Source organism: Phoenix dactylifera, unplaced genomic scaffold, assembly GCF_009389715.1.
Source record: "Phoenix dactylifera cultivar Barhee BC4 unplaced genomic scaffold, palm_55x_up_171113_PBpolish2nd_filt_p 000820F, whole genome shotgun sequence".
Classification (NCBI taxonomy): Eukaryota; Viridiplantae; Streptophyta; class Magnoliopsida; order Arecales; family Arecaceae; genus Phoenix; species Phoenix dactylifera.
The window spans coordinates 137,843-209,931 of record NW_024068187.1 but is presented as its reverse complement, the minus strand read 5'-3'; the positions used below and the strand labels follow the sequence as shown (position 1 = coordinate 209,931).

At 44.0% G+C, this 72,089-nt stretch overlaps 1 protein-coding gene, 1 long non-coding RNA gene and 1 pseudogene across 2 annotated transcripts; all 3 read right to left on the bottom strand.

The window, feature by feature from the left end:
- Positions 1–30,359: 30,359 nt before the first annotated feature.
- On the bottom strand, positions 30,360–32,196 carry LOC108510792 (disease resistance protein RPM1-like). The gene is given in 2 exon segments (XM_039120506.1): positions 30,360–31,388; positions 31,390–32,196. Coding segments are annotated over 2 exon segments (1,482 nt in total). The 5' UTR covers positions 32,042–32,196; the 3' UTR covers positions 30,360–30,558.
- A 7,482-nt stretch (positions 32,197–39,678) lies between these two features.
- On the bottom strand, positions 39,679–40,889 carry LOC120107296. The gene is made up of 2 exons (XR_005509162.1): positions 40,841–40,889; positions 39,679–39,869 (listed from the first exon to the last, which is right to left on the bottom strand). It is a non-coding gene; the product is annotated as an uncharacterized LOC120107296 (long non-coding RNA).
- Positions 40,890–40,912: 23 nt separating this feature from the next.
- LOC120107299 lies at positions 40,913–43,709 on the bottom strand (annotated as a pseudogene).
- Positions 43,710–72,089: the final 28,380 nt, after the last annotated feature.

The window sequence follows — 72,089 nt, the reverse complement described above, 5'->3', positions numbered from 1 at the left end:
CAGGAGGAGGAAGCTTTGAATGCTGGGAAGATGTTGGTGGAGCAGTAAATGCAGATCTTCCCTTTTTCTCGTTGAAGAGCACTTAGAGAGCTTGAAGACTTGAATGCTAGGAGTGGAATGTGTGTTCTCTACCTTGCTACAGTCTTCTGTGGCTATTTAAGCCAACCCCCACGGAAACTAGCCGTTACTCTGCTTTTTCTGGCCGTTCTGCACACTCTGCGCAGCCTGACAATGTGACCGTTGGTGGGTTGGAGTCGACTCGCGCGATCAGGAGTCGACTCGGCTGTAGCAGGAGTCGACTCGAGCTTTTCCGGAGTCGACTCGGCAACTGTTCCCAGTTTGAATTAAAGTTGCCGTCTTGACTGGGAGTCGACTCGTCTTGACCCGGAGTCGACTCGCCAACTTCTGGCGCTGACCTGACAATTTTGGAGTCGGCTCATCCTCTGTAGTCCGTGGATCCAAATTTGAATTTTGTCCACTCGAGTCGACTCGACTGTCCTGGGAGTCAACTCGAATCTCAGAGCCCGAACTCCCGATTCTCTGTCTTTTGGCTCATCCAGTCTTGGAGTCGACTCGAACTTCCTTGGAGTCGACTCGGCTCTCAGTTTTCGAAAGTTGGTCTTCTGTCTTTTGACGTGAAGCTTGTCTTGGAGTCGACTCGAGCTGTCTGGGAGTCGACTCGAATCTCAGAGGCAGTAACATGGTCTTCTGTCTGTCGATGGTCGCACAGTCTCGGAGTCGACTCGCGTACTGCGGGAGTCGACTCGAATCTCAGAGTCCATAAAACGCTCTCTGACTTTTTCTTTGTGTACCGCTGGGAGTCGACTCGCGTTCCATTGGAGTCGACTCGAATCTCAGAGTCCATAAAACGCTCTCTGACTTTTTCTGTGTGTACCGCTGGGAGTCGACTCGCATTCCACTGGAGTCGACTCGAATCTCAGACCTGAAAAACTGCTCTTCTGTCCTTCTGTCTGTTTTCAGTCGGAGTCGACTCGTACTGATCAGGAGTCGACTCGAGCTCGTGCCAGTGACCTTGATACGCTTGGAGTCGACTCGTGAAACTCGGGAGTCGACTCGTATCTCAGACATTGGTTCATGCAGACTTCTTAACTTATCCAAAATGCTATGAACCAAGTCTAGAGACACTTGGACAGGATTTTCACTGAAACACTCAATTGAATTCATTAGTAATCACAAGATATACTCAAATGCTTTGAGCTCATCAAAATCAAACGGAGTTTTAATCGATCACTCCACAATCTCCCCCTTTTTGATGATGACAAAACTTTGAGTATATGTAAAATGAGTTGCTCAGTAAATAATGAAATAAACTCCATAAATGAATTCAAATGTCTGATAATTTAATTTATCTAAGTTTGAAAGGAGTGAAACATTAAATTTCGGAGTTAAAGTTTCCCCTTTCATTTGGAATTATATAAGCCTTCATATTCTGCAATCAATTGTTTGGCTTATATGACATTAATGATTTAGCTTGATTAAAATTCAGATTCTCCCCCTCAACATATGCATTCAACTATGTTTTGATTCTCTGAATTTCCTTTTAATGCTTTGAAATTTTTGAACTAAAATTTTTGTTTTTAGAGGGAAAATCTGTCAATTTGTTCTTGAGTAGGATTCAGCTAATCTCCGAATATCCCTTGAATAGATTCTGGAGATTACTCCATTAGGAGCTCCAAAAGAGAGATAATGAGCCTCGAGGTACCGAATCCACTTAGAACAAATTTATGTGTGTTTTTAAGAGTTTATCGTTTTATTTATTTCCATTGATTTCTTTTACATATTTTTTAATATTTCTGCCCTTTTACATATTTTATACTTACACATTTCTCCCCCTTTTTGTCATCATACCAAAAAGGAGGTAATCACACACAATCAATGGCACAAATGGCACAGTCAATCATCAAATGGCACAGAAATGAAGATAAGATGTCTACTCATTGTATTGATATGAAGGTGAATACATTTGAGCATACAATAGGTAAAGCAAGAACAATACAAAAGAAGACAAAACACAACTCAAAATCATCTATGACCTCCTCGAGGATGTGGCTCCCCCTCTCGAGGATACATCTCCTCCTCTGGAGGATGTGGCTCCCCCTCTCGAGGATACATCTCCTCCTCTGGAGGATGTAGCTCCTCCTCTCGAGGATGTGACTCCTCCTCTCAATCGGCTCTGCTCCATGAGGAGGGCGACTGCCTCTGTAACATGGCCCAGCTGCGTGATAATAGACGTGGTGGCTCTGCTATGTGTAGTGGAGAGCTCAGTCACCGACGTCTGAAGCCCAGTCACCGAGGTCTGAAGTGCGTCCAGCTTGTCGATGAGCACATTCGACAAGCGCTCGGCCCCCTCGGTGGTGGTGTGCATGTCACGGCGGATGTCATCCCGCATCCTCCTCGTGGTGCTCGTGACCTCGCTCATGCTGTGGAACTGGGCCTGCACCAGGGTCCTAATGTTGTAGATCTCCTGCCGCACCTCAGCCGTCATGTCTGTCATGGCTGTCAAGGATGGGACCAATGCTGAGGATGGAGTGGGTGCAGGAGTGGGAGCTGGCACGGAACCTCGGAGCTCCCGGAGCAGCTCGTCCCTCAAATCTCGGACGATCTCCTGCCGCAGCTCCCGGAGCTGCTCTGGATCAATACGGACCTCCATAGATGGTGGAGCTGAGGAGGAAGGTCCGGCAGAGGTGGTAGGAGCAGGAGGAGTGGATGGAAGGTCTGGATGGTCTGGGAACTCTGGGTAGTCAGAATCTGGCTCAGGACTGGGTGATGGTCTGGTGGTCTGAGCGGTGAGAGTGGACTTCCTAACCCAGATCCCTTCTCTCTTCCGAAATCCCATCCTGTGCATGGTCCCCGTACCCAAGCGATCAGTCCATCGCAAGGCACGAGAGGGTTCCTTCTCAGGAATGGAAATTTCGTACTGCCTAAAGAGAAGAGTGAATAACATTCCGTATGGGAGGGAGAGCCTAGGTCTATCCAGGGGCTCACACATATACCTATAAATGAGCTTGGGAAGTTGACCGGGGTGTCCTTGAGAATGTAAGACATAAGTCAATGATGCTAAGGTCCCCTCTCATTCACAAAATCGAAATCTCCGTGTTCTTAGGGCACAGATGGACCTGGACATAAATGCTGCAAAACGGAATTAACTCACTTCAATCAGGAAGGAAGCTAGCAGATACCTCATCTAGGGGAGACTGAGGTGGATGCCGCTATGCCGCTTGTAGACTTCGTAGTCGACTCCGACAAATGTGCGAGTCGCACTCCCCCTCAGTTGCCCAATTTGCGGAGGTCCGACTCCCCCACATTGCGAAGAGTCGACTCCCCTTAGGAAGCCGGCCTCTGAAACTTACTCTGAGGTCGTCTCTACGCTTGGCCACGCACTTAAAAATTTCATAGCTATAACCGTGCCAATGGGGAAAAATCAACCTAGTTGGGATCTGATTTGATGATGCATTGAATAGAAACTCTATTTTAACTCATCAAAAATCAATTAATCTAGTGGAAACTCCCACTAGGGATGGATCAATCACTCCTAATCCCCTTTAAGCACACTAAACCTCTCTTTCACTTAGGGTTTTGTGAAAATATCTGCTAATTGATTATCAGTAAGCATCACAAAGTGAGTGACACTCACCATTCAATACAGTGACTCTTATGAAGTGATGTTCTTATCTCAATGTGTTTAGTTCTTGAGTGTTGAATTGGATTTTTAGTTAGATTTATGGCACTTGGTGTTATACACAATTAATGGGATTGCATCTTGTTTAATGCCATAATCTTCTAATTGTTGTTTAATCCATAAGATTTGTGCACAACAACTCCCGGCTGCAACTATTCAGCTTCTGCAGTGGATAATGCAACCCGAGTTTTGTTTTCTTGCTAAATCCATGAATTAGGTTTTCTCCTAGAAATTGACAGACCCGCTGGTCACTTTTTCTATCAAGTTTACAATCCAGCGAAGTCTGAATCTGTGTACCCTATTAAGTTTAGACTAGATTTTTTAGAGTACCACAGTCCTATGTTCTTAGTTCCTATTAAGTATTTAAAATTCTTTTAACTGCAGCTAGGTGTGATTCTTTAGGATAGCCTGATATCTAGCACACATGCACACACTAAACATAATATCAGGTCTACTTGCAGTAAAGATACAGTAAAGAACCTATCATACCTCTATAGAGTTTTGATCGACGGATTTACCTGATTCATCTTGGTCTAACTTACATGATGAGCTCATGGGGGTGCTGATGATTCTGTTTCCCCTCCATATCAAACTTCTTGAGCATCTCCTTGATATATTTTGCTTGATTGATGAAGATGCCTTCTCAGATTGTTTGATTTGAAGCCCGAGGAAGTAGTTCAGCTCTCCCATCATGCTCATCTCAAACTCACTCTCGCATCAAATCAGCAAACTCTTCGCCAGAGGCGATTGTTAGTAGCACCAAAATGATATCATCAACATAAATCTGTACTAATAACATAATCCTTATTTTGCTTTTTCAGAATAATGTTGTGTCTACATTTCCCCTAGAGAATTCATGTTCTAATAGAAATTTACTAAGTCTCTCATACCATTGCTCTAGGTGCTTGTTTTAACCCATAAAGTGCTTTTGTTTAGTTTATCACATGATTAGGTATTGATCGGTTTCAAAACCAGGAGGTTTGTTCTACATACACTCCTCATTAATAACCCATTTAAAAATGCACTCTTTACATCCATTTTGAAATAGTTTGAAATCCTTAGAGCATGCATATGCTAATAATAGTCTAATAGCCTCAAGTCTAGCTACGGGAGCAAAGGTTTCATCAAAGTCTATACCTTCTCTTGATTATAACCCTTTGCTACTAGTCTAGCCTTATCCTTATAACAATTCCATTTTCATCTAGCTTATTTTTATATATCCATTTTGTACCTATAATTGGATATTCAGAAGGTCTCTCTACTAGTTCCCACACTTTGTTTCTAGTAAATTGGGTTTAGTTCTTCTTGCATTGCATTTATCCAATTTACATCATTTTCGGCTTCTTCTATATGTTTGGGCTCAAAGTGTGAAACAAAGGCTAGATGATTATTCAAATTCCTAAGGGATGCTCTAGTCCTAACCGGTTGTGATGGATCATCTAGAATTAGTTCCTTAGGATGCCCATGAGCATACCTCCAAGCTTTTGTTAACCCATGATCCGCTATAGGTTCTTGGTTTGATGATTCTCCTTCAATCAACTTTTGATCATCTTGTAATCCATCTCATCTATCTTTTCTTCAAGTATTTCAATATCATCATCAAAATTAACCTTCTTACTAGATGAGATGTCACTAGAGTCATCAAAAACTACATGTATAGATTCTTCTATAACTAGGGTTCTTTTATTAAAGACTCTATAGGCTTTACTAGTTGTAGAATAACCTAAGAATATTCCTTCATCAGATTTAGGATCAAATTTCCCTAGATTATCTTTCCCATTATTATGTACAAAACACCTACATCCAAAAACATGAAAATAGTTAACCTTTGGTTTTCTGTTTTTCCACAGTTCATATGGTGTTTTCTTTATGATGGGTCTTAATAGAACTCTATTTAATATATGGCAAGAAGTATTAATGGCTTCTTCCCCAAAAGTACTTAGGGAGGTTACTTTCACATAACATCGTTCTAGCCATTTCCTCTAGTGTTCTATTTTTCCTTTCCACAACTCCATTTTGTTGTGGTGTCCTAGGTGCTGAGAAATTATGGGTTATCCCCTTTTTACTACAAAATTCATCAAATAATTGATTTTCGAATTCGGTACCATGGTCACTTCTAATAGCTATAACTGAGGATTCTCTAGCATTTGTTACTTCCTTATGGAACTTCTTAAACATAGAAAATGCTTGATCCTTATGCGCTAGAAACATGACCCATGTGTACCTAGAGTAATCATCTACTATAACTAGACCATATTTATTTCCACCTAGGCTTGTTATTCTAGTTGGACCAAATAAGTCCATATGTAATAGTTCTAATGGCCTAGAGGTAGAGACACATTTTATAGATTTAAATGAGTTCCTAGATTGTTTGCCAAATTGACATGCTTCACAAATTTTGTTCTTTTCAAATTTTAATTTTGGCAAACCTATCACGGAATCTCTTTTAACAAGTTTAGTTATTGTGTCCATGCTTGCATGACCTAACTTACGGTGCCATAACCAACTAGCATCACTTTCTTTAGTTTCATTAACAACTAAACATTGGTTATGTTTTGCTAGATCTTCTAGGTCTACCACATATACATTTCCATGTCTAATCCCTTTAAAAACTAAGCTATGATCATTAGGATTTGTTATAATGCATAGTGATGGTTTAAACATAACATCATATCCTTTATCACATAATTGACTAATGCTTAACAAGTTATGCTTAAGACCATCAACATATCTAACATTATCTATAAAAGTAGAAGGGGTGATTTGAACTTTACCAATACCAATGATGTGACCTTGGTTGTTGTCTCCAAAAGTCACAGCACCTCCCTTCTTAGCTTTAAGGGTGAAAAATTGATCTTTATCACCCGTCATGTGCCTTGAGCAGCCACTATCCAAATACCAGCAATTTTTGTTGACCTTGGCTGCAAGACACTCCTACACAAGCAAATCATGTCATCTTAGGTACCCAAGTTTTCTTGGGTCCTTCATGGTTAGTCAAGTTGGTTCCTTTTGGAACCCATACCCTTTTAATTTTTCTTTTAGTTTTACTTTTCCTAAAATTACATACATTTGCTTTATGACCTATTGTACCACAACAAAAGCAGGTTATTTTCTTAGTTTTTGTTTCCCCAGCTTTAACAAAGAAGTTACTAAGAAGTTTTTGCTTATTCCTTGGTTTATACCCTAAACCCGCTTTATTAAATACCGCACGTTGACTATTTAGTATCATGTTTAATTTTTCAGAGCTATATGTGAATTTTTCAACTATGGGTTTATATTTGTTAAGTTCTTTGGTTATTGTTTGTTTTTCGGCTTTTAGATCATTAAGTTCTTTAGTGAGATCCTTATCTAAGGTTTGTTTACATTTTTTAAATTCTGAAAATTCCTTAGTTAGTTTTTCATTTTCTTTAGTTAAGGTGTTAGTCTTTTGAGTTAATAGTTGGTTACTTGTTTTAAGTTCTATATTTTCTTTGGTGATTAAATCCTTATCCTTAACTAATTTATCGTATTTATGTAAGTATGATTGATTAGCTAATTTTAGTTCTTTATTCTTAAGATTTATGGCCTTATATTCTACCATCAGTTCATTAAATGCATCATAAAGTTCATCAAAAGAAAAATCGGAATGCGTATCGGAAGTTACCTCGTCTTCGTTGGCCATGAAGCAGAAATTGGCCTTTTCTTCTTGTTCCTCGTCAGATGAGGAGGATGATGAGTCGGAGTCAGATAGTGTAGTGACAAGAGCTTTCTTCTTCTTGTACTTACTCCCCTTCTTCAGTAAGGGGCATTCAGCTCTTATGTGACCCGGCTTCTTGCACTCGTAACACCCAATCCCCTCGTTTTCTCTTTCCTTACCTTTGTCCTTCCGGTAGAAATTTGAGGGCCCTCTCCTTTGATGATAAGACTTCTTGTGGTTGATGAATTTCTTGAATTTGCGCACAAGAAGAGCCTCACCACCATCTTCCTCATCTTCTTCTTCTTCACTGCTGCTGCTGCAAGATAAGTCCTTGTTAGAAGAAGTAGATTTTAAAGCTATTACCTTTTTCTTATGGGAAGACTCTTCCTCGTTGTGTTGTTTCATGGTGAGCTCGTGAGTCATCAGGGATCCAAGGAGCTCTTCAAGTGGAAGCTTGTTCAAGTCTTTAGCTTCTTGGATCGCCGTCACTTTAGCTTCCCAAGACCTTGGTAGACACCGAAGGATTTTCCTGACAAGATCACTGTTAGTATAACTCTTGCCAAGGCTTTTTAGGCCATTGACAATGTCAGTAAACCTAGTGAACATACTAGTGATTGTCTCATTAGAATCCATTTTAAATAGTTCATACTTATGAACCAATATATTAATTTTGGATTCTTTAACTTGATTTGTGCCCTCATGGGTCACTTCAAGCCTATCCCAGATCTCTTTTGCAGAGTTGCAAGTAGAGACCCTATTGAATTCATTTCGGTCTAAGGCACAATAAAACACGTTCATAGCCTTAGAGTTTAGTTGTGCCTTCCTCATGTCATGTTCATCCCAATCCTTTTCTAGTTTGGGTACCTTGACACCATCTATATATATGGACGGGATGTATGGGCCATCTACTACAATGGTCCACATCTCATAGTCTTGGGATTGGATGAATATTCTCATCCTAGTCTTCCAATATGAGTAGTCAGATCCATTGAAGAAAGGGGGTCTTTGGGTGGACTGACCCTCAATGTGAGAAGATCCAAATGGGGTTGTCATTTTGATCTTTTAACTCTTGAGTGGAAGAGTTTTTGGCTCTGATACCACTTGTTGCCCAGATAGACAACCCAAGAGGGGGGGTGAATTGGGTTTTAAAATAATTTAGATAATTTAAAACGTTATGGATGATTAATTAAAAACTATTGCAAGTTATTTAATTAATTACTATGTGCTGTGAGTAATATGAAATGAGAAGAGGGAGAGACAATCAATCACAAACACAAGTTTTATAGTGGTTCGGAGCTATCCCTTGCTCCTACGTCCACTCCCCAAGTTTCTCTTGGGAATTCACTATAACCCCCTTGGATTACAGCCGGTTGTTTTGCAAGCTCACAACCAAACTTGTTGTTTTACGAGCTCACAACGAACTCGGTCGGTTTTTCCAGGCTCACCGACTAGAACCGTCACCGATTGTTTTCCCGGGCTCACAATCAAACCCTTACACACGTTGGTTTTAAAACCGGCTCACCAACCAACCTTGAACCCCTTGATTCAATCCCCTGATTGAATCAAGTAAATACACGAGATGGAAGAAAACAGAAAATAGCTTCTCAAAAAGCAGATTTAAAACAATATAATCGTAAAGGAGTTAGAAGCCCTCAAACGCTTTTAAGATGGTGAAGAGGTGTGGCTTCTGGAACTCCGGTCTCCTCTTGAAAGAGTGGTCGACTAGAAAGCAGGAGGAGGAAGCTTTGAATGCTGGGAAGATGTTGGTGGAGCAGTAAATGCAGATCTCCCCTTTTTCTCGTTTAAGAGCACTTGCAAAGCTTGAAAACTCGAATGCTTGGAGTGGAATGTGTATTCTCTGTCTTGCTACAGTCTTCTGTGGCTATTTAAGCCAACCCCCACGGAAACTAGCCGTTACTCTACTTTTTCTGGCTGTTCTGCACACTCTGCGCAGCCTGACAATGTGACCGTTGGTGGGTTGGAGTCGACTCGCGCGATCAGGAGTCGACTCGGCTGTAGCAGGAGTCGACTCGAGCTTTTCCGGAGTCGATTCGGCAACTGTTCCAAGTTTGAATTAAAGTTGCCGTCTTGACTGGGAGTCGACTCGTCTTGACCCGGAGTCGACTCGCCAACTTCTGGCGCTGACCTGGCAATTTTGGAGTCTGCTCATCCTCTGAAGTCCGTGGACCCAAATTTGAATTTTGTCCACTCGAGTCGACTCGTCTATCTTGGGAGTCGACTCGAATCTCAGAGCCCGAACTCCCGATTCTCTGACTTTTGGCTCATCCAGTCTTGGAGTCGACTCGAACTTTCTTGGAGTCGACTCGGCTCTCAGTTTCCGAAAGTTGGTCTTCTGCCTTTTGACGTGAAGCTTGTCTTGGAGTCGACTCGAGCTGTCTGGGAGTCGACTCGAATCTCAGAGGCAGTAACATGGTTTTCTGTCTGTCGATGGTCGCACAGTCTTGGAGTCGACTCGCGTACTGCGGGAGTCGACTCGAATCTCAGAGTCCATAAAACGCTCTCTGACTTTTTCTTTGTGTACCGCTGGGAGTCGACTCGCGTTCCACTGGAGTCGACTCGAATCTAAGATCTGAAAAACTGCTCTTTTATCCTTCTGTCTGTTTTCAGTCGGAGTCGACTCATACTGATTAGGAGTCGACTCGAGCTCGTGCCAGTGACCTTGATACGCTTGGAGTCGACTCGTGAAACTCGGGAGTCGACTCGAATCTCAGACATTGGTTCATGCAGAGTTCTTAACTTATCCAAAAGGTTATGAACCAAGTCTAGAGACACTGAGCAGGATTTTCACTGAAACACTCAATTGAATTCATTAGTAATCACACGATATACTCAAATGCTTTGAGCTCATCAAAATCAAACGGGGTTTTAATCAATCACTCCACAGTTTTCGGATTCTTGAGGCACCAAGTTCGGGCCTCAGACCCCCGGAAGGGGCCTTATCAGACTTGTATAAGTCATTATTGGGGCACTTGGCCAAGCTTTTTAGTTTGGCTCTTTTGGGGCGTAGGTTCACGAGAATGTCAGGGCTGTTCCCCGACGGGGGCATGAGCCAATAGCCAAACCGCCATCGGGGCTTTCACGGTCGTTGCCCTCGGGCTTTGCCGAGGTTCCGGCAAGCAGAGTTGGAAACTGCAGAGGGTACTTCGGCCTTCTTGAGTTCGATTAGCACGCCCGCGGTCGAGGTCATCTTCAATTGATGCCTCGGTGTATGGGGGCCGAATCGGACCCTTGCTCGAAAAGGTTTGCACGAGTTGTCATGGGGGTTATCGGTAGGGGGAGCGTGCATGAGGTCGATGGGACCTTGGTCCTAGACCGACTTGTGGGGGCGACCCGGGCTTGGCCGGGGTAAATTCCCAACCTCAATCGGGATTTCGCTAGCAATATGTAGATAAATATAACAAGGCGGGCGTCGAGCGGGATGTACCTTTTGCATTCTCAGAGTTGTGCCCCACAGCGGAGTGGGTTGTTCCATTTCCTCGTCGACTTTCGGAGTCATTCTTTGACTTGTTGGGGGGATCGGGCTTCTTACGGATCCGATGACGCCCGCCGAAGTTGAGAGGATCTGGGAAGGCTTCATTGATCTGCGGTTCTTTCCGAGGTCGAGGGAGTTTGGGACTCTACGGTCGAACCTCGGGGCATCCCGACCTTGGTCGAGGAATCTTGCGTCAGGTCGGTGGGTCGGGGGACGCTCTGCCGACCTGCGATACATCCCAAGGTCGAGGGAGTTTGTGATTCTACGGTCGATCCTCGGGGCATCCCGACCTTAGTCGAGGAGTCGTTCATCAGGTCGATGGGTCTGGGCACGCTCGATCGACCTGCGACGCTTCCCGAGGTCGAGGAAGTTTGGGACTCTACGGTCGACCCTCGGGGCATCCCGACCTTAGTCGAGGAATCGTTCGTTAGGTCGATGGGTCTGGGCATGCTCTATCGACCTGCGATGCTTCCCGAGGTTGAGGGAGTTTGGGACTCTACGGTCGACCCTCGGGGCATCCCGACCTTAGTCGAGGAGTCGTTCGTCAGGTCGATGGGTCTGGGCACGCTCTATCGACCTGCGACGCTTTCCGAGGTCGAGAGAGTTTGGGACTCTACGGTCGACCCTCGGGGCATCCCGACCTTAATCGAGGAGTCGTTCGTCAGGTCGATGGGTCTGGGCACGCTCTATCGACCTGCGACGCTTTCCGAGGTCGAGGAAGTTTGGGACTCTATGGTCGACCCTCGGGGCATCCCGACCTTAGTCGAGGAGTCGTTCGTCAGGTCGATGGGTCTGGGCACGCTCTATCGACCTGCGACGCTTTCCGAGGTCGAGAAAGTTTGGGACTCTACGGTCGACCCTCGGGGCATCCCGACCTTAGTCGAGGAATCTAAGGATCACAGATGACCCGACATTAGAAGGGATAATCATAATTGTTGAAATGGGCAAATCATTTGTAGAAAGGAGACTGAGTTCATATTCCTGATTATCTTGAACCCCTATGGGTTTCATTGGTAGTATATTCGTAGATTCTCAGAGTTCCAGCTTCGCGGAATCGGGGTCCCCTCTAGAAATTTCAATTTGTATGCTCTGGGTCGTTGTACTCGGGCGATTTGATACGGCCCTTCCCAATTTGGGGCGAGCTTTCCCCGCTCAGTCGGTTAAGAAGCCTCGGCTCTCCTGAGGACGAGGTCCCCTATTTTGAAGAGCTTGGGCTTGACTCTGGAGTTGTAGTATTGGGCCGTTTTCTGTTGGTATCTTGCCATACGGACCCGGGCGACCTCTCGTGTCTCTTCAACGAGGTCCAGGTTGTTTCTGAGCCGGGAAGAGTTGGTGTCGGGGTCGTAATGCTCCACCCTTGAAGAAGGGAGGCCGATTTCCAGCGGGATGACGGCCTCAGTGCCGTATGCTAGGTTGAAGGGGGTCTCTCCTGTGGGCAGTCGGAACGTAGTCCGGTACGCCTAGAGGACGTTGTACAAGTCCTCGACCCACTGTCCTTTGGACCGATCGAGCCTAGCCTTGAGTCCCTGCAAAATGGTACGGTTAGTTACCTCAGTTTTTCCGTTTGTCTGGGGATGGGCGACCGAGGTGAAGCGGTGGTCGATGCCAAGCTCAGAGCAAAATTTCCTGAAGTGGACATTGTCGAACTGCCGGCCATTGTCAGATATAAGGATACGGGGAAGTCCGAATCTGCAAATTATGGATTTCCACACGAAGTTCCGCATCTTTTGCTCGGTGATCCGGGCTACTGGTTCGGCTTCGACCCATTTGGTGAAGTAGTCGATGGAGACGATCAGGAATTTTCTTTGCCCGGTGGCCAGTGGAAAGGGCCCCAAAATGTCGATCCCCCACTGGGCAAACGGCCAGGGGGCGATGATTGAAGTTAGCAGGGCCGAAGGTCGGCGTTGGATGTTGGCGTTCCATTGGCACCGGTCGCACTTCCGAACGAAGTCCACCGCGTCCTTCTGGAGCGTGGGCCAGTAATATCCTTGCCGCAGGATCTTATGGGCTAACGCTCGACCTCCCAGGTGATTTCCGCAAATTCCTTCGTGGACCTCTCGGAGGGCATAGTCCGCCTCAAAGGGGCGGAGACATCTGAGAAGAGGAGAGGTAAACGATCGACGATAGAGTCTATTTTCATATAGGACATACCGTGAAGCTTGGCGCTTGATCCGGCGAGCCTCTGTCTCGTCATGCGGAAGGGCTCCGTCTTGGAGATAGCGGACGAACCCGTCGATCCAGCTCGGCTCGAAGTTGATGCACATGGTGGGCTCGGGTTCCTCCGTGCTGGGCGTCTGAAGGTACTCGAGCGTTGTCCCCTTGGGAAGCTCGCTCATGCGGGAGGTCGCCAGTTTGGACAACTGGTCTGCCCTGAGATTCTCCGTTCTGGGAATGCGCTGAATACTGAAAGAATTCAAGGTAGACGCGAGTTTCCGCACTTTTTGGAGATATTTCTGCATTGATGGCTCTTTCGCTTCAAAGTCTCTCTGGATCTGGCTTACTATCAGCTGGGAATCGCTGAAGGCCGCCAGGTCTTCCACTTTCAGCTCCTTCGCTAACTTAAGCCCGGCGATGAGAGCCTCGTACTCAGCCTCGTCGTTTGAGGCCGGGAACTCGAGGCGCAAGGCTTGCTCGGCCACCACTCCGTCCGGGCTGGTGAGGATGAGTCCGGCCCCGCTACCCCCCGAAGTTGATGACCCGTCCGAGTGTAGGACCCATGGTAGCCTTGGGGTTTCCTCCATGGATGCGGATGGTAGCTCGGGGTCGTCTGGCAGGGTGCACTCTACGATGAAGTCGGCGAGTATTTGAGCTTTAATAGCCGGCCTGGGCCGATATTCGAGGTCAAATTCCCCGAGCTCGACCGCCCATTTGGCGATCCTCCCCGCATGATCCGACCTTTGCAGTATTTGCTTCATAGGCTGGTCGGTTAGTATGGTTATTGTATGCGCTTGGAAATAAGGCCGGAGTCTCCGGGCTGAGATGACAAGAGCGAAGATGGTCTTCTCGAGTCTAGAATATCGGGTCTCAGCATCCCTGAGGACCCGGCTGATGTAGTAGACCGGCTTTTGAAGCTTGTCCTTTTTTCGGACCAAGACCGAGCTTACCGCGATCGGGGAGACGGCCAGGTATAAGTAAAGGACTTCGTCCCTCTGAGGCTTGGTGAGTAGCGGGGGAGAGGCTAGAAGGCTCCTGAGCTCTTCGAAGGCCTGCTGGCATTCTTCTGACCACCGAAAGTCCTTTGGCCGCTTGAGGATCTTGAAGAATGGGAGGCAGTGCTCGGCCGATCGGGAGACAAATCTCCCCAGGGCGGCAACCCGCCCGGTAAGTCGCTGCACTTCATTGACTGTCTTTGGGGGCGCCATTTGTTGCAGCGCTCGAATTTTCTCGGGGTTGGCTTCAATTCCACGCTGGGTCACTATGAAGCCCAGGAATTTGCCCGAGGAGACCCGAACGCGCACTTTGCTGGGTTGAGCTTCATTCGGTATCTCCTGAGCTTGGAGAACGTTTCGTTGAGGTCAGCTACATGGTGCTCCGCCGCTTGGCTCTTCACCAGCATGTCGTCCACGTAAACTTCCATATTTCGGCCGATTTGGTCTTTAAAGATTTGGCTGACCAGCCTCTGATAGGTGGCTCCAGCGTTCTTTAGGCTGAAGGGCATCACCTTGTAGCAATAGGTGCCCTTGTCGGTGATTAAGGCCGTCTTCTCCTCATCTTCTGGCGCCATTCGGATTTGATTGTACCCTGAGAAGGCATCCATGAAAGTCAGCAGTTGGTGCCCTGAGGTAGAATCGACGAGCTGGTCGATGCTTGGAAGGGGGAAACTGTCTTTCGGGCAAGCCTTGTTCAGGTCGGTGTAGTCCACGCACATGCGCCATTTCCCATTGGCCTTCTTCACGAGGACTATGTTGGCGAGCCAGTCTGGGTAAGAGACCTCCCGGATGAAGCCAGCTTCGAGGAGTTTATCCACTTCCTCGGCCGCAGCTCGTTGCCGTTCCGGGGCGGAGCCCCTTTTCTTCTGTTTTACAGGTCTGCTGGTTGGCTTCACCTGGAGTCGATGGACCATGACCTCAGGGTCAATTTCCGGTACGTCTACGGGCGACCAGGCGAAGATATCGGCATTGTCCCGCAGGAAGCTGATGAGGTGATCCCTCTCGCGGGCACCAAGGCCGGAGCCGACCTGCACAGTTAGCCCGAAAAAATTTTCTCGTAGTGGAACTTGAACAAGAAGCTCACCAGGCTCTACTTGCTTCTTCCAAAGGTTGTCCCTCGCATCCAGGGTTTCTATGGGTAGCGAGGGGCCCGTTGGCTGAATCGGCGTCTCGGTCGGTTGCCTTACTCTGTGGGCCGCCATGTAGCACTGCTTGGCAACCAACTGGTCTCCACGGATCTCGCCTACTCCTTGGCCGGTGGGAAACCGCATGAGCAGATGACGGGTTGAGACCACGGCTCTCGGAGGGCATTTAGCCCTGGCCGCCCGAGGATGGCATTGTAGACTGAGGGCAGACGGACCACAAGGAAGTCCGTCCTCACAGTGCTCTCCCGGGGAGCGAGGCCAACTGTGACAAGGAAGCTGGCCTCACCTTCAACTGGGACCGAGTCTCCGGTGAACCCAACCAGTGGGGTATTAATTTTCCGGAGACGTCCTTCTGGCAACCCCATTTTTTAGTAGGCATGGTAGTACAAAACGTTAGCTGAACTTCCATTGTCAACTAGGACACGTTTTACATCAAACTTATTTACAATCATGGAGATGACCACAGCGTCATCGTGGGGGGTCTCAACCCCTTCCAAGTCCTCGTCCGAGAACGAGATGACTTCATCAGTATGCGGGCGCTTCGGGGAGACTCCCTGGGCTGTTCCTCCCGTCGAGGCTTCTCCGATCATATTGATGGTGCCAGCGATAGGCCTGTTGTCGTCCGGGTTTTCGGGCGGCGTAGCGTTTTCCGTCGGCCTCCTTTCCTCACGTCGGTTCCTCACGAACCGGTTGAGTACTACACGGCGGATGAGCGCCTCTATCTCGTCCCGGAGCTGGAAGCAATCCTCCGTGTCGTGCCCACGGTCTCGGTGGAAGCGACAGTACTTCCTGGGATTGCGGGAAACTCCCGTATCCCGCATAGGAGGCGGGGGTCGGAAGAAATCCCGACCCTCGATTTCCATCAGGATCTCGGCCCGGGGGGCATTGACAGGTGTGTAGTTCTCGTATCTCCCTGGGTACGTCCGAGGCTGTGGTGGAGACCTTGGTCGAGGTGGGGTCCTCTGCTGAGCTCGTCCCTGCTGCCGAGGGGGGCTCCTCAGCCGTGGGAGGTTCTTCTCTCGACGGGGGGATCGGCTTCTCTGTCGGCCGTGCTCCTCGCGGCGTTTCTTCTGCTTCCTTGAGGCGGGCTCAATCGTACCCCGCCTGGAGGCGACTGCCTCCTCGGCCTTGGCATACTTTCGGGCTCAGGCTAGCATTTCGGTGAAGTCGGCTGGAAAGCTCTTCTCAATGGAGAAGAGAAATCGATAGGAGCGAACTCCAGTCTTCAGAGCCGACATGGCTATTGACTGGTCTAGCTCGCGAACTTCCTACATGGCGGCAGTAAAACGGTCCAGATACTCCTTGAGGGATTCTCCCTCCTTCTGCTTGATATCCAGGAGGAAATCTGACGTCCGCCGTTGGCGTCGGCTGGCAGCGAAATTGGTAGCAAATTGCCTGCCGAGTTGCTCAAAGGAAGATACAGTGCTCGGCTTTAGCCTAGAAAACCAAAGCGGGCTGTCCCTCGAAGAGTCGCCAGAAAGGCCTTACAAAGTACGGCCTCTGAGGATCCTTGTAGAGTCATGAGAGCTCGGTAGCTCTCCAAGTGGTCGAGGGGGTCGGTGGTTCCGCTGTAGGGCTCCACTTGAGGCATCTTGAACCTCGTGGGAACCGGCTCATCCTCGATCTGGCGGGAAATAGGGGATTTGGTGGTGAACTCAAAATCTCCCTCCTGCCTTGCTTTCTTATTGTGAAGCGCTTCAATCTGGCGCTCCAAGTGCTCAACTTTTCTGTCGAGCTCCCCAACCCGTGGAATCGTCACCGTGGTTTGCTCCGGCTCACGGTGGTCTGGGGCGGATTCAGCTTTGGAGGGTTGGGGTCTTCTGTTGAGACCTTCCCCCGGTAACTCTCTCTGGGGGGAGGTCTGCCCCTCATTGTTGGCTCTGGAGGAGCCATGAAGGTTCTGGCCTGGAAGAACTGGGCCATTAGGGGGAAACTCCAGCAGGACCCTGGGCCTGCGGGGGGAGCGTTGGTAAGGCCTCCTCACGCCGCAGGCCTTGAACGGCGGCGGCCAAGGCCTGGACTTGCTGCACCAGGACATTGAATTGCTCCGGTTGGACCTGAGGAACCGGGTCAGCCGGAGTAGGCGAATTCTGGACGGAATGTCCAGGACTCCGTGGGGACGCCGGAGATGTTGGAAGGCTCCCTTACTTCTCAAACTTCATGACCGCCGACTCGGGCCCTTCCTCTAGCGCCAATTGTTGCTGGAAATTGGACCCGGGGGCGGTCATCTGTCGAGGAGAGGGAGCGGCGATGGGGTGCAGGAGAGCGGCGGTCCGTCGGTGGGCGGCGTCCTCCGTTGGGGTGCCTGCAGAAAAGCCGGTGGCCGGGTCTTCCGGCGCCGGCCCTCCGATGCTTAAGTCAGAGGGGGCAATCAGTGGTATAAAGGAGAGAGAAAGCAGTATATTTTGAGTTTTCTGTCTTCCAACCCCCCATCTGAGAAGCGAGGGTTTCTTTTATAGGGGGGTCGGTTGTACCTGTGATGTGATGGGGCGAGGCCGTCGTGCGGCTCGGCATGTTGCTTGGACTGGCAAACGATTCGGGAGCGAATCATTGCATTAATGTCGAAAATGAGGCCGTCGTACGACCCGAGCCGGCACCGGATCGGGTGAATTATTGCATTGGTGTCGGAGGTGAGGCCGAGATCGGGAGACTGTATCACGGTTGATTGGACTCCACGAGCTGGATTGCCGTGGGGAGCCACGGGGTCCGCTAGATAATAGAAGCCATTGCGCATTAATTGTGTGAGTATAGGCCGTGAGGTGCCCATTAAGTTGTTGAGTAAGCCGGAGGTGCGCATTAATTGGTGAGTAAGCCGGAGGTGCGCATTAATATGTTGAGGTAAGCCGGATGGGTGGCGCATTAATTGTTGAGTGAACGGGGTTTGCAGGGGTCATGCGCAATAAATGCCGGGGCAGTGGCAGGATATGGCCCTCGGCCGGACCTCGGAGGGGTACGGCCGTCGTGGGTAGTCGACAAGAATAGACCTCGGGTGTCGGAGGTTCTGAGGTCGGAGGTCGGACGCCGACCTCGGCTGTCCCAGGTCGGCGGTTGTGCGGCCTCTTAGGAATAATTATGTTGCTGGGGAAAAGCATATTTCCCCAACACTAGATATTTTACACATTTCATTCTATTTTCACCAAATTTTGGACCTTCAACGTCAAGTTGATTCTTATTTGATGATTTAAGATGCCACCTTTTGCAAGTAACTTACATTTGAGACCTTGTTAACCAGCAAGAAACTCATCAACAACTAGGGCAAAGATAACAAGTAAGGGTATTACCCTCTAGAAAGTTATATTAAGTGGTGAAATTGTTAACATATAAGTGTGCTAATCAATTATTAATATATGCCCCAATTCCACTTGTCTTGGCATTTTGCCGTATTTTGTGACGGTTGCAATTAAGCAATATTTTTATATGGTGACAATCTAGACAATCCTTTCACTTTTTCTAGTTTGGCTGGAATATAAGGGGATGAGCTTTGCGCCATCTACTATTTATCAAGTTGCCCTATAAAATATAGTATTTTGACAATTCTGCCAAATTATTTATTGTAAGTTACTATAAAATATATTGAATAGAATTATTTTTTTTCATTTTGGAGCCAAAATCCTATTTGGTAGTGCTTTTAATTTTAATTTTATTTTTAAAATTAAAAAATAAAATCGAGATGAGAAATAAAAAATAACTTACTTTCACTATTTTCGAAAACAAGAAACTCATATCTTTTACCACCACCACTACCACTACCATCGTGGATGTCACCACCACCATTGGTGTCTCCACCATCTATTGCCACCAACACAACCACCATTTTATCCATTACCAATGTCGCTACTATCGTAATCACCATTGTTTCCACCGCCATCATCCTTGTCTCCACGATAGTAATTATATGATAACAACCACTGGTGCTACTACCTCACCAATTAGCCACATCATTGTTGCCACTACAATCTCTATCACTCCACCATTATCATTGCTACCATCCCAACATCATCTATGCTCCTACCACCAACACCCCTATGCCCTCTACTATCTCCACCACACTATCATCGCCTCAGCTACCATTGACATATTTATATTTTTAAAAAGTAATTGATAATACAAAACATATTTATTTTTTGAAATTCAAAATAAAATGGAAATAGAATTTTATTTTTTGATTTTTTAAAATAAGAAAATGAAAGTAATGTCCAATGGCATCTTAAATTCTTATTTCTGATGTGCATCCAAAATCTTAAAAAAATATGCAGATAGCATTGCCATGCTCTATCTAGCAAAGGTATGTCACTACAAAAGTTTTGGTGTGCCATTTAACTCACTAGGCTTGAATCTTGGACCTCGCCCAAGTGAAGAGCGATGTTAACTAGCTGAGTTATTATATATTGGCTTCCGTTACCAAAATTTTCTGTCTGAAAATGCTGTAGGATTGAGCCATTATTTATAATTGCACTACTAAGCCTAGCCTATGTGCAATTAGGAGCCGGTTACAACTTTGAATTCATAAGCCCAATCCTAATGAAATAGTATCACGCCTCGAATCCAACACTGGGGTCCGACCACATAACACGGCTGCACACTCCCTAAAGCAGTGCCCTAGAAAATATGCTAGGCCTGAGATGTCCACATAATACCAATAATTATAATTAAAGCAACCCAATAATACCACTAACATTAAATCATCAACTAGTCAATTATATAGTTTTCAATGTCCATCGGTATCAGCAAAATAAAAAAGATAATTAGCTAACTAACTACTAGCAGCACCAACTCCACGTCTCTCCCATTCGAAACTGCCTCTTGTGACTCTGAAAAAAATGCAAAGAAGAATATGAGTTTTTCTAGCTTAGTAAGAATTCCAAACCACCATACCATGAGTAATAAGAAAATAATCAATTAGCAAAACCATAAAAAATGAATATCGTATCAATACTTGGAAAGTTCTTATTATCATTTTTTCAAAGAAGCATATATATATATACATATATATATATACATACACACACACACATATATATACATAAACATATATTATATACACATATATATATATACACACACACATATATATACATGCATATATAAATACGTATATATATATATATATATATATATATATATGCATGCATATATATATATATATATATATATATATATATATATATATATATATATATATATATACATACATACATACATACGTATATATACATACATACATACATACATACATATATATATACATACATATATATATATCACACATATATACATATATATATATATATATATGTATATATATACATATATATCTATATATATACATATATATACATATACATATATGTATATACATACATATATATATACATATATGATATATATACATATATATATACATATATACATACATATATATACATACATATATATACATATATATATATATACATACATATATATATACATATATATATATATCTACATACATATATATATACATATATATATATACATATATATATATATATATATATATGCATGCATATATATTGATGGGGGGCGAAATGGATCGTGCAGCCCACAACAAAAAGGCCGCCCAATGTTGGCCCAATAAACGCCAACGCCGACCGGCTGAATCCTCGATCCGACCCAGAATCAGCCCGGCCTCGGACTCCGCCAAAAGCTCCATCGACCTCCAATGTTCGCCGACTCGCCCCGACCGAGCTCGGGGCGCTCCACCGAGGACACCTCGGAACCCGGAGAGCCGAGCTATCCTCAGCACCCATCTAGCTGACCTCGCCAAATGGATGATGGGACCTCTCAACGGGTTCGGCCTCGCTAACAGCCGCACCCACGTGTGCGCCCACGCTCTCCTACATGGCCATACATTGCAACGCCACCGCGCCACGCTTCGATAGCTGGCCCTCGACAATCAAAGGACAACACCATGAGTCTATGACTACTCCGGCTATATCCTGCTACGATTGCCAATACCTTACATTCCGAGAACGGACGGCACTACACGCCACGGCCAGCCTTAGCTACGCGCCATTCAACTAAGAGCACACCTTCCTCTCATGATGAGGGGGACAATGCTTCTGCCACCTGGGCCTCTTCACCGGGACTACAAATAGCTCAGTCAGGTAACTTCTAAGGAACTTTTTAGCTGGACCAAATTTATCCCACTCTAACTTGATCGTCGGAGGACTTTCATCGGAAATACCAATGAAGCTTTGTGCAGGTCCGCCGCCGTACAGGAGGTGGCCCCCTCTTCTTCCTCCAACAACTGGCGGCTCTCTCGACTCCTCCGGCGTGGTCACCCTCGGGCCAGATTTGAGCCACAATATATATATACATATATATGTATGTATACATATATATATACGTATATATGTATGTACACATATATATATAATACGTATATATGTATGTACACACATATATATATATACGTATATATGTATGTACACACATATATATATACGTATATATGTATGTACACACATATATATATAATACGTATATATGTATGTACACACATATATATATATATACGTATATATGTGTATACACATATACATATATATACGTATATATGTATGTATACATATACATATATATATATATACGTATATATGTATGTATACATATATATATATATACGATATATGTATGTATACATATATATATACGTATATATGTATGTAAATATATATATATGTATGTATACATACATACATATATATATATATATGTATGTATGTTACATATAATATATATATGTATGTTGTATAATATATATATATTATATATATATTATATGTATGTATGTATAATATATATTATATATATATAATATATAATGTATGTATATATATATATATATATATATATATATATTATATATATATATATATATATATATATATTATGTATATATGTATGTATAACTCATGACGGCTATAGTTGAATGTGAACCAATGGTCCTTCTGCTAGTATGCCCAATATGCTTATTCATGCTGCTACTTGTATCATAACACAAAAGGTTCTACCTGCAATCGCCATTACATTTGCCGGCTGCACAATGAGGTCTTTATTATTCCGAAAGTGGAGCTTCATGCTCGCGTATGGGATAGCACAATTCAAAGCCAGCATTGCTTCTAGTTGAATTGGGCAAGTGAAACTATGTGAAGTAAACTTTGAAAGCTTTCATAACCCGCTGATATGGGTTGCTGCTCATAAAAAAGGTACACGTTGATTCCTCCACCCTTCGTGCCACAAACGCGCCCGCCAGAAAACCAATACGGCGATCGCCAACGCTCACATCCACGAGGGGGAGGAAGTACAGTTTTGAGCCAGGGTATGAGACAAAGGGGATGGTATTCATGCCAGGCCTTGAAGGTTTGCATCATGGCCAAATCTTAAATGACCTGGGTGTGCCGATGAGAATTTTAAGCATATGGTATTAATATAAGACTGTCGATGGGGACATCTCGATGACAGCCTCCATCTACTTTTATCAACTGCAACTTGGTCCTTAGCCATTAGGGCCTTAGTTGACCGGATACGGAAACTCTTTGAGCTAAGAGGTCCAAAGCAAATAGCGTGGACTGGTCACAGCTAGTTTAATTTCTAAGGTTGAGAAAGATGTCTTGGTCCAATTTGAAGAGCATAGAAACTCAGATTCTCCATGAAGAACCCATCTCCAGAAATCCATTCTTCGAAGAAACATTGGTAGTTCATCAAGAAAGCATTCAGCATCAAACTCCCTAGCAATTCCATATCATCCCCTAATTTTGTTGTATGCAAGGGGATTCAAACTACACTATAGCTAATGTTGGAAATATCACCTCAAAAAACTCAAATAATCTACAAATAATTTAATTTCACTGAAACAACGGTTTCCGATGCGTACCTCTTTGATGTCATTTTCTTTCGATTCAAAATAAAATAAATAATACCTGTAGATCGTCCGAGACGTGTAGTCACTGTCTTTGAAAGAGATTCGTCTCCTTATGTGCACCGGATTCTAGCGATCCCTCTCCAAAATACAATGGACCGTTGAATTTGTAGACGTGCACAATATACAAATTCTTTTAAACTCGACAGGAACTTTTTTGTATGCTCGTACATAATAGATTCAGAGCTAAGAATAGAGAAAGATTGGCGAAGAGAAAACCAACAGCAAGACAACCTCTTTCTGTTCTCCCGCCGTTCAGCCAAAAAAAAACCAGCAGGAAAGAAAAAATAATAATAATAAACCAAGAAGAAAGGAAGAGACGGATATGAAGAATGGAATTAATGAGAGTGAGAGGACTCTCCTCTCTCTCTCTCTCACCTATAGTAACGTTGGAGCCCAACGTCTCCATTGTATTCAAGATGGGTTTTAAATGAGTTGTCCGTTGAGTTCTTCGACGGGCAACTCTTCAAGGATGGGTTTAAATGAGGGAGAAACAGTTTCATAACCACTTTAAATTTCAAAACCTCTTACATTTCCCACCATTTTGAAATTTTGAAAAATTTGAGATAATTTTTTTTAAAAAAATTCAAAATACGAGCAATCAGTACACTTAGCTTTCGATGAAAGGTGTCTTTCGGATTTGAACCTTTATCTAGTTGGTATTTCGCCATCCACACCGGTCCGAAGTGAAAAAGTCTTGAACTTGGACTTTATATATAGATTTTGAGAATACCGAACCATTAAGAGTTGACCCTGCATGTGAGTTTCATCGGGGTAGCGCATTATGGCTGTGCTATATCTTGTTTTGTAAGTGTCTCTTAGAGAACAAGTTTTAATTCTCTATTTGACTGCGGCCCCACAGTTCCACTCACATCGGTGATATCTCCAAGGAAATATTGCATCTCTATACCCGGCTATAATAGCCTTGATATCATTAAGGCATTATGCCATCCTCTTGTCTAGTACAGTTGAGATGGGATGGGTAGTGAACCGAGTTCACTTTAAATTTGGTGCTCCTACCAGCCACTCAGTCAGCTTCTTTGTCCATTGAACCTACATCTTGGATCTCCAGTCAGTAAAGATGGGCATCGGGTCGTGCCGGGCCGGCCCGGCCTGTTACTAAACGGGCTGTGCCTGGCATGGCCCCCTTAACCTAAAGGCTAAGCCCGACATGGCCTAGGCCGTGGGGTGGCGGGCCGTGCCGGCACGGGCCGTCTGTCCAAAAAAAATAGCTGTTATGGGTGGCCCATAACGGCTATTTGTGGCTCTTTACCCATTTTGCCCCTCCCAACAGCCATAAAATGGCTAATTTGAGGGTATTTTGGGAAAAAAAATGGAGTCCTATAAATACCCCTTTTCTTCCTCATTCTCACCACACCAAACAACTCTTCTCTCTTCTCTACTACTACTATTTCTCTCTTCTAGCAATATTTAGCAAGTGCTCTAGGCTTCTAGCAATTTAATTTTAGTTTGCATTTAGCAAGTGTTCAAGTACTATACAAGAGGAGGTTCTTATAGAGACGTTAGAAGTACAAAAGAAAGAGAAGGTCACTCCTTGTTGAGAGCACAAGAGGAAGCTCACAAATCTCGGCTCTACCTCTGGTCCTCTACTACAATTCCTCCTTGTGGGCCCTGCCGGGCTCGATTCAGGCCCTTATGGGCCGTTCCGGGCTGGCCCTCGGGCCGTGCTGTGCTTGGCCAACGAATCGTGCCAGCCGGCCCTTATGGCCTGCCGGGCTCGGCCCGCGGGTCAGAAATCCTTAACCCAGCCTGGCCCCTTTTATAAGCGTGCCTAGCACAGCCCGTTACTGTAGCAAGCGGGCCATGCCGGCACGGCCCGCTTCGTGTCGGGCTGTGCCGGACCATGGGCGGCCCGGCCCAATGCCCACCTCTACCAGTTAGATAGGTTGGGTTGCCGCTGATGGTGACTTAAAAATAGGTTTTAAACCCATCCCTTTGAAGCATATTGAACTTGTCCTCTCGACAAGCCCTTGGTCAGATGATCTGCCAAGTTCTCTACCGATTTATTATAACTTAAAGTTATAACTCCAGTAGAGGTGAGCTTCCTTAAAATTTTATATCGAAGCTCGATGTGTCTAGACGACTTTGAATTGTGATTTTTACTTTTCACTTTTGCTATAGTCGCCTGATTATCACAATTAATTAGAATAGCAGGAATAGGCTTATCCATCATGGGAATATTTGATAACAGACCCTTAAGCCAATCTACTTCTCCACCAGCTAACTCTAAGGCTACCATCTCAGCCTCTATGGTGGATCTTGTAATCAGGGTCTGCTTGGAAGATTTTCAAGCGACTGCACCACCACCTAGTGTAAAACAAATCCAATAGTAGCCTTAGTGTCTTCGAAATCAGAGATCCAGTTAGCATCACTATACCCTTTCTAGCATAGTGGAAAAACCAGAATAATATATCCCATAGTTAATAGTAGCCTTCAAATATTTAAGAAGTCTTTCAATTGCATCCCAATGTGTCTTATCGGGGTTATTAGTGTATTTACTTAGTCTTCCCACAGCGTAGGAGATATCTGGTCGAGTACAGTTATACCAAATACATAAGACTTCCAATTAATTGAGAATACTTTAATTGAGAAACACTGTCCCCACCATTTTTTCTTTAATTTTATGCTAGGATCATATGGGGTGCTAACTGGCTTGCAATTTTCGTACCCAATTTCTTAACACTTTTTCAACATAGTGAGATTGATTCAGAACAATCTCATTTTGTGTCCTTATGATTCTGATTTCTAAGATTACTTTAGCTAACCCTAGATCTTTCATCTCAAAATTGTCGCTTAAGTATTTTCTTCACTTTTAACATTTGTGACTTCGATAAATGTGTATATTGGAAAATATTTGATAGGTCTGTTATTATCCTATGTTTAAACATAGATGATATTTTAATTTTCTCTTTGAAAGAGATTCGCCTCCTTATGTGCACCAGATTCTAGCAATCCCTCTCCAAGATACAACGGACCGTTGAATTTGTAGACGTGCACAATACTACAAATTCTCTTGAACTCGGCAAGGACTTTTCTGTATGCTCGTACACAATAGATTCAAAGCCAAAGGACGGAAAAAAATCGGTGAAGAGAAGACCAACAAGACAACCTCTTTCTATTCTGCCCTCGCCGTTCAGCAGAAAAAACCAGCAAGAAAGAAAAAATAATTAAAAAAAACCAAGAAAGAAAGGAAGAGACAATGGATATGAAGAAGGGAATTATATGAGAGTGAGAGGACTCTCCTCCGTTCTCACCTGGAGTAACGTTGGAGCCAACGCCTCCATTGTATTCAAGATGGGTTTTAAATGAGGAGAAACACGGTTTCATAACCATTTTAAATTTCAAACCTCTCTACCGCTATTCTTAGGTATGGCAGTTTTCAGCTGTCGGACGGAGATATTGATGGATTAATATCTTTATATGTGTTGCGGATGTAATCTTTCTCACAATTGATTTTATCAAATCTAGCACTACACCTTACATACGCACCACCTCTACAACCTTTATCTATTGAATTGGTACGATGATAGCAAAATTCATTGAAAGTCAAGGCTAATCAAATCACTTTTTCGATTTCCTCTTTCCGGTTATTAAATATTGGTATCACTCCCATGATTACCCCTCTGTTGCAAGAACTGCGAAAAGTTTTCTCTGGCACACACATTGCTAGGTGGCGAGAAAGCTAAGACAATAGCCATAAAAAAATACAACTATCTTTCTTTAAGGGGAAAAAACTTCTCACTTGATTCTATTTGATTTTTAAGAAAAAATCTTACAAAATGTGGAAAGGAGCTTGTAAAGGTAATTGTACTACTAAAGCTTTATAAATGACTAGAGCGAAGTCACAATTTATTAGAATGCACAACTAATATAATAACAAGTTCAATAGTCCTCGTCTCAAAATATAGAAAGGAGCTCGTAAAGATAATGGTACTACTAAAGCCCCATAAATGACTTAGAGCAAATCACAATTTTAATACATGCACCAACTAATAAAATAACAACTAAATTATCCTCACCCAACCGAAAATAGAAGATCTTAGGAAAGTAATTTCCAGTTAATACATAAGCAATCTAATGAAAAACAAATATATTAACATCATCATGACTACATGAGCATTTAAAGACACCACATTTTTGAGTATATTGAATGGATCCTAATAGAATAGGGCAAGCACTTATACACATAATACACGGCAGACAGATCTTTGATGAGCAAAGTACATTATAACAGAAAGAGAAAAATTTTAATAAAATATCTGCAAGAATTTTTATCTTGCGAGCTGTTCTCGGACTCCCTAAATGATTTTCCTGCAAGATGAAACAACCTTTATTCATCCAAGTCAATAAACAATTGAATAGATTAATGAGCTAGATGCATAATTTCTAAATATCCATACCTCCATAATCCAAAATATATGTTAAAAAGATATGATAAATTAAGAAAGTTGAAGAAAATGAGTTATCAAAATTTTTAAATCAATAAAATCAAATTATGAAGTGAAGATTATATGAAATATCTAATAAGCCTTTTGAGTGAAAAAACTGAAGTAAAAATCAGAATGAAGTTTTACTTGGAGGGAATGTAAGTGCATATCATATTAGATTTGAGAAATACATAAAAAGGAAAGTATCATACCAAAAAAAAGGCATATTATTAAGAGCAAAAAATATAGGACAATAGCATAGAGATGAAGAGAGAGAATGGTTAGCTTTGGAGCAGTGAACAAGAAAAAATATATAGACCAAGAAAGAAAAAATGACGCTTGTAAAAGACAAAAAATAATTAGAAAATATTGTTAAAAATTTAGTGACGAAAGTCGTTAAATAGAACACTACAACATAAAAGGGCTGTCGCGACTCTATAATTGCCGACGCTAAGAAAAAGCGTCGGCATTTTTTTTTCCGACAGTAACCGCCGACGCTGGTAAAGAGGGTTGGGAAAAAACCATTACCGACGCTTATAAGCGTCGGCATAGGCACGCTTTACTGACGCTTAAGAAACGTCGGGATGTTTTTTAGCGACGCTTAAAAGCGTCGCTAAAGGCCAAAATCGCGTCGCTAATTCCCAAATTCTTGTAGTGAAGTGTGTATCAGGTTATAAGTTGAATCAAAATCCTTGTGAAAATGCAGAATTCTTTGAATTTTGATTTTAGGGAAAAACATGTTAATGAGATTTTAAAATTAAGAAAAAAAAATCATGATATAGGAAATTAGCCCTCTTATTTTCAAGAACAGCCATTAATTAAAATATCTGATGGTAAAATATGCAGATACGAGCCTCATGCAATAGAAAAGACATAAGCACATGTGAAAAATACAAGAGACGTTGGTAGAAGAAACTGAGCACAAACTAGAAATATCGAATTAATTTTTTTATTGGGAAAATGGGTTAAGATCAGGGCATCAGGAATGATTAATAAACTAGAGATGCAGTAATTAGATACAAAATGGAAGGGACTCTTACTTGGTGGCCTAGATAAGTGTGGCAGAGGATGGATCATGAAAGGCTTTCATATATTGTTTCGTCGCCTCTCTTAAAATATAATAGCATTAGGGATGCGCTGAATCTTGTCTTGTCGTCGCTTTCTTCGAACCTCCCTTTGAATTCTGGATCCAGATCCTTCAAGTACAGTTCTTGGAGGATGTGAGATATTCGATGCCTCGTGGAACATCCTTTAACGCGGGTAGGCCATCCATGACTAGAAACTCCAGCCTTGCCATGGCGCCATCCTCTACCTCAACTGATTAAGTTGCGGCATATCGTATAACAAAAGTTCCTTCAAGCACTACAAAAGAAGGAAGAACTCCCGACGCTTTTTTTTTGTCTCTACCGACGCTATAAGCGTCGGCGAATTCCAGCCCACGCTTCACAAAGCGTGGGTCAAACGTCGGACAGGTGGGCGTGGGTCCGGTTTTGCCGACGCTAAGGGAAAGCGTCGGCAAACAGGACTTTCCCGACGCTAATGAAAGCGTCGGGAAAATACTCAACGCCGACGCTTATAAGCGTCGGCGTTAGCAACCTGTTTTTAAAAAAAAAATTAAAAAAGAAAGAGGGGAACCTGTTCTTGCCCCAGGAGGGCGTTCTTCTTTGGTGGGTGGTTCCGTCGGAGATGAGCACGACCTGGTCGAGGACCTCTTCTTTCCCTGGAGCCGAGGCAGAGTCCAGCCCCGACGTCGGCTCGTCGAGCAGGAGCACGGCCGGGTTGTGCACCAAGTCGACGCCGACGGATCATGTTCTCGCGCTCGACAATGATTTGGCCTCCCACTGGAAAAGGGTTAAGATAAATGTCTTCTTCACCTTTTAGAAGACAAGCTCATGGGGTTTCATGCCTGCTCTAAGTGAAAATCTGGCACCTAGATAGGTCTTCAAGTCCGGAACAGCATCAATGGCTTTTATCAAAGTTGAGCACGGCCGGGTTGGGTGGTTCAGACGGCGATCCGGAGGAGCCCTCGAGTGCCCCTGCTTCGAAGCCCAGGCGGCGGCGGATTAAAAGAAATTAGGGGAGAAAAATCTCCGGTGTGGGATTAAAAGAAGAACGATGGTGGGTGGGCGGATGGTGGGGTGGGCGGATGGAGCGGCAGAAAAAGGAGGGATCGGGGGAGCGGCTGGGTGAAGAAGGAGGGACCTCCGACGACGCTTTAAAGCGTCGTCGTCTCTAAGATCGGGGGTGCGGCTGGGTGAAGGAGGAAAGGCCAAGAGTTGGGCCCCTTTTGGCCTCCGACGACGCTTTAAAGCGTCGTCGTATCTTTTGTCCTTCGACGACGCTTTAAAGCGTCGTCGTCTCTAAATTTCACCCGACGCTAACAAAAAGCGTCGTCGAGTTTCGACCCCGCTCGAAATTCGCCGACGCTTTTTGATAGCGTCGGCGGAAAGAGTCGGGAAAAGTCTAATTTTTGTAGTGAAGTTAGGGAACCATCCTGCACGAAACCACAATCGCTGCCCGTCATATGCCTTGTGCAGTTTGAGCCATACAAGGTCGCGCAACTGAGAGAGGGATTGAATTGGATCCTCTACCAACCCACTCCAACCCAGACCCAATCTCCGAAGGCTAGCTCCAAGGGCACGAAATAAAGGCAACTGCATCGTCCCTTCTGCTAGCCGCCCATCTAGAATAAGCTTTAGAAGATGCTGAGGTGGATGATCCCAGCCTCCCAACTGGAGAATCTCATTCTCGTTGCTTGCATTAAGGGACAAGTATATGATGCAACCTTGATATATAACGAAGCACAAAGGTCTTTGCAATGGATGCCGCTCACTTTCCATATCCGAATGCTCCTCAGTTGCGTCAAGTTCCCTAGCCGTTTCACAAATTCCTTGTTTGCTTCCACTGCTTGGAGAGTTTGCAGGTCTTTCAAATTCCAGAGTCCTTTCGGAGCTTGCACACCTCTACGATTATTTATAGGATTATTTGGATCGAGAATCTTCTCGGCAAACAAGTGACGCAACTTCTTGAGATTTCTTGTCGCTTGGCAGTTTTTCTATTTCACTTTTCATGAGGTCGAGCGTCTGCAGGTTACGAAGCCTTCCCAAGGATTTTGGTAGCACCTTCACCTTTGTGTCCCTCAGACCCAAAAAGTGGAGATTGAATAAGTCCCCGATTTCATCTGGTACTCTCTCAATCGAGATGCCTTGCAGATCTAAGACGGTCAAATATCTAGAGCTGGAACACAGCGAAGAGAAGGATGATGATGATGAGGACATTGAAGGGTCAAACACCACGAAAGTGCGAAGTCTTGGCAACTCCATACTCGATTGGATTTCGTTACTGTATCCGTGCACTGACAGGCGGCGTGTTTCATCACCCGTCTTCCCCACCATCTGAAGATCATCAAGGACAGCACTAAAATTTTCCTTCTTAGACAATGATACAGCCAACTCTCGTACAAGATCGTGCATCCGACAGTGTTTTATTCTACCAAATTGATTCCTTTTTACAACTTGAAGCATGCATCGATGGATGAGCTCCTTGAGATAGTCCTCTGCCACTTCCTCCATTGTTCTTGATCCCCTTTCCTCCACAAATCCCTCTGCGACCCATAGCCTCATAAGCCTCTTTCTCTGAAGCACATGATCCTCCGGGAACATGCTGCAATGCAAGAAGCAGTTCTTAAGATATCTCGGCAAATAGTTATAGCTGAGATTCAGAACATGCTTCACATGGTCCAAATTTGGGTTGTTATTCAACTCCCAGCTCAGCTGATCATAAACTTTCTCCCATTCTGACTTGGTTTTCTCTCAGGGACAAAAGACTGCCTAAAGAGACAATAGCTAGTGGTAACCCTTGACATTTTGATACAATTTTTTTCCCCAACTCCTCTAGTTCTTGAGGACATTTTCTCACTTCATCTTTCCGGAATGCCCTCCTACAAAATAGATCCCATGCCTTAGTGCTTTCCAAAAGCTTGAGCTCAAGATTCCAAGCATCATGTGCTAGTGAAGCTACCTCAGCAATCCGGGTTGTAATGATTATTCTGCTTCCATTGTTGTCATAAACATTAATGGCATCACGAATAGCATTGAAAGCTTTCAGATCCCATACATCATCCAATATGATCAAAAATCTTTTTTTCTCTAGAAAAAGCCTCACTCTTTCAACTAACCTTCTATGGTCCATTCCTTTGAGGTCAATCGGAACTTTCTCCACATTCAGCTCCTTTATCATTCTTCTTAAAAGTTCATCCACCTCGTAAGTTTGTGAGATGGATATCCATGCATGACATTCAAACTTTTTTCTCTCACTTTTATATACATTGGTGACAAGGGTTGTTTTGCCCAATCCCCCCATGCCCCACACGGATATTATAGACCAAGCCAGATCCTCGTCAGATAGCCATTCAGATATATTTTTTTTGTTTTGGTCAATCCCCACAAGGTCATCTTCATCCATAAAATGAGAAGAGTCTGCTGCATTTCACTAGCATTACGTGAACTACTACCCATTGCTCCCTCTGTTGTCTTCATCCATCGCTCCTTCATTTGTGAAAGGTTAACCAAATTAGTTTCCAATTCTTTCAGCCGAGCAGCAATTTGATGGAAGGCAACCAAATTGGGATCTCTTTACTACTTTTTTAAGATAGCCTCCTAACCCGCTCCCTTGTTGTTGAGCTATGAGATACACATACTCATCCATAATGTCCTTAATACTATATGCCAGTTTCCGTACCTCCTGAACCCAAGCTTCAAAGACTTGATTGTTATCAGTTCGACTATCTATATGACCGAGGAAGGCTTGCATTACCAAAAGTTCACTCTTGATACAGGTCATACTACTTGGTAGTTGAGTCAACAATGAGACTTCATTTGCGAACAGAGAACTAGCTTCTCTCAATGCTGCTCCACCCAAAGCAACACCGATCTTCTGAATTGCTAGAAGTACAGCCGCCTCTGCCATGTCTGGTTCCACTATGAACTATACTTCCTTTGTTGGACAGGCCAGGTGTCCTATCAGACTAGCTCTTTGTCTATCTTATATTCTCTCTCTTGGTGTTTGGTCTATCCAAAAAAAGTTTGATCTTAGTAAGAAATGAGAGTTCATCAAGAGTTCCATACAATAAATAAAATTATTCAACTATGAGATATCACATATATACTGAATAATCTTGCTATCATGTTATTTAGTTCTAAGATCACTATTTCTCCGACCATTTGTAAACTAACCTTGGAAAATGGTACCACCATTCACAACAAGAAGGCTTTCCATTCTTTGAGGTGCATACAAGTATGATGTGTATAAAATAAAAAAAATCTAATTATAAAAAGATCAACAAGGTTTGGCCTATAGAATTTAATATGACGTTCCCACTTCTAAATCACACTAGAGATGTAGAAACAAGACTATAACCTTCCAAGAGTCATTTTTCCCAATTAAAATATAAGATATTATCTTGTTGCAACTATAATAACAAGACTATGTGATAATTTGAAAAATTCATTAATTGTTTAAATTTTACGATTCCCCAAAGTTGTTCAACTAATGTCAAAAGTGGACTTGGGCCAACTTCTAGTCTGACCATAGGCTAGGCTTGAAATAGTTCAGGTTGGGTCAGGATCTAAAAGTAGAACCTGAAAGAATTTCTAGCTAGGCTTCTGTCGATGCTTAGCTCCACCCCGAGGCCCGAGCTTGAGCCGGAACCAAAAATCGAGCATGAAATCAAACACAAAGATACGATTAGAACAAGGCCCGAGACTTGTCCTGGCCCTATATCCAACCAGACCCTGCAGCTCAATTTGGTTGGACCTTTTCTTCAGTGAATCTAATTCATCTGTTTACCAAGCTAAGGCAGTGAGATTGACCACCTATGGATGAGAGAGGAGGGCTAAAACCTTCGATCCCTAAGTCTCTTGTCTCGAATTTCTCTTTGACCCTTGGGCTCTCTACATCTCTCCAGCTCTTCACTTCTCCGTCCACTTCCACTAGCCCCCTCCTCTCATTGCTGGTCAACAATCCAAATGCTACAGAACCCCTTTTCCAAGGACAAAGAGAACAACCACATCCAATGTTCCTCATCCCTTCTCTATCGCTATGAGAGAGAGAGAGAGAGAGAGATGAAAAAGAGAAGAGACGAATGATGCCCAACTATGGGCACTGTTTTTGGAGAGTTAGGGTTCGACAGCCATAATTTGTTGGACCCATATAGCTTTGAATGGCCTTCCTAGGTCTACTCTCTCCTTTATTTGATCTGCTCTAGCCTCCTGCCTTCTATTGTCCTTTTCCTCTTCGAGCCCACCTATAATATCCTTCCCCTTATTCTCTCATTCAAAATAAAAGAAAAAAGAACCATCTTTTCCCTTTTATTAGTATTCCCGTGGACTTAGTATTTTTCTAGTATTTTAAAGCAAGATATCCTATTTCTTGGGCAATTGTGGTCATAGTATGGTGCATTATTCTTAAAAAATGTAATTTTTACCATTTCTCATTAATTTGGCAGGTCCAAGCAAGCCATGTAGGGGCCAATCGAGCCAAAAATTAGGTCAACCAGGCCATATATCGGGCCTAAGCCTAGCCCTGAGCCCAAAAACATTTCGAGCCGGATTCCAACAGAAATATAGCCCAACCTAGTCAAACCCAATTCTAGCCCTACATTAAATGAATAATTTGTAGGTTCACAATTGTTGTTTCATGAATTAATCATAAAATGCATAGAAAATGGGAATGATTCATGGTTAATTCAAGGAATCCTAAATTGTTCATTAGACAAAAAGAAGGTTTATGGTGCCACGTGAGATTCTAGGTAATGCTTGAGGCAGGCCTAAGGCATATAGGGGAAAGTGATTTGACATGGGAGATATCTTTTAGAAGATATCTTTTATACAAGAAAATAGGGGTGAAACTTTTTCGACTTCCCAACTTTTCTCTGTTGCCTTCATGACTTTTCTTCCAAAACTTTTTATCTTCAAAAACAAAACAAAGAAGATTAGATATCTTCCACTTATTCTCATTCAAATATAGGCCTACAAGTGGATTGATCTATCTCCATTCTGGCACTGATCCGAAACCAATTCATTCCAACCAGCACCAAAATTACTTGGATTAGGTTTGAATTTGAAAAGATGACCTGTTCTAAAAATGGATTAGATTTGGATACTTAAATTTCCAATTTGAATCCAAACCAACCTAGACCGATAGAAAACTAGTATACCATATATTTTAATACTCTGGTTTAATATAAGAAATATAAGTCTTCTTCTGATGATATACTCAACTCAAACTAAGTTTAATCCCAATCTAGTTTGGGTCGACTATATGAATCCTTTTCCTCCATTTACTCGATTTAAAGTATATTTTCTAAAAGATGTAACGATTATCAAGACCTTCTCTATTATTTATCCTATGTAATTTTTGATCTGCCTCTATCCTTATTTTTTTTATATGCATGAAATTATTCTTTTGTACTGGTACCGCCCTCAATCTATGTTATAGATGCCCAAACCATGTAAGTCATTCATCTCTTAGTTCATCCTCCATTGGTGCTACTTCCATCTTTTTACAAATAACTTTATCTCTTATTGTATATTTTCTTGCATTACCATATATCTATCTCAATATTCTCATTTCGGGCATACTCATCTTGTGCATATATTATTTTCTAACTACTCAACATTATGTACCATATAGCACAACTAGTCATACGACTACCCTATAATTTTTTTTTTCGGCTTCTTAGGTATTCTATCATCACATAATATTCTAATTTGCACTTCTGCATTTTATCGACCCTGCTTTAATCCTATGGATAACATTCTTTTTAGTCTCCCATTTCTTGTGAATAATGAATCCAAAATATAAAAAATGCTCAATCCTATGAACTTTATAATCCATAACTTTACTTCACTTTCATTTGTATTTCTAATTTTATTAAATCTATATTCCATGTATTCTATATTGGTCCTACATAACTTATAACTCTTAAATTTAAAAAAAAAAATGTCAAGATTTTTTTTGAAAAAGAAAAATCTGCAGGATAGTTTCTTTCCAATATATTTGATAAAATAAGGGAATAGAAAGAAATAATATTAACCTAACAATGTAGCAAAGAAGGAAAGTGCACCAAAGAAAATATCAATCATTTTTGAACTAATACAGTAACAATGGTAACCAATATGCTTAATAATATTCAAGAAGTTAAGCTCTGAGAAACCAAGAATGGTTTTTCACATAAAAGTGAAACCAAGAATGGTATTATGAATCTACATACTTCATATTTAAGTATTATTGGTAAGATTGCACATTTATACATTTAGCAATAAAAAAGTTTATTGCTAAAACATATATTTCGTCGCTTAAAGTGTTTGGTGACGAAAAAAATTTCATTGCTAGGTTCGAAAAAAAATTTTGTTGCTAGGTTCATAACCATGCCCCATCACTAAAAGTCATCTATAACGAAAATAGTAATTTGTCACCAAATATTCAACATTTTGTGATGAAATGAATGTTGTCGTTAACACATACAAAATTCATGACAAAATAAATTGTCACTAGAAGTGAGTAAATGTTTCTGCCGAAACATCTACTTTGTCAGAAAAAGTTAGATCTAAAACTCATGTGTATGCATCTAGATATATAGATAGGATCAAACCCATGACATCTCGATTTGTTACCTACTACTCAACCACTGCAACACGTTTAGCTTGTAATAAAAAATTATTGTTTATTATACTTATTGAAAACTTATTCAGTTTATAAAATATAATCATTTCAAATGTATTATGGTATTTCATATTTTAATAATTAATTATTTTTATAGAATTCGATCCTTTTATTTTTAATAAAAATAAAAGTTAAATAACTTTATTTTATTCCTCATAATATTTTTAATTTTTTAAAAATATTTAAAATAATTTTAATACATTTATATAATTTTTAAATTTTTAAAATAGATAATTCATGATTCTTTTTGTTGCAAACTATAGTTATACAATGATATATAGATGATAACTTCCATTATGTCTTTAAATAGTCAATATTCTACAACAAAACTTTATATGTTGCCACTAAATATTTATATTCTTAACGATGAAACACTGTCATCCACTAAATTATATAAATAATTTGCCAATGAAAGCTATTTATCCATAAAGTTACACCGATAATGTATAGGTGATAAAGATTAATTTATCGTTAAATAGTTAGTATTTCTACGATAAATATATATATGTTACCAATAAAGGTATGTTTAATTTTTAGTTTGCCATTTAGCAAGTGTTCAAGTACTATACAAGCAGGAGATTTTGTTGAGACGTTAGAAGTACAAAAGAAAGAGAAGGTCATCCCCTTGTGAGAGCCACAAAAGGAAGCTCACCAAATCTCGGCGTCTTACCTCTGGTCCTCCTACTCAATTCCCTCCTTGTGGGCCCTGTCGGGCTCGGTTCAGGCCCCTTATGGGCCCGTTCCGGGCTGGCTCTCCGGGCCGTGCTGTGCTTGGCCCCCCACGAATCGTGCCAGCCCGGCTCTTATGGGCCATGCCGGGCTCCGGCCCGCCGGGGTCAGAAATTCTTAACCAAGCCTGGCCCCTTTTATGAGCCGTGCTAACACAGCCGTTACTGTAAGCAACGCGGCCATGCCTGGCAATGGCCCGCTTCGTGCCGGGGCTGTGCGGCCATGCCTTGGCACGGCCCCTGCCTTCGTGCCAGGCTTGTGCCGGGCCATGGGCGCCGCCCGGCCCCAATGCCCACTCTACAGTCAGATAGGTTGGTGGCCCGCTGATGGCTTGACATTAAAAAATAGGCTTTAAACCACCATCCGCTTGAAGCATATTGAACTTGTCTCTCGACAGACCCTTGGTCAGATGATCCTGCCAAGGTTCTCTACCGATTCTATTATAACTTAAAGTTTATAACTCCAGTACGAAGGTGAGCTTCCTTTAAAATTTTATAATCGAAGCTCGATGTGGTCTAGACGACTTTGAACTTGTGATGTTTACTTTCACTTTTGCTATAGTCCGCTGATTATCACAGTTAATTAGAATAGCAGGAATACGGCTTATCCATCATGGGGAATATCTGATAACAGACCCTTAAGCCAATCTACTTCTCACCAGCTAACTCTAAGGCTATCATCCAGCCTCTATGTGGATCTTGTAATTAAGGTCTACTTGGAAGATTTTGCAAGCGACTGCACCACACCTAGTGTAAAAACCAAATCCAATTAGTAGCCTTAGTGTCTTCGAAAATCAGAGATCCAGTAGCATCACTATAACCCTTGTCTAGCATAGTGGAAAAACAGAATAATATATCCCATAGTTAATAGTAGCCTTCAAATATTTAAGAAGTCTTTCCAATTGCATCCCAATGTGTCTTATCGGGGTTATTAGTGTATTTACTTAGTCCTTTCCCACAGCGTAGGAGATATCTGGTCAAGTACAGTTATACAAATACATAAGACTTCCAATTAATTGAGAATACTTTAATTGAGAAACACTGTCCCCACATTTTTCTTTAATTTTATGCTAGGATCATATGGGCGTGCTAACTGGCTTTGCAATTTTTGTACCCAAATTTCTTTAACCACTTTTTCAACATAGTGAGATTGACTCAGAACAATCTCATTCTGTGTCCTTATGATTCTGATTTCTAAGATTACTTTAACTAACCCTAGATCTTTCATCTCAAAATTGTCGCTTAAGTATTTCTTCACTTTTAACATTTGGTGACTTCGATAAATGTGTATATTGGAAAATATTTGGATAGGTCTGTTATTATCCTATGTTTAAACGTAGATGATATTTTAATTTTCTCTTTGAAAGAGATTCGCCTCCTTATGTGCACCGGATTCTAGCAATCCCTCTCCAAGATACAACGGACGTTGAATTTGTAGACGTGCCACAATACTACAAATTCTCTTGAACTCGGCAAGGACTTTTTCTGTATGCTCGTACACAATAGATTCCAAAAGCCAAAGGACGGAAAAAAACATCGGTGAAGAGAAGACCAACATCAAGACAAACCTCTCTTCTATTCTGCCCTCCGCCGTTCAGCAGAAAAAAACCAGCAAGAAAGAAAAAATAATTAAAAAAAACCAAGAAAGAAAGGAAGAGACAATGGATATGAGAAGGGAATTATATGAGAGTGAGAGGACTCTCCTCCCTCTCTCACCTGGAGTAACGTTGGAGCCCAACGCCTCCATTGTATTCAAGATGGGTTTTAATGAGGGAGAAACGGTTTCATAACCATTTTAAATTTCAAAACCCTCTTACAGCTAATTCTTAGGTATGGCAGCTTTTCAGCATCCATTACAATTACCACAGACAAGCACTGATTCACCAATATTGATGGATTAATCTATACCTTCTCCTTATAAGAAATGTGTTGCGGATGTAATCTTCTCACCAATTTAGATTTCTACCAAATCCTAGCACTACACCCTTACCGCAACCCACCTCTACAACTCTTATCAATTGAATTGGGTACGATGATAGCAAAATTCATTGAAAGTCAAGGCTAATCAAATCATCTTCTTTCGATTATCCTCTTTCCGGTTACTCAAATATTGGTATCACTCCCATGATTTACCCCTCTATTGCAAGAACTTGCGAACAAGTTTTCTGGCACACCCATTGCTACGGTGGCGAGAAAAGCTAAGACAATAGCCATAAAAAAATACAACTATCTTTCTTTAAGGGAAAAAAAAACTTCTCACTTGATTCTATTTGATTTTAGAAAAAAATTATCTCAAAATGTGGAAAGGAGCTTGTAAAGGTAATTGTACTACTAAAGGCTTTATAAATGACTTAGAGCGAAGTCACAATTTTATAGAATGCACCAACTAATAAAATAACAAGTTCCAATAGTCCTCTCTCAAAATATAGAAAGGAGCTCGTAAAGATAATGGTACTACTAAAGCCCCATAAATAACTTAGAGCAAAGTCACAATTTTAATAGCATGCACCAACTAATAAAATAACAAACTAAATTATCCTCACCCAACCGAAAAATAGAAGATCTTAGGAAAAAGTAATTTCCAGCTAATTACATAAGCCAATCTAATGGAAAAAACATATATTACACATCATCATGACTATATGAGCATTTAAAGACACCACATTTTGAGTATATTGAATGGATCCTAATAGAATAGGGCAAGCACTTATACACATAATACACGGCATACAGATCTTTATGAGCAAAGTACATTATAACTAGAAAGAGAAAATTTTAATAAAATATCTGCGAGAATTTTAATCTTGTGAGCTTGTTCTCGACTCCCTAAAATGATTTTCCTGCAAGATGAAGCCACCTTTATTCATCCAAGGTCAATAAAACAATTGAATAGATTAATGAGCTAGATGCATAATTTTCTAAATATTCCATACCTCCATAATCCAAAATATATGTTAAAAAGAGTATGATAATTAAGAAAAGTTATGAAGAAAATGAGTTATACAAAATTTTTAAATCAATAAATCAATTATGAAGTGAAGATTATATGAAATATCTAATAAGCCTATTTTTGAGTGAAAAAACTGAATGGAAGTAAAAATCAAAATGAAGTTTTACTTGGAGGGAATTGTAAGTGCATATCATAATTTAGATTTTGAGAAATACATAAAAAACGAAAGTATCATACCAAAAAAAAGGCACATATTTTTAAAGAGCAAAAAATATAGGACAATAGCATAGAGATGAAGAGAGAGAGAATGGTTAGCTTTGGAGCAGTGAAAAGAAAATATATAGACCAAGAAAAGAAAAATGATGCTTGTAAATTAAAGACAAAAATAATTAGAAAAATATTTGTTAGAATTATAGTGACGAAAGTCGTTAAATAGAAGTGTGTATCAGGTTATAAGTTCAATCAAAATCCTTGTGAAAATAGCAGAAATTCTTTAAATTTTGATTTAAGGGAGAAACATGTTAATGAGATTTTAAAAATTAAGAAAAAAATTTCATGCCATAGGAAATTAGCCCTCTTATTTTCAAGAACAAATAGGTGCTGCCATTAAGTAATCTAAGAATCAGGATACATATAAAGAGAAATATCTGGTGGTTAAACTATGCAGATTTGAGCCTCATGTAATAGTAAAGACAAGAACTTGTGAAAAATATTGGATTGAGATGTTGGGTAGAAGAAACTGAGCTCAAACTAGAAATACGAATTAATTTTTTGTTGGAAAATGGGTTAAGATCAGGGCATGGGGAATGATTAATAAACAAGAGATGCAGTAATAAGATACAAAATGGAAAGGACTCTTACTTGGTGGTTCCAGATAAGTGGGCAGAGGGATGGATCATGAAAGGCTTTTCATATATTGTTTTGTCTCCGCTCTTAAAATATAATAGGCATCAGGGAATGCCGCTGAATCTGTTCTTGTCGTCGCTTTCTTCGAAACCTTCCCTCTGAATTCTGGATGCAGTCCTTCAAGTACAGTTCCTGGAGGGATGTGAGATATTCGATGCCTCGTGGAACATCCTTTAACGCGAGTAGGCCATCGAGGACTAGGTACTCCAGCCTTGCCATGGCGCCATCCTCTACCTCAACCTGGTTAAGGTGCGGCATATCGTATTAACGAGAGTTGCTTCAAGTTAGGGAACCATCTATGCCAAACCGCAATCGTTGCCCGTCATATGCCTTCTTCAGTGTGAGTTGTCCGAGGTCGCGCAACTGAGAGAGGGATTGAATTGGATCCTCTACCAACCCACTCCAAACCCCAGATGCAATGTCCGAAGGGCTAGCTCCAAGGCACGAAATAAAGGCAACTGCATCGTCCCTTCTGCTAGCCGCCCATCCAGCTCAAGCTTTAGAAGATGCATGAGGTGGATGATCCCAGCCTCCCAACTGGGAGAATCTCATTCTCGTTGCTTGCATAAGGCACAAGTAGTATAGGTGATGCAACCTTGATAACGAAGCACAAAGGTCTTTGCAATGGATGCCGCTCACTTTCCATATCCGAACGCTTCTTAGTTGGGTCAAGTTGCCTAGCCGTCTCACAAATTCCATGTTTGCGTCCATGCTTGGAGAGTTTGCAGATCTTTCAAATTCCACAACCCTTTCGGAGCTTGCACACCTCTCCGATCATTTAGAGTATTATAATTGGATCGAGAATCTTCTCGGCAACACAAGTGACGCAACTTCTTGAGGTTCCTTGTCATGCTTGGCAGTTTCTGCTATTTCACTTCTATAGAGGTCGAGCGTCTGCAGGTTACGAAGCCTTCCCAAGGATTTTGGTAGCCACCTTCACCTTTGTGTCCCTCAGACCCAAAAAGTGGAGATTGAATACAGTCCCCGATTTCATCTGGTACTCTCTCAATCGAGATGCCTTGCAGATCTAAGACGGTCAAAATGTCTAGAGCTGGAACACAGCGAAGAGAAGGATGATGATGATGAGGACATTGAGGGTCAAACACCACGAAAGTGGCGAAGTCTTTGGCAACTCCATATCGATTGGATTTCGTTACTGTATCCGTGCACTGACAGGCGGCGGTGTTTTCATCACCCGTCTTCCCCACCATCTGAAGATCATCAAGTACCCGCACTAAAATTTTCCTTCTTAGACAATGATACAGCCAATTCTCGTACAAGGATCCGTGCATCCGACAGTGTTTTATTCTACCCAATTGATTCCTTTTTACAACTTGAAGCATGCATCGATGGATGAGCTCCTTGAGATAGTCCTCTGCCACTTCTTCCATTGTGCTTGATCCCCTTTCCTCCACAAATCCCTCTGCGACCCATAGCCTCATAAGCCTCTTTCTCTGAAGCATATGATCCTCCGGGAACATGCTGCAATGCAAGAAGCAGGTTCTTAAGATATCTCGGCAAATAGTTATAGCTGAGATTCAGAACATGCTTCACATGGGGTCCAAATTTGGGGTTGTTATTCAACTCCCAGCTCAGCTGATCATAAAACTTTCTCCCATTTCTGACTTGGTTTTCTCTCTCAGGGACAAAAGACTTCCTAAAGAGACAATAGCTAGTGGGTAACCCTTGGACATTTTGATACAATTTTCTTCCCCAACTCCTCTAGTTCTTGAGGACATCTCCTCTCCTTATCTTTCCAAAATGCCCTCTTACAGAACAGATCCCATGCCTGCAGTGCTTTCCAAAAGCTTGAGCTTAAGATTCCGACCATCATGTGCTAGTGAAGCTACCTCAGCACTTCGGGTTGTAATGATTATTCTGCTTCATTGTTGTCATCATCAACATTAATGGTATCACGAATAGCATTGAAAGCTTTCAGATCCCATACATTCATCCAGTATGATCAAAAATCTTTTTTTCTCTAGAAAAAGCCTTACTCTTTCAACTAACCTTCTATAGTCCATTCCTTTGAGGTCAATCGCAAACTTTCTCTCCTTTTTCGTTTTCATTCAGCTCCACTATCATTCTTCTTAAAAGATCATCCACCTCGTAAGTTTGTGAGACGGAATATCCATGCATGACATTCAAACTTTTTCTCTCACTTTTATATACATTGGGTGACAAGGGTTGTTTTGGGCCCATCCCCCATACCCATAGGGATATTTAGAGCCAACTGGATCCTCATCAAGTAGCCATTCAGTTAATTTTTTTGTTTTGGCCAATCCCCACAACGGTCATCTTCATCCATTGAAATGAGAAGAGTCTGCTAAATTCTGCTGCTTTTTACTAGCATTATGTGAACTACTACCCATTGCTCCCCTCTGTTGTCTTAATCCATCGCTCCTTCATTTGTGAAAGGTGAACCAAATTAGCTTCCAATTCTTTCAGCCAAGCAGCAATTTGATGGAAGGCAACCAAATTTTGGGATCTTTTTACTACTTTTTTGAGATAGCCTCCTAACCCGCTCCCTTGCTGTTGAGCTATGAGATACACATACTCATCCATAATGTCCTCAACACTATATGCCAGTTTCCGTACCTGCTGAACCCAAGCTTGAAGACTTGATTATTATCAGTTCGAGTATCTATATGACCGAGGAAGGCTTGCATTACCGAAAGTTCACTCTGGATACGGCTCATAGTACTTGGTAGTTGAGTCAACAATGAGACTTCATTTGCGAACAGAGAACTAGCTTGTCTCAGTGCTTCTCCACCCAAAGAAACACCGATCTTTGAATTGCTAGAAGTACAGCCGCCTCTGCCATGTCGGGTTCCACTCATGAACTATACTTTCTTTGCTGGACAGGCCAGGTGTCCTACCAGAAATAGCTCTTGTCTGTCTTATATTTCTCATTCTTGGTGTTGTGGTCTATCCAAAAAAAGTTTGATCTTAGTAATAAATTACAGTTCATCAGGAGTTTTATACAATAAATAAAATTATTCAACTATAAGATATCACATATATACTGAATAATCTTGCTACCGTGTTATTTTAGTTCAAGATCACTATTTCTCCAACCATTTGTAAACTAACCTTGGAAATAGTACCACCATTCACAACAAGAAGGCTTTCCATTCTTTGAGGTGTATACAGTATGATGTGTATAAAAAAAAAATCTAATTATAACAAAGACAACAAGGTTTGGTCGTCTAGAATTGAATATGATGTTCCCACTTCTAAATCACACTAGAGATGTAGAAGACAAGACTATAACCTTCCAAGAGTCATTTTGCCCAAGTTAAATAATATAACGATATTATGCTTGTTGCAACTATATAATACAAGACTATGTGATAATTTGAAAATTCATTAATTGTTTAAATTTTACTATTCCACAAAGTTGTTCAACTATGTCAAAAGTGGACTTGGGCCAGCTTCTAGTTTGACCATAGGCTAGGCTTAAAATAGTTTAGGTTGGGTCGGATCTAGAGTAGAACCTGAAAGAATTTTTTGGCTAGGCTTGTGTCGATGCTTAGCTCCACCCCGAAGCCCGAGCTTGAGCCGAGATCAAAAATCGAGCCCCGAAATCAAACCCAAAAATAGGACTAGAACAAGGCCCGAGACCTGTCCTAGCTCTATATCCAACCAGGCCCTGCGGCTCAATTTGGTCGGACCTTTTCTTCAGTGAATCTAATTCGTCTATTTACCAAGCTAAGGCAGTGAGATTGACTGCCTACGGGTGAGAGGGGAGGGCTAAAACCTTCGATCCCTAAGTCTCTTGTCCCAAATTTCTCTTTGACCCTTATGCTCTCTACATCTCTCTAGCTCTTCGCTTCTCCATCCACTTCCACTAGCCCCCTCCTCCTCTCATCATTGCTGGTCAACAATCCAATGCTAGAGACCCCCCTTTCCAAGTACAAAAAGATCGGCACATCCAATGTTTCTGATCCCTTTCTCTACCGCTGTGAGAGAGAGAGATGAAAAGGCGAAGGATGAGTGGTGCCCAACTATGGGCACTGTTCTTGGAGAGTTAGGGTTCGACAACCATAATTCGTTGGACCCATACAGTTTTGAATGGCCTTCCTAGCATGACGAGGTCTACTCTCTCCTCTATTTGATCGGCTCTAGCCTCCTCCCTTCTGTTGTCTCTCCCTCTTTCGAGCCCACCTATAATATCCTTCCCCTCATTCTCTCGTTCAAAATAAAAGAAAAAAGAATCATCTTTTCCTTTTTGTTAGTATTCCCGTGGAGTTAGTATTTTCTAGTATTTTAAAGCAAGATATCCTATTTCTTAGGGCAGTTTGTGGTCATACTATGGTGCATTATTGTTAAAAAATGTAATTTTTAACTATTTCTCATTATTTGGCAAGTCCAATCAAGCCATGTAGGGGCCAATCGAGCTAAAAATTAGGTCAACTGGCCATAGTTGGTCCAGTCTTTTGGTCCAAAAAGACTAATTTGGGTCAATGCACTTGGGTTTCTGATGAGCTTGAGATCATGCCAGTATTTTGAAAATCTCGAGCCTAAGCCTAGCCTTGAGTCCAAAAAAATTTCGAGCTGAATTTCAACAGAAACATAGCCCAACCTAGTCTGACCCGTTCTAGCCCTACATTAAATGAATAATTTGTAGGTTCACGATTGTTTGATGAATTAATCATAAAATTCATAGAAAATGGGGAATGATTCATGATTAATTCAAGGAATCCTAAATTGTTCATTAGACAAAAAGAAGGTTTATGGTGCCAAGTGAGATTTTAGGTGTTGCTGGTGGTCCAAACCGAGAACGATTGGCACAGCGGTGTGAACGGGGTTCCCTTGGAGTTGGGTTGGTTGCGCTCCACCTTCCACCGGAAAACCTGCAAGCAAGCCTCGCACCACCACTGGGGTAGTGGGGGCCCTCCGACGATCAAGTCAGAGAGGGTTGAAGGAGAAGGAGAGATAGCAGTAGTGAGTAATAGAATACTCTGGGAAATCTTTGCTTACCTCCCCCCTTCTCCCCCCAGCCGCATATATACCAGGCTGGGGAGTCCTTCCGGGGGGTTGGTCATCGTGTGGCACGATGGAGTTGCCACTGACATGGGCCGTTACAGGGCGTCGTGGGGCCAGCGCTGGGTACGGCCATGACAGGGCGTAGTGGAGCTCCGCTTTGTATGGCTGTTAACAGGGGATCGTGGAGCAGCGCCGGATACGACCGTTGCAGGGAGTAGTGGAGCAGAGGGCCGCGGCGTGCTTCAGAGGAACAGGCCTGTCGTTGTCGAGAGATTGCCGACTCGGGGGTCGGATTGCTGGATCAAGGGGCAGCCGACTCGGGGGTCGGGCTGCGAAGCCGAAGATATCCGACTCGGGGTCGGGCTGCGGAGCCGAAGTTATCCGACTCGGGGTCAGACTGTTGGATCTAGGGGCAGCCGACTCGGGGTCGGACTGCGGAGCCGAAGATATCCGATTCGGGGTCGGATTACTGGATCAAGGGACTGCCGTAGTCTTCCTGGGTGCGCGTGCCGGTCACGTGGGGCATGGCGGCTAAGTTCCTCCGTAACAGTTAGCCCCCCACTTCCGAGCCTGGAACCAGGAGGGGAACGGGTGAAGGAGTGACGCTTCGAGATTGCCGCCATCCCTCGGAAAGGCGTGCGCGCTTCGAGCTCCCCGCCTCCTTTATGGCGTATAGCGGTTGTTGCTGATCTGGCAGTCTGCGGATTTCGGCGGACATCCTTCCTTAATGGCGTCGATTCGCCTTTGGGGCGCGAGCGATCCTTCGGCAGCCAGGCGTCCTCTGGCGTCACCGAGGCGTCACCCGCCTTTCCGCCTATTTAACCGGGGGCCTCCCCGTCCGCTTTTCTCTTCACAGGCATCTTCGAGTTTCTCCCTTGTGCTGCTGTCGTTGCCGTCGGACTGTTCGCTCGCTCTCCTTTGACGCTCTCGGAGCCGTTCTTCCTTCCCTTCCGGTGAGTTGCCCCATTCTTCAATTTAGGGCTCTCCATACTTTCTCCTTCCGTATTAGTGTACTCCAGTCGTTCCGGTCCTTTCCCCCTTCTTGACCCGTCCCTGACCGTAGATTCACTGGCCATTAGGTATGGACGAAGTAAGAGCGGACCGATTCAGTCGGAGCTGGCCTCCGAAGACTTAGATGGGTTCGTGGCTCGGTACCACTTCCCGAAGCCTGCAATGTTACGCTCCCGGGCCTGAGGAGAGGATGTCCCATCCTCCTCCAGGGAAGGTCGCCATCAATGAGGGCATCCTCCAGGCCGGGTTCCGCTTTCCCCCCTCGGACTTAGTCGTGCAGGTGCTCCGGGTTTAAGAGTGGCGCCGACGCAACTGGTGCCGAACTCGTGGCGCGCCCTGACGGCCTTCCAGGTTCTCTGCCGCATGCACGAGGTCCCCGCCACCCCTGAATGTCTTTTGGGAATGCTATGGCCTGAACGGCCACCCCCAGGACAGAGGGTGGTGGTGCTTTGCGGCGCGGCGAGGGTGCGGCCTCGTCAAGGAGGCTCCTTCCTCCATTCACGGCTGGAAGGGGCGTTTCTTTTTCGTTGACGCAGATCCCTCTTGGGGAATCAGGGCAACCTGGGAGACGCCGATGAAGTCCCCGATCGGCTTATCGAGGTTGTCGAGGGAGGAATCCGATGGCGTCGCCGTCTTGAAGGGGTTGGTTGCCGAGGGCCGGCTCCCCCGGTGGCTCGCCTTATTTCCGAGGATACCTTGGTGAACGTCGGTCTGAGCTCGGTTTCCGCTGACCGTGAGCCCGCCACCATTTCTTTTTCAGCTCTTTTCTCCTCTTTCGTCTCGTTCTTTCCTTCAGTTTCTCAGCCTCTGACCACCTCGTCCTTTTTGCAGAGATCGACGACATCATGCGGTCGGACAAGGCAACGGCTGTTGGTAGGACGTCCCTACTGGAAGCGGTCCGGAGGAAGAAACGAGCTCCTCCGAGCGGGGCCCCACCGGCGAAGAAGTCCCGCCGGCAGGCGACTCCGACGCCACAGACGGGTCCGGACCCACCGATCAGGGGGACGCCGCGGGCTTGGACCGACAGTTGGCGCTGTATCAGCCCTCCGGTGGTGAGACTGCCGTTATTCCGGAGGTGTCATCCGAGCACGCTCGAGACGGCCGGGTTGAACGCGATCGGTCCCCAACCCGGCCTTCGACTCGGTCGGTTTCGGATGACACGAGAAGGAGGGACGCGCCGAGGCCCCGACCGAGCGGGACCCTGTCGATTCCTGGAGCGGCCCCCGCCCCGAGCACGATCAGCATGACTCTTTCCCAGGCGATGGGTAAGGGTAAGGCTGTAGAACCACCTTCCGGTTCCGGGGCGAAGTCGGGGTCGACCTTCACTTTCGCCGGCGCCCGAAACCTCATCGAGACGGTGCTGCTGGAGAAGGACCGTAGGCAGGTCCGGCAGATGAGGATCCCTGACGTCGGGGCTGCCAGCTGCGTCTGTCTCATGTCGGTGAGTGTCCTTTTGGTCGCTTTCGTCATTTTTAGGCTCTATTGATCCCCGCCTGACGCCCCCATTTTTCCTATCTCTTAGCTCGCCCAGTACATGATCCGTCTGGAGGAATGCCACGAGGAACAGGCGAGGCTTCTGGCGAGGGCCGAGAGCCGACTGAAATCAGTAGAGGGAGGAGGCCAGGCTACGCGGGGAGGACGACCAGGGACCTCGAGACGAGGCTCCAGGTAGCCGAAGAGCGGGCACTCGGCTTCGCCGACCTCGAGAGGCAATTGTTGGAGACTCAGGAGCAACTCAAGGTTGCCTCGGGTCTCGAGGGCGAGATCAGGAAGGCGGAGGAGCGGGCCGAAAAGCAGTCTCGGAAGGCTGCCGACTTCCGGGAGAGGTGGGAGAAGGCCCAGCGGTCAGCCGACAACGCCCGCAACCGAACCCGGTCTCTTGAAGCCAAGGTGGCCGAATTGGAGTCGGCCTTGGAGGAGTCCCGCGCGGGCGACCGGGAGCTTCGTTCGCGCCTGGAGGAAGCTGAGGCTGCTCGCATTGCTGCCGAGGCAAAGCACAAGGAGGCTCAGGCTGATCTGCTGAGGGTCTCCTCCCGGGCGGACGACCGGATCGTGGCGAAGGTCTTGGAGGCAAAAGCTCAGATTATGGAGCGAGCAGAGGCGGCGCTGGCCGAGAAGAGTGCGGAAATCGGTCGTCAGGCAGTACAGGCTTATCGTCAGTCCTCCGAGTTCACCCGTGACATGTTGGAGGCGGTACGGGCCTATCGTCAGTCTGACGAGTTCGTCCGTGACATGTCGGACGCGGGGTCCGACTCCTTTGTCTTAGGCTTCGATGAAGGCCTGGCAAGGGTGTCGTCTAAATACCCCGAAATTGACCTGAGTGGGGTCTCCCTTCTCGACTCCCCTCCGATGCTATTGCCTGCTGATTCTCCAACTGCCTCCCGACCCCCTGCGGATGTGCCCGGTGTTTCCGACCCGGAGGTTCCTCCAAGCTGACCCTCCGTACCTTTCTTTGTCCTTTTCTTTGTATGTTGGCGTTTTGCCAGGTTGTATGGGTCTCGGCCCTGAAACAATGAAAGTTAATGCAAGTAGAATGTTTCTTCATTTCACTTTCGTCCTTCCTCTTTTTAACTCTTGGTAGCGTCTCGCCGACTCCTGACTCTTGAAGTTCTTCCGGCGCTAGGCCAGGCATCCGAGGGTTAGGCCTCAGGAAATTCTTCCGGCGCTAAGCCAGGCATCCGAGGGTTAGGCCTCAGGAAATTCTTCCGGCGCTAAGCCAGGCATCCGAGGGTTAGGCCTCAGGAAATTCTTCCGGCGCTAAGCCAGGCATCCGAGGGTTAGGCCTCAGGAAATTCTTCCGGCGCTAAGCCAGGCATCCGAGGGTTAGGCCTCAGGAAATTCTTCCGGCGCTAAGCCAGGCATCCGAGGGTTAGGCCTCAGAAATTCTTCCGGCGCTAAGCCAGGCATCCGAGGGTTAGGCCTCAGGAAATTCTTCCGGCGCTAAGCCAGGCATCCGAGGGTTAGGCCTCAGGAAATTCTTCCGGCGCTAAGCCAGGCATCCGAGGGTTAGGCCTCAGGAAATTCTTCCGGCGCTAAGCCAGGCATCCGAGGGTTAGGCCTCAGGAAATTCTTCCGGCGCTAAGCCAGGCATCCGAGGGTTAGGCCTCAGGAAATTCTTCCGGCGCTAAGCCAGGCATCCGAGGGTTAGGCCTCAGGAAATTCTTCCGGCGCTAAGCCAGGCATCCGAGGGTTAGGCCTCAGGAAATTCTTCCGGCGCTAAGCCAGGCATCCGAGGGTTAGGCCTCAGGAAATTCTTCCGGCGCTAAGCCAGGCATCCGAGGGTTAGGCCTCAGGAAATTCGTCCGGCGCTAAGCCAGGCATCCGAGGGTTAGGCCTCAGGAAATTCGTCCGGCGCTAGCCAGGCATCCGAGGGTTAGCCTCAGGAAATTCCGCTCGTTGGTCGGCCAAGGCTGGCGCAAGCCGAGGCGACCGGTCGGGGCTTCAGGCTAGTCTGCTCCCGGGATGATCATCGGGTTAGCCTGGCATCCGAGGGCCGAGCCTCGGGAAATTCCGCTCGTTGGTCGGCCAAGGCTGGCGCAAGCCGAGGCGACCGGTCGGGGCTTCAGGCTAGTCTGCTCCCGGGATGATCATCGGGTTAGCCTGGCATCCGAGGGCCGAGCCTCGGGAAATTCCGCTCGTTGGTCGGCCAAGGCTGGCGCAAGCCGAGGCGACCGGTCGGGGCTTCAGGCTAGTCTGCTCCCGGGATGATCATCGGGTTAGCCTGGCATCCGAGGGCCGAGCCTCGGAAATTCCGCTCGTTGGTCGGCCAAGGCTGGCGCAAGCCGAGGCGACCGGTCGGGGCTTCAGGCTAGTCTGCTCCCGGGATGATCATCGGGTTAGCCTGGCATCCGAGGGCCGAGCCTCGGGAATTCCGCTCGTTGGTCGGCCAAGGCTGGCGCAAGCCGAGGCGACCGGTCGGGGCTTCAGGCTAGTCTGCTCCCGGGATGATCATCGGGTTAGCCTGGCATCCGAGGGCCGAGCCTCGGGAATTCCGCTCGTTGGTCGGCCAAGGCTGGCGCAAGCCGAGGCGACCGGTCGGGGCTTCAGGCTAGTCTGCTCCCGGGATGATCATCGGGTTAGCCTGGCATCCGAGGGCCGAGCCTCGGGAAATTCCGCTCGTTGGTCGGCCAAGGCTGGCGCAAGCCGAGGCGACCGGTCGGGGCTTCAGGCTAGTCTGCTCCCGGGATGATCATCGGGTTAGCCTGGCATCCGAGGGCCGAGCCTCGGGAATTCCGCTCGTTGGTCGCGCTATCACTTGCCCTGACGGGGTTTCTCCGTGGCCAGCTGCGATCGTGTTTCTCCTCCTCTCCAAGCGTCGCCTGGGGAACACCAGAAGGGCATTAAATGCTAATTAAGCGTTACCTGGGAAATCGGATCGCCAGTTGCTGCTTGCGAGGAGTGTCAGTTAAGCGGCCGCGATACGCGCGTTCTTCGAGGCGGATGCGGCCTGGGCGCGAGCGGAGATACGTGGACCGGGATACATGCCACCCGGAGTGTCCTGCACAAAGAATGCAATTAAGGAGAACGACGCTTAGGAAGATCGTGGGAGATACGCCTCGAAGCCGGAACGGCTCCGGATTCGGTGCGCCGCATTTATTGGAGCCACCCGCATCGGAACGACCGGGGGCCGCAGTTTGGCTAAATATAAGTGCAGGTGCGGTGGAGCCTGCCAAGCCGGAGCTGTTCAGGTTGCCATGGATCGCGGACCTCCTCTCCGGCGCGTGGCTGGAGACCCCTGCGGAAGGAACGGGAGGCGCGCCCCTCGCGACTTCGCCAACTAGCCGTTTCATCTGGGATCAACAAGGAGGTTCTCCCCGGCGGAACTCCGCTCTAGGCGTTTCATCCGGGATCACATCTCCCCTCCTTGAAGTTCAGCCTCCCGATTGAGCTCTGCGCCAGACGCTTCATCCGGGATCGCGCCTCCTCGCGCTCTTCTCCCTTGTATTCCTTCTCTCCCCTCCTGGGGAGGATCGGAATATCCTTGGAGGTGGCGTTCCCTGGAGGCAGCGGGAGCTTCTTCTGCGGCGGCCTCGTCTTTTCGTGAGGCGTGCTGGCGCCTCCGGTTAGAAGCACCCACTTCCGGTGGGATTGCAGCTGCTTCGGATGGAGGGTTTCGGGATCCCAGATCTTCAGCTCCACGGAGTCTCCACCTCTTCTTTACTTTCTTTACTCCCTAATTCCCCTCTGGGAATTCCTTGTAATCACACAAGCACGCCATTGTAACCAGAAATTATTGAAATGAAAAGAACTATACATTTTCGAATTGTCTTTCTGGCTTTGTGTTCTACTGGTAATACATCCGCAGGTTAGCGGAATTCCAGCTCTTGGAATTTCTCGACCATCTAGGGCCTCCAACTGGTAGGAGCCAGGTCGGTTTACCCAGCGAACCCTATACGGGCCTTCCCAATTTGGCGCTAGCTTCCACCTTCCGGGTTGAGATGCTTTAGCTCGCCTTAGCACCAGATCTCCGATTCTGAAAAGTTTCGGTCGGACCTTGGAGTTATAATATCGGGCCACCCTCCGCTGATACATTGCCATCCGAACCTGCGCCATTTCCCTCGCTTCTTCCAAGAGGTCCAGGTTCCCTCGGAGTTGCTCCGAATTGGCCTCGGGTCGGTGCGCGGCCACCCGAGGTGAGGGGAGTCCGAGCTCACGGGGACAACCGCTTCCGTGCCATAGGTTAGGCTGAAAGGCGTCTCCCCGGTAGGGGTCCGATGCGTGGTCCGATACGCCCAAAGGACATTCTCGAGTTCTCGACCCAAGCTTGCCCCGTCCGACCGATTCGCGCCTTAATTCCTTGGAGGATTGTCCGATTTGTGACCTCGGCCTCACCGTTGGTTTGGGGATGCGACACAGATGTGAACCGATGCTCGATCCCGAACTCCTCGCAGAAGTCACGGAAATGCTTGTTGTCGAACTGTCGACCATTATCCGAGATGAGGACCCGAGGTACCCCAAATCGGACAATGATGTTCTTCTTCACGAACTTCCGGACTTGCGCCTCCGTGATAGTGGCCAGCGGCTCTGCCTCCACCCACTTGGTGAAGTAGTCGATTGCGACAATCAAAAATTTCCGCTGGGCTGAAGCGACGGGGAATGGTCCGAGGATATCCATTCCCCACTGTGCGAAGGGCCAGGGGCGGTGATTGGTGCCAAGGGGACAGAAGGGACTCTCTGGACGTTGGCGTGGCGCTGGCAGGCGTCGCATTTCCGTACGTGATCCTTTGAGTCCTCCAAAGGTAGGCCAATAATAGCCTTGCCTCATGATCTTGTGCGCAAGGACCTAGCCCCCCAAGTGCGATCCGCAGATGCCCTCGTGGACTTCGCCGAGGACGATAGGCCGCCTCCGAGGGCGGGAGGCATCTTAAAAGGGGGGCGGTGAACGAGGTCCGATCCAAGCCTCCCTTCATAGAGTACGTAGTGGGCGGACTTACTTGACAAGTCGCCGAGCTTGATCTTCGTCTTCAGGGAGGATCCCTTCGGCGAGGTAGGCGACGAGCGGGTCCATCCAAGATGGCTCCGGATCAATCGCCATCACCGCTCCAGCCTCGCCGATGCTCGGGGCATCCAGGGTCTCCAGGTAGATCGCCCTCGACAAGTTGTGCGCCTCTGCGCCCACCAAGCGGGACAACCTGTCGGCCCTGGCATTTTCGCTTCTTGGGACCTGCTGAATGTCAACACTGCCGAGGTCGGGAATGAGTGCTTGCACCTTCCGGACGTAGTTCTGCATGGTCGGGCTCCGGGCCTCGAACTCCCCACGGACCTGCCCGACCACCAGCTGGGAGTCGGTGAAGACCTTCAGACGCCGGATGCCGAGCTCCTTGGTGAGTTTGAGTCCCGTGACTAGGGCCTCGTACTCCGCCTCGTTGTTGGTCACTGGAAATCCGAACCTCAAGGCATACTCGGCTATCACTCCATCAGGACTGGTAAGGACCAGCCCGGCCCCTCCACCCTCGGGGTTCGACGACCCATCGATGTGAAGCGTCCAGATCGGGAGGTCGAGGCTGGGCGTTTCCGGCGGTCTAGGTTCCGCCTCCTGCACCGTGCACTCAGCGAGGAAGTCCGCGAGCACCTGGGCCTTGATGGCGGGTCAGGCTGGTAGCGGATGTCGAACTCACCAAGTTCTACTGCCCACTTCACCAGCCGTCCCGCATTCTCAGGATTGCTGAGGATCTGCCGCAGTGGTTGATCGGTTAAGGGTGACAGAATGGGCCTGGAAATAGGGGCGAAGCCTCCTGGTCGCAGTCAGCAGCGCGAAGGCGATCTTTTCAGCCTTCGTATACCGCGTCTCGGCATCCCGTAGGACCCGGCTGATGTAGTACACGGGCTTCTGGAGCTTTGCCTCTTCCCGAACCACCGCACTGACTGCGGTTGGGGAGACCGCCAGATAGAGGTAGAGCATCTCCCCTTCTTGCGGCTTGGACAGCAGGGGAGGAGACGCCAATTACTCCTTGAGCTGGTCGAATGCTGCTTGACATTCGGCCGTCCAGAGGAAGTCTTTCGGGCGTTTTAACACCTTGAAGAATGGTTGGCAGCGTTCGGCCGATTTTGCCACAAATCGTCCGAGCGCGGCGACCCTTCCAGCGAGCTCCTGAACCTCCTTCACTTTGGTCGGAGGGGACATATCTTGGATGGCCTTGATTTTGTCCGGGTTGGCCTCGATACCCCGCTGGTTGACAATGAAACCGAGGAACCTCCCGGCCGAAGCGCCAAAGGCGCACTTCGCTGGGTTCAGCTTCATGCGAAACTTCCGCAAGGTGGCGAAAGTCTCCTCCAGATCCGCGATGTGCTGGTCTGCATGGCGGCTCTTCACCAGCATATCGTCCACGTACACCTCCATGTTCCGGCCGATTTGCTCCTTGAAGATTTTGTTGACGAGGCGCTGGTAAGTGGCGCCAGCATTCTTCAGACCGAAGGGCATTACCTTGTAGCAGTACAGCCCCCGGTCTGTTATAAAGGCAGTTTTCTCCTCGTCCTGTGGGCCATCATTATCTGGTTATAGCCGGAGAAGGCGTCCATGAAAGACAGCAGCTGATATCCGGAAGTCGCGTCGACCAGTTGGTCTATCCGCGGAAGCGGAAAGCTATCCTTGGGGCACGCCTTGTTCAGGTCGGTGTAGTCGACGCACATCCTCCACTTCCCGCTCGCCTTCCGGACAAGTACGACATTTGCCAGCCACTCGGGGTAGCTCACTCCCTTATGAATCCTGCCTCCAAGAGTTTGTCTACCTCCTGGTCGACCACCCGGATCCGATCCGGGGCACAGTGTCTCTTCTTCTGCTTTACTGGTCGGTGGGTCGGGTCGACGTTGAGGGCGTGAGAAATGACCTCCGGGTCGATCCCAGGTACATCGGCCGCCGACCAGGCAAATACATCGGCATTGGCTCGGAGGAATTCCACCAACCGGGCCCGAGCTCCCGGGTCGAGATTGGCGCCGACCCGGACCGTCCGGTCCGGCGGCCTTCCTCGAGGGGAACTTCGATCACACCCTCGGCCGGCTCCCCGTGCCGCAAGGCCACCTCGTCTCTGGCGTCAAGGGACTCGACGCTTAGGGCTTCCACGGGCTTCTTCCCTTTGAGAGTTGCTAGGAAACATTGCCGTGCGGTCGGTTGGTCACCTCGGACCTCTCCAATCCCGGCCGCCGTGGGGAACCGCATGAGCAAATGGTGTAGAGACCACCGCGCGAAGGGCGTTCAGTCCGGGTCGTCCGAGGATAGCGTTGTAGGCCGAGGGAACACGGACGACCAAGAACCCGAGTCGCACCGTGGCTTCTGCGGGTGCGACGCCCGCAGTCACAGGCAGCTCGATGACCTTCCGCCGGACAGCGTCACCGGTGAATCCTATGAGGGGGGTGGATTTGTGCAACAATTGTCTGGACAAGCTCATCTTTTGGAAGGCCTCGTAAAACAAAATATCAGCTGAGCTTCCACTATCCACAAGAACACGCCTTACATCATAGTTTGCCATAGTGAGGGAGATCACCATGGCGTCATCGTGGGGGTCTGAACCCCCTTTACATCTTCATCACAAAAGTGATTACATTGCCGACCCTCTGCCTCTTCGCGACGGCCACCCCTGATGCTTCCGCCGAGCCCCCTGCGTTCCTCACGGGCCGAGAGCAGCCCCCAGTGATAGTGTGGATCACGCCCGCAACGGGTCGATTCTGCTCCCGAGGCTCCGGAGGGGCCGGGTCGGCCGGACGCGGGTCTGGGGGGACGTCGGTCGTTCACATATCGACCGAGACGCCCCGGCGGATGAGAGCCTCGATCTCGTCCCGAAGCTGGAAGCAGTCTTCGGTGTCGTGGCCGTGGTCTCGGTGGTACTCACAGTACGCCCGAGAGGGCCTCCTCCCAGGGATCTTCTCATCTGTCTCGGGGCCGGGAGGTCCTCCCGCCCCTTGATCTCCATAAGGATCTGGGCCCGGGGAGTCAGGAGAGGGGTGTACCGGTTGAAACGTCGGGGCGGAGAACGAGGGCGTGGGGCGCCGTGGTTCCTTCGCCGGCGACGGGCTTCTGCGCCGACGCTGAGGCGTCGGGCTCCTCCTCTGGCGTGCCTCTTTTCGCCTTTTCTTCCCGAGCTTTGGGGATCTCGGCGGCCTCCTTGCTCCGGTGGGCGGCCGCCTCCTCGGCGTCCGCATACTGGTTCGCCCGGGACAACAGCTCCGGGAAGCTCCGCGGCAGGCGTTTGTCCAGGGAGAAGGTGAGTCTGCCCTTCCGGAAGCCACGCTTCAGGGCTGAAAGAGCCACCTCCTGGCTCAGGTTCCGGACCTCCAGTAGCCTTGTTGAAGCGGGTAAGATAATCCCGCAGGCTTTCTCCCTCGTTTTGCCGGACATCAAAGAGGGAGTCGGAGACCAGTCGCCGCCGGCTACTGACGGCGAAATGGTGATGAAGAGGCGAGTGAACTGGTCGAAGGACTGGATTGAGTTAGCCTCCAGGCCGGCGAACCACGCCCTTGCCGGGCCACGGAGGGTCGCCGGGAAGGCCTTGCAGAGGAGGGATCTGATGCTCCGTGGAGGAGCATAAGGGTCCTGAAACTCTCGACGTGATCCCGCGGGTCCGCCGCCCCGTCATAGGGCTCGATCGCCGGCATTTTGAACCCCGGCGGATTCGGGGTCCGCAGGATCCTCGAGGCAAGCGCCGGCTGGGAGGAGATCTCCAAGTCGGCGAAGGGATCTTTGGAGTGGCCCTTCAGGACCTGGAGTTGTCGGTGGAGATCGTCCACCCGCCGGTCCAGGGAGCGCGACCGGTGGGTGGGAGACAAGGACCGAGAGGGGGACCGACTGGAGCGCGGGTTCCTCGAGGACTGGGGGTCTGGGAACGCGCCCGGGCCCGCCTCTCGTACCCCGCGCAGCTCCGATGGGAAGGTCCCGGCAGAATGGACCGTGCTCGAGAATCCTCCTCGGCCGGCGCTCCTCCCCATGGGAGAGGAGGAGCGCGGGTTGAGGAGGACAGGTGAGCGCTCAGGGAGCAGCGGCTCCTGGGCCCGCTGCGGCGCCCGAGACATCACCCTGCAGGTTCTGCACTGCCTCCGCGAGGGTGCGAACCTGCTGGGCTAACTGGTCGAACTGAGCGGCTTCGACCATCTGAATGGGAGGTGGGGCGGTGGAGTGTTGCTGAGAGTGTGTTGGAGACGCAGCGGCCTCCCGGCCGGAGGCGCGAGAGGCCCCGCGACCGGAGGCATTGGAAGCTCCACGACCACCTCGCCGTGCCATTACGATCGCTCTGAGATTCGTCCCTTCCTCTAGCGCCAACTGTTGCTGGTGGTCCAAACCGAGAACGATTGGCACAGCGGTGTGAACGGGGTTCCCTTGGAGTTGGGTTGGTTGCGCTCCACCTTCCACCGGGAAACCTGCAAGCAAGCCTCGCACCACCACTGGGGTAGGGGGCCCTCCGACGATCAAGTCAGAGAGGGTTGAAGGAGAAGGAGAGATAGCAGTAGTGAGTAATAGAATACTCTGGGAAATCTTTGCTTACCTCCCCCCTTCTCCCCCAGCCGCATATATACCAGGCTGGGGAGTCCTTCCGGGGGTTGGTCATCGTGTGGCACGATGGAGTTGCCACTGACATGGCCGTTACAGGGCGTCGTGGGGCAGCGCTGGGTACGGCCATGACAGGGCGTAGTGGAGCTCCGCTTTGTACGGCTGTTACAGGGGATCGTGGAGCAGCGCCGGATACGACCGTTGCAGGGAGTAGTGGAGCAGAGGGCCGCGGCGTGCTTCAGAGGAACAGCCTGTCGTTGTCGAGAGATTGCCGACTCGGGGTCGGATTGCTGGATCAAGGGGCAACCGACTCGGGGTCGGGCTGCGAAGCCGAAGATATCCGACTCGGGGTCGGACTGCTGGATCAAGGGGCAGCCGACTCGGGGTCGGGCTGCGGAGCCGAAGTTATCCGACTCGGGGTCAGACTGTTGGATCTAGGGGCAGCCGACTCGAGGTCGGACTACGGAGCCGAAGATATCCGATTCGGGGTCGGATTACTGGATCAAGGGACTGCCGTAGTCTTCCTGGGTGCGCGTGCCGGTCACGTGGGGCATGGCGGCTAAGTTCCTCCGTAACACTAGGTAATGATTGAGGCAAGCCTAAGGCATATAGGGAAGAGTGATTTGACATGGGAGATATCTTTTATAAGATATCTTTTATAGAAGAAAATAGGGGTGAAACTTTTTCCACTTTCCGACTTTTCTCCGTTGCCTTCATGACTTTTCTTCCAAAAGTTTTTTTCTTCAAAAACAAAACAAAGAAGATTAGATATCTTCCACTTATTCTCATTCAAATATAGGCCTACAAGTGGATTGATCTATCTCCAATCTGGCACTGATCCAAAACCAATTCATTCCAACCAGCACCAAAACTACTTGGATTAGGTTTGGATTTGAACACATGACATGTTCTAAAAATGGATTAGATTTGGATACTTAAATTTCCTATTTGAATCCGAACTAACCTAGACCGATAGAAAACTAGTATACCATATATTTCAATACTCTAGTTTAATATAAGAAATATAAGTCTTCTTCTGATGATATACACAACTAAGTCTTAATCCCAATCTAGTTTGGGTCGACTATATGAATCCTTTTCCTCCATTCTACTCGATTTAAAGTATATTTTCTAAAAGTTGCAACGATTATCAAGTCCTTCTCAATTATTTATCCTATGTAATTGTTGATCTGCCTCTATCCACTCTTTTTTATATGCATGAAATTACTCTTTTATACTGGTACAGCCCTCAATCTATGTTATAGATGCCCAAACCATGTAAGTCATTCATCTCTCAGTTCATCCTCCATTGGTGCTACTTCCATATTCTTACAAATAACTTTATCTCTTATTGTATATTTTCTTGCATTACCATATATCTATCTCAATATTCTCATTTCGGCCATACTCATCTTGTGGATATGTTATTTTCTAACTACTCGACATTATGTACCATGGAGCACAACTAGTCATATGACTGCCCTATAATTTTTTTTCGGCTTCTTAGGTATTTTATGATCACATAATATTCTAATTACACTTCTGCATTTTATTGACCCTGCTTTAATCCTATGGATAACATTCATTTTTAGTCTCCCATTCCTTATGAATAATGAATCCAAAATATAAAAAATGATCAATCCTATGAACTCTATAATCCATAACTTTTACTTCACTTTCATTCGTATTTCTAATTTTATTAAAACTATATTGCATGTATTCTATCTTGGTCCTACCTAACTTATAGCTCTTAAATTTTAATTCCACCTATATAATTGCAATTTACGATTACTTCAAACTTTAGTTTCATTTACCAAGACTATAACATCTGTCAATAGTATGCACTAAGGAATATCATCCTAAATATGCCCAATAGGCTGATCCACAATGAGCGCAAAAGGTAGTGGTTTAGAGTAGAACCTTGGTGTAAACCTATTATGAATGAAAACTTACTTATTATTATCAATAATTCTCATACTAGTAACCGCTCTATTATTCATATCTTTAATCATATTAAAATAACCAATGAAAGTTTCTTTCTTTTTCTAATACGTACCGTAAGACTTCTCTAGAAACTCTATTATATGCTTTCTCTACATTAATAAAAGTTGTATAAAGATCATATCTCTTTTCTCTATATTTATCTATTAATCTCCGTAGAAGAAAAATGACTTCCATAGTCAAACTTTCTAGAATCAAATTGAATTAATTCTCTTATATTTTTCTATCACATCTTGATCTTTGCTCAAACACCCTCTCCCAAACTTTTATTCTAAAATGCATGAGTTTAATACCATGATAGTTAGAATAATTTTGAATGTCACCTTTATATTTATAAATTATAATATTATAATATTCTTCCTCCATTCATCAGATGTTTTCTTAATATTTAAAATTTTATTAAATAAATTAGTCAACCAAGTTACTTTCACTTTACCTAAATGATTCCAAATCTTAATAGAGCACTACAAAAGAAAGGATATCTTCCGACGGTTTTTTTGGCTCTACCGACGCTTTTAAGTGTTGGCGAATTTCCAGCCCACGCACCCCAAAGCATGGGTCAAACGTCGGGCAGGTGGGCGTGGGTCTGATTTTTGCCGACGCTAAGAGAAAGTGTCGGCAGAAACAGGGCTTTTCCGACGCTAATAGAAGCGTCGGCAAAAACGACATTTGCCGACGCTTTAAAGTGTCAGGAAAGCCCAAAGCATTCCCAGTTTTGGGTTTTCGGCCGACAACCCTGCAGATACAGATCTTCTGCGTCCATGACAACCCTGCAGTCTCTGGGACTCATAAGAGGTACATCCGTATTTCAACCATAATCCATGAATTTGAGCTGCAAAAACAATCCTAAAAGCAACCACTGACATGAATAAATCTCTGCAACTAGGATTTCCATAACTAAGAGATACCTGCTTCAGAAGCACATGCAAGAAAATCAAACAAAACCCCAAATCCTTCACAGAGACTTGACAGTCCAGACCCGTCTCTCCTATTATATTTCTTCAACCTACTTAAAATTAAAAACCTGACAGAGCATAATTACATTCCAATTACAACAGATATCATACTTCAAACACAAAGAAAGGCAGGAAGCTTTGGAAGAACCTAAAGAGAAGAAACTTGTCCCAATGTACACTAGAAGGCCTGTTTTCATGAAATCTCATTAGTATTTTCAAGTGTTTTTGTTCAGAAACCAAGAATAGCCAATTGGTTTAGAAAATTGACCTTGTAAACGAAGTTCCAAACAAGGTCTGTAACAGAGTGTTTAAGCCGGCCACAAACAGTAATGTCTGGATCACCTGAGCTTTCTCATCCTAAAGCAATAAAAGTGGTTTCACCTACCAATTTTTTTGAAAACAAAAGCTAAACGAAACCATCAACCTCATGGATCATGCATATTTGTGTAATTAAGTCAAACATTTCCTCCACCCATCTGAGGAACAAGAGCAGTAGGAATGATAACAGTGGTGCCAAGCATAACCAGGTAGTGCTAGAAACCGAGAAGGATAACAGTGGGTGCCGGGGGACTCGATCATGGGGAAACATGAGTCCCTGGGGGCCGAGATCAAGGGCCTTCTTGGCTCAGGTGGCGGAGAGCTCCGGAAGGCGGAGGATGGCCGGGGTGGCGGGCGCGGCGAGGGCGAGGAGGCAGGGGAGGGCCTCCGCGATGCCGCCAGAGCAAGTGCTCCATGTCGACGACCACGTAGTCGTAGCCGGCGAGGCCGGCGATCTCGGCGAGGGGTCGGGGAGGAGCGCAGGAGGAAGAGGCCGTAGAGGGTCTCGCCGGCCGATGAGGCGGGAACTTTGAGGATCCGCGGTTCGAGGGAGAGGGGGGCGAAGTCGGGATCCAAGGAGGCGGCGAAGAGGCGGGCGAAGATATCATCGCCGGAGCCGTTCTGCTTCTTGAATCTGGAGGGGGTTAGGGAGGGGGGCGATGATGATGAGAGAGAGAGAGAGAGAGAGAGAGAAGACGAGAATGGACGAGGAATGGGGATGATGATCCCCTCTTAAAAAACTTGGAATGGGTTGAGGGTGGAGGGCGGTGGCCGGGAAACGGAAAGAGAGAGAGGGCTCGTTTCCGACAACGCTTTTTAGCGTCGTCTTATCCGGCGACTACACCGACGCTTATTAGCGTCGTCCTTTGCTGACGCTTTTTACAAGCGTCAGCAAATTTTGACGCTTGACCAAATATTGCCGACGCTTGTGGAAAGCGTCGGCAAAAAAGCGTCGGTAAAACCGACTTTTCCTATAGTGGAGGTTTCATCAGGTCCAACCGCTTTCTCTATTTTCATCTTTTATGTTGTTTCCTTTATCTCAGATACTCAATTTTATATGCATACTTAATATTTCTATCCTCAATGGAACTAGTAAGGCATCCTAAATATTTTATATGACTTTATTGAATAACTTATAAAATAGTACCACTCCATCTTTCTTTAATCCTGTCCTCCTTAATCAAAACTTTATGTATTTTTATCATTGATGCATTTAACCTAATCAAATCTCTAGTTTTCCTTTCCTCTTAGTCTGTAATCTTAAAAAATCTTTCTCTCTATTCTTAGTTTCTAACTTGTGATATAACGCTTCATATGCTTTGAATCTAGCCTCTTCGTACCATCTTCTTAACTTTCTTATTTGCCACCTTATAGCTTTTATAATATTTCTCTATTCTTAATATTTTGGTTGTCTTATATAGTACTCTTTTTAGTCTTCTAATAATTTGTTAATAATTTATATTGTTGATTATAATTATGAAAATCCTACTTAAAATATGTTTCTGATAATGTTTTCATGTGGCTTGCCATTATTTTATTGCATAAGATATTTATGATATAATTACATAATGAATTTGTATGTATTTATTATGATTTGACTTTGAATTATTTTTGACTTGATTTGATATGACAAGTCTGATGGATTTATAAAATTACTATTAAATCTAACCTAATCTAAGTTGAAGGAAACTAGGTTATGTTTAGGTTCATTTTTTGACCTGATTTGAATATGCATTGGGTATGGGTTGTTCCTATCCCCAATCCTACCCGTCTTGCTTGCAGCCCTACTTCTAAGCTTCTTCACCTCTGTCCTACTCTGTTCTCCAAATTTTATTTCTTTTCATCCTTCCACACAATATTGCCTAGCACTCTTCGTCATAATTCCTAGGTTTGATACACTTTTACTAATTTAATATATATGATTTCTAAATAGATGTAAGATATATAATTCTAAATAATTACATACATTATACAATTTTAAATAATTACATACTAATGTATTTTGATTTTTAAACTTTATTGAATTTTTGCTGAATTATTTCGTAATCTTGTCAAAATATTCTTGAGCACTAAACTTGTGGCTATGATGGGAACAAGTTTAGGTTGCAGGAGTGGCAACCATGATATTTTTTTCACACAATGGACATGGGACGTAAAGCTAATCCTATCTACTTTCTCTAATAGACTAGTACACTATTTTCTAACATGTAGTAAGGAATGGAAGCAGCACACCAAGAGTTGTGGAATTAGATGTACAATCTATGTGACGATCCAATTCTTTTCTTACCTTGACATGACTGAAAGAACTAAACTTATTTAATCTTGGATGGCAAACTCTCATTGTTATGCCGAAAGAATGAATCTTATTTATCTTGAATATCCAACTCTCATTCTTACTAATAAAAAGTTAGGGCTAGCATTTGTTAGAATAATTGGTTGATATCACTCCCTTGCATACTTCACCACTCAAGTTTGAATTTGAGGCCTTTCAGGTGAAGAGAATTAAGCAACTCAGTTAACAACTACTGTTGAGAGGTAAGAGTTCTTTGAAAGATATATAGATCACAAAGATCACTATTGAAATTAAAAAAAAATGAATGATCTTTTTTTTGAAAAAGAAAAATCTGCAGGATAGCTTCTTTCCAATATATTTGATAAAATAAGGGAATAGAAAGAAATATATTGATTCTATATATTTTTGTATCACGTTTCCAACAATATGTACATCAATATTAACCGAACAATGTAGCAAAGAAGGAAAGTGCACCAAAGAAAATATCAATCATATTTGAACTAAGACAGTAACAATGGTAATCAATATGCTTAATAATATTCAAGAAATTAAGCTCTAAGAAACCAAGAATGGTTTTTCACATAAAAGACAAACCAAGAATGGTATTATGTTCTACATACTTCATATTTAAGTATTATAGATAAGATTACACACTACAAGAATTTATACATTTATCAACAAAAAAATATATTGCTAAAAAATAATTTCGTCGCTTCAAGTATTTGATGACGAAAAAAATTTCATTGCTAGATTCGAAAAAAAATTTGTTGCTAGGTTCATAACCATGCCCCATCACTAAAAGTCATCTATGACGAAAATAGTAATTCGTCAGCAAATATTGACGAAATGAATGTTGTCGTTAACACATACATAATTCATGACAAAATAATTTGTCACTAAAAGTGAGTAAATGATTTTGCCTAAACATCTACTTTGTGAGAAAAAAGTTAGATCTAAAAATCATGTGTATGCATCTGGATATATAGATAGGATCAAACCCATGACATCTCAATTTGTTACCTACTACTCAACCACTACAGCACCTTTAGATTGTAATAAAAAAATATTGTTTATTATACTTATTGAAAACTTATTCATTTTATAAAATATAATCATTTCAAATGTATTATGGTATTTCATATTTTAATAATTAATTATTTTTATAAAATTCAATCCATTTATTTTTAACAAAAAATAAAAGTTAAATGACTTTATTTTATCCTGGATAATATTTTTATTTTTTAAAAAATATTTAAAATAATTTCAATATATTTATATAATTATATATATATTATAATTTTTTAAAAATAGATAATTCATGATTCTTTTTGTTGCAAACTATAGTTACAAATGATATATAGATGATAACTTCCATTACGTCGTTAAATAGTCAATATTCTGCAACAAAACTTTATATGTTGCCAATAAATATATATATATTTAACGATGAAACACTGTCATCAACAAATTATATAAATAATTTGCAATAAAAACTATTTCATCATAAAAGTTATGCGATAATGTATAGGTGATAAAATCTAATTGTTGTTAAAAAGTTCGTATTCTACGATAAAAATATATATGTTACCAATAAAGGTATGTTTAACTACAAAATATTATCATTGTTAATAGTTAATTAGATAATTAGCAATGAAAATAATTTTTATCGTAAATTTATATACTGAAGAATGTATGATGAAATACTATTTCGTCGCTAGATAGCTTATATTATGCGACAAAATTATACACATCAGCAATAAATAAATCTTCGGCGATGAAACATTATCCTCACCAAAAAAATAAAGATCCACCTGCAACGAAACATAATGTTGTTGCCAAATATAAAAAAATATTAGTGACAAAACTAACTTGTCAAAAAAATTGCTGATATTTTTTTTATTTTCTTGTATCCATAAGTATATATTTGGAAATGATTCTAATATCATCATCAAAATTAATAATTAATTCATGATAAAAATATATTATCATAAAAAGTTATGGTATTCATGACAATAATTTTTCATTGCAAAAATATCATAAATTGTTTCCAATAAAATTACCACCAAAAGGCCGGAGTAGAAGTATTTGGCGCCATAAAATTTGGTAACAAAAATTACCAACGACATATAATTGGTTGCTAAAAATACTACTTAAATGATATTTCATGACAAATATTTTATTTCATTTTCTTGTGTTACTTATTAGCGACAAATTGTGTAATTCGTAGGAAAATATTTTGTGGCTGATTGACCATTTTCCTATAGTAATAAATCATGCAAGATCTAACTTGAAGTCATATTATTGCACTGGGGTAACATTCCAAATTGAATTTCTTAAAAGCTTGGGGTTTCCTTCATAACTATAAAAGAGTAAGAAGAGTCCGTCCTCACCTCTGAAAGGAAGCGTCACCAGCAATGAAATGTCTGGGATCAACGAACTCGGATGACTTTCTCACTAGGCGGAGCAGCACCTAAATATATAAGATTGGCAGAGACAGAAGCGGCCGTGATTCCACTTGTTCTAGATTAAATCCTCGTTTAACTGAAAGGAATTCGGGAGAAGTGAGGAAAGAAACTGGTCGGCAGCATTGGTAAAATAAAGAAAGAATAACGAAAATTGCTCACTGGTTTGGGAACCGCATCGGGTGTGCAATGTATACGGTCGCCTACGGAAGTTTAAAGTTGTGTTCCATAAAATATTCTATAGTGCCCCTCCATATGATTTTTTTTTCTAAAATGATAGGAATCATGGCTGGACATAACCATATAAAGCTAAAGGCCATCAAGGCCATTGCAAGCTTTCAGCCAACTATTTGTTTAAGCCATCCCATCCAAACATAAAAATATTAATCCCCACCAATAATCATCCACCCACCACGTGATGGATGCCAATCCTAAACAACGAACCAATTGGATTTTACCTCTCTTGATGGAGGAGAGATCTTGAACATGAAAGGAGACTTAAAGTTACTTTCCAATAATCATATAAAATAAATTACTCTCCGGCAACAACTATCCATCTACTACCAGATGGAACACTCCATTCCAAAACAATGTGCCGCCAAGTTGACACCCCTCTAGGAAGGAACGTGACTGCATTACACGCGCGCAACAAGGATGCGCCTTCCTCCTCGCGCGATCATCCACTGCACAGATTTCAAAGCACTACAAATACACCATCCAACTATCTGCACAAATCTCAAAATGATCAGTGGATAATCGCGGAGGCATACGCTTCTTCCGCACAAAGGATATGTTCGTACTTGAGCCTTCATCTAGATTAGGTGCTTTAGGCACCAAATTCGGCTTTCATAAATTGCAACTTGGTCCTAACTTGTCGTCTTTAAATTCAGCCTCATGTCCATTTTTAAACTGGACATGGCAGACTTTCATTTAGAAAAGCCATTTTAGAAGAGATCCGTATACGCAACTGTTATGTACATTTAAGCATATGGTATTAATATAAGACTGTCTATGGGGACATCTTGATGGCAGCCTTGATCATCTACTTTTATCAATTGCAACTTGGTCCTAAGCCATCAGGTCCTCAGTTGACTGGATACGGAAACTGCCTTCAGCTAAGAGGTCCAAAGCAAGTAGCGTGGACTGGTCACAGCTAGTTCAATCTTCTACGGTTGAGAAAGATCTCTTGGTCCAATTTGAAGAGCATAGAAACTCGGATTCCCCAGGAAGAACGCATCTCCAGAAATCCGTTCTTCGAAGAAATATTGGTAGTTCATCAAAAAGAATTCAGCCATCAAACTCCCTTGCAATTTCTTGGTGACAAATTACCAACGAAATATAATTTTGTTGCTAAAATACTATTTAAATGATATTTCATGACATATATTTTATTTCATTTTTTTATGATACTTATTAGCAACAAATTATAATTTGTAGCAAAATATTTTGTCGCTCCGTTGACCATTTTCTTATAGTGACAAATCATGCAGCACGATCTAACTTGAAGCTATATTATTGCACAGGAGTAATATTCCAAATTGAATTTCTAAACTTGGAGCTATATATATTATTGCACAGGAGTAATATTCCAAAGTGAATTTCTAAAAAGTTTGGGGTTTCCTTCATAACTATAAAAGAGTAAGGACAGTCCATCCTCACCTCTGATCACCAGGCAGCCCTTGAAAGGAAGCGTCACCAGCAATGAAATGTCTGGGATCAATGAAGTAGGATGACTTTGTCGCCGGAGAGAGTGCATCACTATGCGCACATCGATCAGGGCAGCACCTAAATATATAAGATTAGCAGAGAGAGAAATGGCCGTGATTCCACTCTTTATAGATTAAATCCTCGTTTAACTGAAAGGAATCCGAGAGAAGCGACGAAAGAAGCAGCTCGGCAGCATTGGTTAAGTAAATAAAAAATAACGAAAATTACTGGCTGGTTGGGAACTGCTTCGGGTGTGCAATGTATACGGTCGCCTAGGGAAGTTAGAAAGCTGTGTTCCTGCTCCAGGAGGCAACTGAAGAAACTGAAATGTGGAGCGTGTTCTTTTTTATTATTTTCTAGCCATCCAGCTCAATTATGGGATAAATTATGGTGAACAAAACAAGGGATGAGCTGGACATAACTATATAAAATGCCAAATGATGAGCAAAAAAACATATGGAGCGGGCTTTCTTTTTTTGCCAAAGTTTTTTAGTGCGCATCTTAAATAAAAATCCAAAAATTATTTTTTTTTTACTAACGGAGTTGTTAATTCAATAGCTTAAAAAAAAAAAAAATTACAGTACATACTATACTATATAGCCAAGTAATACACTTCAAATAAATTAATTATTTATTAAGTCAATACACATATCTAGATAAATCAATACACAATTTACGGAACAAAGTATTTACCAGTAAACAGTATTGACCAAATAATACACACTTAGCAAATTAGTCATTTAGTAACCTAATACACACTTGCAAGTAAATTAATACACATTTTTTAGAATATTATGTTCACCAATACACATGATATGGTGGGTGATACGTACTTGTTGACCTTCCAATACATACTGCAAGCTTATCTGTTACACATCTATTAGTGATCTAATGCACACTTCCAAGTAAATTGGTATACAGTTTTTAGAACATATTTTTTACAGTACATACTATATGGCCATATGATACATATATAGCAATTAATTATCTTGTATTTTTTTTCTTAAAGTTACGAGATCGACGAACTCGGTATGTAATATTAGCAGTACTTACTATATGATCAGATGATACATACTGTTTGTGGTTTAAATCTGGCCTGAGGGTGACCACGCCGGAGGAGTCGAAGGAACCGCCGATGCGTCAGGAAAGAAGGTAAGATCCGCCACCTGCACGCCGGTGTACTTGCACAAAGCCTTACCGGGTGTTTCCAGTGAGAGCCCTCCGATGATCAAGTTAGGAAGGTGTATATTTGGTTTTTCTCAAGAGAGAAAGAGTCCCTCCTTGGGCGTTACCTGACGGGGCTATTTAGAGTCCCGGTGGAGAGACCCAGGTAACGGAGGCATTGTATGCCTTCATCATGAGGGGGAATGGCTCTGAGCCGAATGGCATGTAGCTAGAGCTGGCCGGTAGCGTGCGGTACCCTCGTTCTGGAGAACGGTAAGGTGTTGACAAGCGTAGCAGGGTATGGCTGGAGTAGTCACAGAGCTGTGCTTTGACTGTCGTCGGCCAGCTAGTAAAGCGTGACGTAGTGACATTGCAACGTACGGCCACGTAGGAGGGCGTGGGCGTGCACATGGTTGCGGGCCGTTGGCGAGGGCGTGCACGTCGGGAGGTCGCATCATGCATTCGATAAGGTCGGCTTGATGGGTGGTGTGGTTAGCCCAGCACCTCGAATTCCGAGGTGCGCCAGGCGGAGTGCCCCGGGCTCAAGGGTCGAAGCACATTACTGGAGAGAACGCTTCAGACTTGGTCGGGGCGAGTCGGCGAATACAGGAGGTCGAGGGAACTTTCGACGGAGTCCGAGGTCGGGCTGATTCTGGGTCGGACGGAGAACACGCTTGGTCGGCGTCGGTGCTTATTGGGCCGAAGTTGGGTGCCCCTTTTGTTGTGGGTTGGACGATCTATTTTGCCCCTCATCACATACCTAGCAATTAATCCTGTCATATTTATTTTTTTGTAAAATTCCGAGATTGACGAACTCGATATGTAGTAGGAGCCTTATTCTTATTTGACTTTTAGATTTTCTTCTTTAAGATGGGCACTAGAAGAAATATAGCAAAATAACTACAAGATATTCTATAGTGCATCACTAAGCGTGTATTGATCAGGGAAGCACCTAAATATACAAGATTTTTTTTTTTTTTTGCTAAAGCTAAATATATAAGATTGGTAGAGAGGAAATGGACGTTGATTCCACTTGTTCTAGATTAAATCCTCGTTCAACTGAAAGGAATCTGAGAGAAGTGACGACAGAAACAGCTCGGCAGCATTCGTAAAATAAAGAAAAAAATAACAAAAATTACTGGCTGGTTTGGGAACCGCGCGCGTCGGATGTGCAATGCATTTGGTCGCCTAGGGAAGCTAGAAAGTTGTGTTCCCACTCCAGGAGGCCACTGGAGAAACTGGCACATGGAGTATGTTCTTTTTTATTATTTTCTAGCTATCCAGCCCAATTACGGGTTAAATTACAGTGAACAAAACAAGGGGAGATGGGATGAGCTGGACAAAACTATATAAAATGGCAAATGATGAGCAAAAATCATATGAGAAGGATTTCTTTTTGCCACAGTTTTTTTGGTGCGCATCTTAAATAAAAAATCCAAAAGTTAAATTTTTTTTTACTAACAGAGTTGTCAATTCTATAGCTAAAAAAAAAAAAATTAGTACATACCATATAGCCAAGTAATACACTCCAAATAAATTAATATTTAGTCAGTCAATACATACATCTAGATAAATCGACACATAATTTCTAGAAGAAGGTATCACTAGTATATAGTATACGATCAGATGATACATACTTAGCAAATTAGTCATCTGGTAACCTAATACACACTTTGCAAGCAAATTAATACATTTTTTTTAGAATATCATATTCATCAATATTGCAAGCTTATCTGTTGCATTACCTAACAGTGATCCAATGCACACTTTTCGGTAAATCGATATACAGTTTTTAAAACATTCTTTTATAGTACACACTTTATAGCCAGATGATACACATCCAGCAATTAATTATTTCGTATTAATTTTTTTAAAGTTACGAGATTGACGGACTCGGTATGTGGCAACATAGTATATTCTATATGGCCAGATGATATTACCTAGCAATTAATTATCTCGTATTTATTTTTTATAAAGTTACGAGATCGACATAGCAGGAGCTTTATTCTTGTTTAACTTGAATTTTTACTTTAAGATGGGTGCAAGAAGAAATATAGAAAAATAAAAGTTACATCATGCAAGATATGCCATAGTAGCCCGCTTATTTAAGTTTTGTTTCTCAAATGATGGTATCATGGGTGGACATAACCATATAAAACTATTTTATACGGACAAGTTAGGTGGAAGGGCCATCAAGGCCATTGCAACTTGCAGGGACTAAGGCCCTGTTTGGGGGAGCTGTTGGCAGTAGAGCTGTTGGAAGTAGAGCTGTTGGAAGTAGAGCTGTCTGAAGTAGAGCTGTTATAAAAAGCTGTTTGCTGTTTGGTAACTACATTCGTAAAGTGCTGTGGTACTTTGTTTTGTGTTTGGTAAACAAACTGAGAAAGTACTTTTGTATGACAAAATTACCATAAAGGACATTGCATAGTATTATACAACAGAACATAATAAAACATAACATAAATTAATACATAAATATACGATATAGTATAATATTATTGTAATATAAAATAATGTTTATGTTAATATAGCATAATAGTAATATAATTATTAGAGTAAATTAATATTTGGTAATATAACATAATATTAAATTATTTAACATAACATATTAATGTATTATGATATAATGTAATATATATTATATTTATAGTATAATACAATAATAAAAGTATAAAATATTATAATTATTAGTATAAATTAATTTCTCATAATATAACATAATTATTAAATTATTTAAAATAACATATTAATGTATTATAATGTAATGTAAGATAATATAATATAATATTTATAGTATAATACAATAATAAAGGTATAAAATATTATAATTATTAGTATTAATTAATTTTCCATAATATAACATAATATTAAATTATTTAAAATAACATATTAATGTATTATAATGTAATGTAATATAATATAATATTTATAGTATAATACAATAATAAAGGTATAAAATATTATAATTATTAGTATAAATTAATTTTTCATAATATAACATAATATTAAATTATTTAAATAACATATTAATGTATTATAATGTATATAATATAATATAATATTTATAGTATAATACAATAATAAAGGTATAAAATATTATAATTATTAGTATAAATTAATTTTTCATAATATAATATAATATTAAATTATTTAACATAACATATTAATGTATTATGATATAACGTATTATAATATTATATTTATAGTAGGTGATAACGTATTATGGTATCTCTCTAACAATTTTTCTAGTTAGGTGATAAAATTAATTAAATGATTACTAGATGTTTAGACGAGAATCACATAGATGAAAAATTATTTAGCATAT